The sequence below is a fragment of the Pinus tabuliformis genome, chromosome 4_1, assembly GCF_031772625.1.
Source record: "Pinus tabuliformis cultivar Carrire ecotype Pingquan chromosome 4_1, CPIR1, whole genome shotgun sequence".
NCBI lineage: Eukaryota > Viridiplantae > Streptophyta > Pinopsida > Pinales > Pinaceae > Pinus > Pinus tabuliformis.
This window is the reverse complement of record NC_142303.1, coordinates 634480776-634552864: the sequence shown is the minus strand read 5'-3', so window position 1 is coordinate 634552864 and position 72089 is coordinate 634480776. Positions and strand designations below refer to the sequence as shown.

At 36.0% G+C, this 72089-nt stretch overlaps 3 protein-coding genes across 5 annotated transcripts; all 3 read right to left on the bottom strand.

Annotated features, from left to right (window-relative positions):
* Positions 1–16288: 16288 nt before the first annotated feature.
* LOC149177644 (F-box only protein 6-like) lies at positions 16289–17476 on the bottom strand. Its single transcript, XM_089421819.1, has one exon. It carries the CDS (start codon positions 17474–17476, stop codon positions 16289–16291), a length of 1188 nt encoding a protein of 395 aa, XP_089277945.1.
* A 37706-nt stretch (positions 17477–55182) lies between these two features.
* On the bottom strand, positions 55183–62340 carry LOC149177643 (2-oxoisovalerate dehydrogenase subunit alpha 2, mitochondrial-like). The gene is made up of 9 exons (XM_089421818.1): positions 62296–62340; positions 61993–62175; positions 61529–61619; positions 58642–58738; positions 58399–58498; positions 58146–58257; positions 57893–58032; positions 56283–56352; positions 55183–55988 (listed from the first exon to the last, which is right to left on the bottom strand). The coding sequence occupies exons 1-8, from the start codon at positions 62338–62340 to the stop codon at positions 56311–56313; spliced, it is 810 nt and encodes a 269-aa protein (XP_089277944.1). The 3' UTR covers positions 55183–55988; positions 56283–56310.
* LOC149177642 (2-oxoisovalerate dehydrogenase subunit alpha 1, mitochondrial-like) lies at positions 61999–64760 on the bottom strand. Of its 3 annotated transcripts, XM_089423448.1 has the most exons (4): positions 64490–64760; positions 64299–64409; positions 62296–62624; positions 61999–62175 (listed from the first exon to the last, which is right to left on the bottom strand). In XM_089423448.1, exons 1-3 carry the CDS (start codon positions 64502–64504, stop codon positions 62466–62468), a joined length of 285 nt encoding a protein of 94 aa, XP_089279574.1. In that variant the 5' UTR covers positions 64505–64760; the 3' UTR covers positions 61999–62175; positions 62296–62465. The 3 variants fall into 3 exon arrangements, with proteins under 3 accessions (XP_089279574.1, XP_089279576.1, XP_089279577.1); XM_089423450.1 differs by having other exon boundaries at positions 64299–64760; XM_089423451.1 differs by lacking the exon at positions 61999–62175 and having other exon boundaries at positions 62504–62608; positions 64299–64760.
* Positions 64761–72089: the final 7329 nt, after the last annotated feature.

Below are 72089 nucleotides of genomic sequence, written 5' to 3'. Positions count from 1 at the left end.
GGGTTACTAGCACAAAAATGCCTTAAAAGGCCACATTTGCATGCATGCCTTTATGTGGGAGTGACTAGAGGGTCTCTATCACATTCGTGGCTTTTCATGGGAGCGATTGTGTTTCTAGATCAGCAAAACATCAAGTTGAATAAAGGGTTGGGAACCTAGAAGGGTTGGTTATCTCCCAACGTTTTTGTAGCTCCTAAGGAAGGTAAGATTGGTCTTGTCTTCTCGGTTCAACTTCCTTAACTATACTTGTCGAGTTGAATCATATCATAGTAAGTCTTCATCACACGTTTACCCCAATGGACCAGCTAACTTGGGTAAATGTGGGAGGATGGTGGTTACATGTTTAGTTAGGAGATGGATCCAACTATGATGTTTTGATAACTAGAGTTACATTAAGCTCTCTGAGAATCAAATATTTCATGATCGATCGAAGCATATAGATATTTGGTATCATCATTTATGGGACTATGTGTAGAGGAGGATAATGCTACTACAATATTCTAACAGAGGAACAACATGTTGACCTATTTTCGAAGGCCTTGTCAAAAACAAAGTTCAAGTTCCATAGGTGCAGGATAGGGTTGGTTGGTAATCCTTTTCCTTCTAGGAGGGAGTGTTGAGAAGTGTAGCAAGAAGATTGAATTTGACTTAGCCTTCGTCAAATTAAGAAAATTCAAAATTTCCACATAAACATACAACTTGGAGGTATTTAATTGAGGTGAAATAGCTCCTATCACTTAGTTATCTTTGTAAACTCAAGTTGGAGGGCTTGGAGTTTAGTTCCATGTGTTGATTAATACTTTACAACAATCGAGTTTAGTGATTTCTAGTTGTACTTTGTTAAACCAGTTCTAAAAGTTAATAGAACTAGTTGGAGGTTAGTTGTATAGTGGGAAAGTATTCTAACTCAGAGATCATTCAGCTAATTGATCAATCAACCAAAAAATCTCATTAATGGAAGGAATTCAAATTTATCAGTTGTGATGGAGATTCTAAGGTAGTGTAACGTCATTTCTAGACAAGTTTTGAGCTTACAGTTGTTGCATGAAATCAATGATCAATCCTTCGGAATTACACGATCATTTTGGAGGAAATTCCTAAAGATTAGGTCCTAATTTTCCTCTGTAATGTCCCTTAATAAGAAATAATAAATAAAAATAAAAATAATAAATAATATAATATAATATTAAAATACAAGAAAATAAATAATAAACCATCAATAAAAAATAGTAATAGTAAATAAATAATAATAAAATAATAAATAACAATACTAAAGCTCTAAATAAATATAAATAGAAATAAAACAAGAAAGTAGTAAAAATCAGTAAAGCTGTCAAAAAGTAAAAACAAAAGAAATAAAACAAGAAAGCAATAAAGTTGTATGTTGACACATGGAGTGTGTGCTTGTGATTCCCCTTCCAATGTTTGCTCTATTTAATAGATGGTGAGGAAGATAAGAGACATTCCATCATCCATTCCCTTGAGAGAATAGTGTTTTGACACAAAGAATTCCCTAGAAGTAGTACGTTGATCGAGGGCTCGGGGGTGGCCAGTTGTAGAAATATTTTGTGCAATTGAGCCTATAGTTGGGTGGAGAGTCGTCCCCAAAACTTTGTTGCAGTTAGTAGAATTCAACTAGCATTCAACCCTGAAATCACAGGTGAGAAGCACCATCGCCATAGGTAAGTAGTCTCTACTCATTTATTGAAATTTGATGTCAATTAGTTGATAAATTGTGTATTGATTATAAATCACATGATTAATCTAATTAATTACATATTTTAATTTTGGGGCTATTACATATGGTATCAGAGCAAGGTTCCAATGCTAGGGTCCTCTGGATTACTTTAACTAAATATTTGTATTTTATACTTGAGAATAGTAACGCTTTTTTTTTTGCTCATGATTAAAAATAAAGAAATATATGCCTTTCAAATAAGATATGATGGTAGTTAAAAGTTAAAACATTAAAACATTACAACATAAGTTCTATGTATTAGTAAAATTAAGGAAAACTAATGCCATAATTTTCTTCTCTTATATGTAATATATATATGCTTTTCTTTTAAAAATAATATTCAAAATATTATGGTATCTTTGTAAATCCATAAATTATTATATATCACATATATAGTAATTTATATTTTATTGCTAGTAGAGTGGTTTATCATCTAGGTTGATTGTATGATTCTATAAATGCGGTCGACTTTTTAGGTACAAGTTGTGGTGTTATTTAAAATATATTTACTCCCAAATCTTTGAAATAAGACAACCCGCATCCTATAAAAAAAACATTGATCTCCAAGTTGACTTCGTAAAAGCACATAACGGTTATGGAGGAATTCCCTTCTAGAAAACGTCGTACTACTTGTCAAAGTTTTATCAACTTTGGACACCCTTTTCATAGCTTCTTACACTTTGCGTTGGCCAATATTTCAAAGATTAGATATATGCATTGGCATCCTTCAAAAATATTTTTATATACTCTATATACTATATACTATGGATTTTCTAGTTATCTGAACGATAAAATTCAAACCATCAAGTAAATTTTGTTTTTCTCGATGTAGAAATTTAAATGGAAGATTTTGATGGCATGCTTTCAAAGAAGAAAGAAAGAAAGGAATTATTTTAACATCCATGAGGCTAAATATAGCCTATGGGATAGATTGCTTCTTCATTTGCTTGATGTATTCGAACCTTTTTCTGTGAAGCTTCAAAATAAATGCTCCCAGCTTCTTGACAAACCCCTTGCTAAATAGATTATTCCAATAGTTAGCTGCTAGAATGCATTTTTTGTTGGCAATAATTTCTCACATAATCTAACTGAGTTACAATTAATCCGTTAAAAAAATGAAAAATAATGCATAGAATATTCCTACACGCTATTTATGGTGTTGTAGCATTAATGCAACCAACCTCTATTATCTTAAACCTTTTTTTCCTACCCATGCTTTCGCCTCTTTATTTGACAATCACTTAGCTTTGTATACTATTTCCCTTTCATGAATGGGCATTTATGTGAATTTTTATGGCTGAGAGGACTTTACAAAAATGGAATGAAGGTAGAAGTTGGAAAGCATCACCGGAATTGGTACATGCTCTAAATGAAATTGGGGAAAAAATTTCCTTTTTTTAAAAATATTATTTATGAATATTGTTAAGCATAAAATAATGGAAACATCACTTTCCTATTTCTAAAATTTTGTTTTTTTTGGGAAAAATAAATACAAAAATTTTATTCAAATGTGCATCGGTTGATACAATTAGTAGATGTGAAAGTTCATAAAATTCGGTAAGTGGTTGTGAACATCTAGATTCTCATCCTTTACTCTGATCTGGATAAGGATCTCAGATAAATAGGTGAACAAACTATCTATCAAGATCGCTTTCAAATATGAAAGGTGTAAATGTCTCTTGATTTGATTTTCTTATATTATTTCGTAAATTTTTGTTATTGTCTCTGAATGGTGAGTTTGGAGGCAGAAGTTTTTCAACTAGTTAATTATTATATTACTTAAGGATTACTAAGGGGCACACTTCCTATGATTTTCCTGGTTAAACATAAAGAGGAGTGCGAAGAAAATTATATCATTAACTTGCTTTACAATTAAAAGATAAAAAGTTAAATTTAGGATTGTTTTATAATAGTGAATGTTAATTGAGTTTAAATAATTAATAGTATAATAATTAGTTAAAATTAATTTCACATTAAAATTGTTTTATGAGCAAAGTTATTATGATTTTTTCATTTTGTTTTAATTTTAATTTAGTTTTAAATTGTTATTTTAACTATAATTTAAGTGGTTGGCAAAAAAAAAAAACAGACAATAGGATTTTAGTTTCTATATAGCTAATCCTATATGGGTATTTTACTTATGTTGTTTTTTTTTTCTTTTTCTTTTTATTTTTTTTTACATTTTGAGTTTTAAATTGTATTTTAAGGAAAGAAAATGGGAATGTTAAAAAAAGGATCAAAATTTGGATTGAGCTTTAGAAGACATTCAAAAAGTTATCAATATCAATGGGGTATTATGAAAAGTTATGCTAATGACTTTGAAGATAGTAGGAGACTAGCCCTAAAGGATAAACCCATTATCATAATGAGATGATGGAAAGATAAGTATGTCAACAAGGGTTTTAACAAATAAAAGGAATATTTAGGATTGACGTCCAAGGTTAATTGCATATATTGGATAAAGTTGTCTAAGGAGAAATGGAAAGGAGAAGCTTGTAAATTTTCTAATGATGATAACTAATGATAGCTCATGTGATTATGGCCAACTTGGATCAGATGAACAAAAAAAAAATAAGGTGCTTGATAGATACTTAAGGTGGTTGAGAGGAAGTGTCACAACAAGGGTAAGAAATCAATAAGAAGAGGTAACGTATTTTAGAACATAATGGAAGAGTTTGGAATAACCATTACTTGATACTCTAATGGTATCACTATAAGGTCTATCTAAGGATGATGCACAGAAAGAAGAAAATATTCACAATCAACTAATGAAGTTGAATAATCATGGTAATAATGAAGGGCATTTTGAAGGAACCTGGAAGGTATGATGACATAGATTAAAGAAGTAAATCTGTAATAAAATTGATCAATTGGAGGAGATAAGTTGTGTGCATGACAACATCTATAATAGTTTTTCCCTCTAAAGGGAGAGCCACATTATAAATTTTTCCATAGGTGACTAACTATATGCATGAATTAGGGATCACAATATGTATGATCAAGAAATGTCATTATTTTGATGTCATAAAATAGGAAATGATAAGCGGATTACATTTGGTAGCCATATTAATGAATTTATTTATAAGGTATTACCCAAGTTGGGGAATAGTAACAACATTTCCAATGTGTATCAATGATATTCTTTTAAGGGAGGAGGAAAAGAAACCACAATGACTGGAGGTGAGAAATTAAAGTCAGTTTAATAAAATAGAATGAAGTGAAGAAGTTTCCATTTTTGAAGCTAGTAGACATGGAATATTAGGAAATTAAGACTAGGAGAAAAATAAAAATATATCTATGAATATTTGGTATGAGGAAATGAAGGGATGTTCTATCAAGAAGAAAGTTCTTTTAAGGGTATTGATGAGTGGACCAAGAAACATGATTGGTAATGGTCATAGTGATGATCTACATAGTTTAAAATTATGAAGATATGAAGTTGAGAATTTTCATAATGATCAATGATGATAACTGAGGAAGATGTTTAAAGGTTTAAATGGTAAAAGAAATAATAGTTGAAGTATAAGAAGGAATGTTGCTAGAAATTTTATAAAGATACTATTTAATCACATAGAGAAACTTATCAAGTTTTGTTCCCATAGCATTAAAAGAGATTGTTTCCACAAAACACCACACATTTAATTTTTCATGGACAATGATGGTAGTATTGTTTCCAATTGTTTCAAAATCTAAAATAAATATACTATTTAATGAGCGAAAATTAAAGTGGAAGAGTCTCTTGTCCAACTTGAAGAAGGGTGAATTTATGATAAAGCAACCAAGTGGTATTGAGATAGGAACTTGACGAGATAAGAAAATATTTTTTGTGGACGAAAATGATAATTGTTAAGCGATGTATGTATAAGTCAACATGGATCAACAAACCCTCATGCAAGTAAATTAACCATGATATAAAATTAAATCATGATTACCTAGTGTTTATATGCAATTACATATAACGGTAGTAGAATTAGTAAGCCAAAGGGTAAATGGATGTAAAACCAAGGGATTTTAATTTTGAGATAGATGATTTAAATAATGATTGTATAACTAATAAAATCTTAACAATGAATTTCACCATAATTTCCTTGGGGAGGGAAGAATATATGACGAGAGATTAAGACTCCAGATGATGAGGCTCATGTGAAATTTAACGATGTACTTAGATGATTATACTTATGGTGTAAATGGTCAACTTCCTAGTTGAAAGAAGTGGAAATGATTATTGAAAAAGAAATTGGTATCTTGATGAAAACATAACATTAATCACATTGGTGTGATAACTTAGATCCTAGAGGGATGTTGAATACTCTCATTTTATAGTTGGTATTCATTGCTTATGTAAGCAAATGAAATTGATTCATGATGAGAATGGTTATAGTGTATTATTGCTTTATATTTGATATGCATTGAAATGGTTCTCATATTTATGATGTTATGGTATGGGGTTATGTTGATGTGTTATTCCATTTATTATGTGATGTCATGATATATCTTTGATATAGATATGTTGATGTTATATGATGATATTTTAGGATGTGAATCATGTGGTAATTGCATCCAGATTTTATGACATGCAAGAGTATGTAGTTTTTTACTATTCAGAATGTGGTTATTAACAATGATGTTATGTTATCATGAGGACATGCAAGACTTGGCATGTGGATTATTTTCCATGATACTATGATGGTATAGCTAATGCATGGGTTTCATGTTGAGGTGTGATGATTGATAGGACTCCACAAATGGGCCGAGAGTGCCAGTTTATTTGATGATCTCATGTGAGCCTATATGCACGAGGGAGAATAAGTAACACCATATGAGCTGGGGATAAACTCAATCAACACTACATATGCCAGTGGTTCTTTTGTCATGTATAGCTCTTGATGGATATCTCTTGAAGGGTTATGGGACCATTTTGAGGAGGCCAAGTGCCAAATGTTCTAGGCTAAGTGCCTGTTATTGGATTGGGATGCCGAAGTTTGGTGGGGGTGTAAGGACTTCGATGCCTGTGGTTGTGCGCCTTAGTGAGTTGTGGAGGGAGTGGGCCAACCTTGCGAGATGCCTGGAGTCACTGAGTACTATACCGGATGCCTACCTTGGGGAAGATGAGGTCTGAGTCTATCACGAGCCTTGGGGCTAGCCTTCAACTAGGATATAGACCGGGGAGGCTTATGCCTGGGTCCGAAAGTGGGAAAAGGGACAAAGATTCCTCGGGATTCCCCGGGTGTTGCAAAAACTTTCGATGCCTGCTGGTTATACTAATTCAGTAGAGGGTGTAGGGCAAACATGAAGTAATAAATAACAAAATAAAATGTTAAATAGTTCAACTTAACTTCAGGACGCAATTCCTTAAAATGGGGAAGTATGTACTGTCCCTTAATAATAAATAATAAATAATGTTAAAATTCGCAACTAGGGCCACATTTCATGTGGGTCATCTTATTCATGGCTGATAGTATTTTTATTAGATTCCTCTCATCTAGAGGTGTAGGATTGATATAAAGATCATTCAACCCCAATAAGTATTCATGGAGATATGAAATTATTTTGATTATGGAATTATTATCAAGCCGACCTACAACTCGTGTAGGCTTAGAAGCCCAATAGTCACATCTACTCAAACATCATCAGTTGTGTATAAATACAAGATGAATTTTACTCATTTACACTCAGTCATCTCATCACATCTCTCTCTGTCTCTACTATGAAGAAAAGAGTCTCTTCTCTACTGTGCAGAAAAGGGTCTCTCCCTCACACATGTTAAGTCAGAAGCTGATGAAACTAAAGTTGCAACTGGAGAAGTAAAGTTTGACTTATGTGGAATAGAAAATCTCCTCATCTGAACTATGTTGTAGGTTCATCTGAACCTCCTTTGAAAGCTTCAACTTTTTGTGGTCGAATCAAGTCAATCCAAAGGACATTTTGCAAGATATCGACTGCCCTAGTTTGAAGGAAGCTGCTGAAACTGAACCTGCAAATGCAGAAGTAAAGTTTGACCTATGTGGACCAGAAGATCTCCTCATTTGAACTACATTATTGGTTCATCTGAACCTCCTCTGAAAGCCGCAAATTTTGGTGGTGGAATCAAGTCAATTTGATGGTCAGTTTACGAGATATCAACTGCCCTAGTTTGAAGGAAGTTGCTAAAACTGAAGCCGCAACTGCAGATCCAAAGTTTGACCAGCATGGAAAATAAAACCTCCTCTTCTGAATTGCACTGTAGGTTCATTTGAACCTCCTGTGAAGGATGAAGCTTTTGGTGGTGGAATCAAGCCGATCTGACGGTTGGTTTGTGAGATATCAACTACCCTAGTTTTGATGATGAAGCTACTAATGCTGATGCTACTGATCTAGGGTTTTCTACTGCTAATATAAATCAGATTTATTGTACTTTTTCTCTCTGCTGAATTATTGAAGATAAAAGAAGATTTGATCAAAGGGTTTCCCCATACATCGTGGGGTTTGTCCCTGGCTAGCCGCCACATCTTCTGTCTCTTATCTTAGCTTCTTTTCTATCAAACGTTTAATGTTCTATCTGCACTTTACTTTATGTATATGTGATTTCTAATCTGTGGAATATAATAAGAAAAATAAGTAAACTGTTATAAGCATAGAACATACCATAACTTAACATGGAATTGGAGCTGAGGTGAGGACAAAGCCTGAGCAAGAGCAAGAGCAATCACGAAAGAGAAGATAGGTAAGGCTATCCTAGAAGAACAAGGAGTGTTGGACCATGTGAGAGGAAATATTGTTGAGCCTCCATCAAATGCATCCATTGCTGCCAGGTACAAATGGAAAACTAGAGAAGTCAAAACAAAGAAGATCATCTAGGACTCTATCAACAAGCATGTGGTGGCCTACATCTCTAACCTGACACCTCTGAGGAAATCTACGATAAACTGGTCAGTTTATTTAAAGTTAATGATGCAAATCAAGTTTTGTTTCTTAGAAATAAGCTGAGGGAAATCAACAAGGGTAAAGATGAGAGTATGCAAGCATACTTCTTAATAATCATCAAGATCAAGAATGATCTACTATCTATTGGGGGGACTATTACTGATAGGGAAGTGGCACTCACGACTCTTGGAGGATTACCATCTGAATGGTACGTGTTCAGGACTACTCTTCTGAACAATCATGTAATTCCTAGTTTCAAGGAATTAATGGCTAGATGCATTCTAGAAGAAAAAGGGTAGAAGAGAAAGAAATTCCCTTGCCTAAAGGTCCTCCTGCTACCTTTTCTTCTCATGCTAAGAAAAGAAATAATTCTAAGTCTAAATCGAAAAGAAATGTTGAATCTAAGGGTGGAAGAAAAGGACAATGTTACATTTGTAATAAAGTAGGTCACTATGCAAGGGAATTCCCTGATAGAAAGGACTCTCACCATGATGATGATCAAAATCCCTCTCATGGTAATTGAAGGGATGGGAAATTCAATACCAAAGGTAAAAGGAATGCTAGAAATCAAGGAAGAGGACAACCATTCAAGAAGGCTAGAAATTCCAAGATGTATTAGATCCACCTGACCTCTGAAAGAACCTGGTTTCCATCTCGCCAATGGAAGACAAAGGTCACAAGGTATGTGTATCGAAGAATAATGTTAAAGATGCCTTTAGTCTTGGGTTTCGTGTTGATTCATTATATCAGGTCAATGAAAGTTAGGTAGGTGTCATGTCTTATGACACATCTCTTCAGTCCAAACTTTGGCATTGGAGGTTTGCCCACCTTCATTACAAAGATCTACCAGATGTAAGACATATGGTAATATGGATTCCCGAATTCCGAGTAGAAAAAGAAGGTCTGTGTTCGGGATGTGCCGAAGGAAAGCTCAAGAGGGGACCATTCCCCTCAAGCCCAAGCAAGACCTATGATATATTACAGGTGGCTCACTTAGGCATACCTAAGGTTGGAATTAAGAGGGAGACTACTACACCACATACTCCAGAGTAGAATGGTCTGGCACCATACGATTGTGGAAGTTGTCTCTATGGGTAGATGATGTAACAATGCCTGATGTAGAAGAACCGATGGATCCTATTTATCCACCTGAGCCTTCCTCTTCCAGGAAGAGGCCTTCGTGGCTTAGGCAGATAATTGATGATGCTGAAATACATGTTGCACCCCAAGGAACCTTGTGTGAAAGTAAGAAACCCAACAGGTATCAGGGATACTAGACCAATATGAGCACAATCATACAAAATGAGCCTTCATCATTCTTAGATGCCATCAAGCATCAAGTATGGAAGGATGTTATGACCATTATGGAGAGTGATGTCTAGGAAGTAGTTCCCAGACCCCAGGACAAGATAATTATTACTTCAAAATGGCTATACAAGATAAGGCTATAACAGATGGAAGTACAGAACAGTATAAGGCTCGTTTTGTTGTTCATGGTTTCTCCCAAAACAAAGGTATACACTATGATGTGATATTTGCACCTGTTACCAGATATGTAACCATCCACTTGATCATAGCCCTTGTGGCTTCACAAAGATGGAACCTACATCATATGGATGTTAAGACCGTGTTATTGCACGGTTCGACCAAAGAAGAGGTTTGCATGGAGCAACCCGAAGGATTTGAGATTTATGATTGAAAATATCATGTATGAAGGTTGAAGAAGGCTCTCTATTGGCTGAATCAAGCACCCCGAGCATGGTATGACAGGATCCATAGCTACTTGATGAAGCTGGGATTCACTAGGAGTGAAGCCGATCCTAACCTTTACTTTAAGGTTGAAGATGAAAAGCCTCTCATACTGGTGTTGTTTGTGGATAACCTCTTTCTAACAGGTGCATAACCTCTCATTCACAAATGTAAGAGTGAGTTGGCTTCTGAATTTCAAATGAAGAACCAAGGACTTGAAGTGTGGCAGAAGCCAAGGGAAATGTTCCTATCTCAAGGAAACTATGTGGTGAAGATTCAAAAAGATTTGGTATGGTGGACTGCAAGGTTGTAACTACCTCGAGGATCTTAACTTTAAGAAGTTATATGGTAGTGATGTCGGACCAGATTTGGGAAATACCTCTGAGTTTGAAAAACTCGTTGACGTTGATGTTCGTGGTGAACCTCCGTCTGAACATATGTTTTGCAGTTATCATTGTGAGCTCATATTTGGTTGAACCTCACTAGATTGGTGCTAAGAATCTTCTGAGATGTCTTCAGGACACAATCTCTCATCGACTGAAACACTGCCGAAATATGAAACTGCATGATTATTTGAATGTTGATTAGGCAGGTAGCATGGAGGATCATTGGAGAACTTTTAGTATTGTTTCTCTTTGGATTCTGCTTCGATATAATGGATGAGCAGGAAGCAAAATTCAGTTTCCATAAGCATCGTTGAGACTAGAAACATATCTACGAGTATGATCTCGTACGAAGCTGATTGGTTGGGGAAGCTCTTCAGTGAGCTGTTTGAACACATACCACTCTGATTCTCTATAACAACTAGAGGTGGGATTTGATTATTAAGGAATCCCATATTCGTCAGTTGCTCCAGCAGATAAACATCATCTGGGATATGGTAAGTTGATGTACAAGGTTCCAGCATGTTATATACATTGACCTCCAAGGGCTTGTGGTTCTTACTGGAGCAACATACGACCATAGGGTGACTCACCCTCCCCTAGTGGTGTGCACTCGAACAAGATGATTCACTCTTTTATGGGACAAGATGATTCACTCTCTTGTGGAATAGGATGATTTGATCTCCAATGTAGCAGGATGATTAGTTCTCCTGTGAGGCCTGAATTGATGTCTTCTCCATGGCGATTGTAGCAAGATTGATGTGTTCTCCTGTGAGGCCTGGATTGATGTGTTCTCCATGGAAATTGTAGTAGGATTGATGTGTTCTCCATGGAAATTGTAGTAGAATTGATGTGTTCTCCTGTGAGGGCCTAGATTGATGTGTTCTCCATGGCGATTGTAGCAAGATTGATGTGTTCCCTTGTGAGGCCTGGATTGATGTGTTCTCCATGGCGGTTGTAGCAGGATTGATGTGTTCTCCTTGAGGCCTGGATTGATGTGTTCTCCATGTCGATTATAGCAAGATTGATGTGTTCTCCTGTGAAGCCTGGATTGATGTGTTCTCGATGGCGACCTAGATTGATGTGTTCTGCATGGCGATTGTAGTAGGATTGATTTATTCTCATGCAAGGATGGGATTGATTAAGTTCTCCTGTCAAGACATCCTACCCATGTAGTTTGGAACTCATGGGAAGTACCTCTCTTCTGATCAATGAGCAGGGAAATGAAGTTAGGGACCATAGTAGTACCGATGGACACATCGTTGTATCTACCACACTCCCTACTCTAGGATACCCTCCACTGATATGGGATCAGTGATACTAGTCTAGGACCAGTGGTAGTAGTGTTACATTCTATGACACTAACTTCAGGTGAGTTGTTACTCGTCTAGGACCAGTGGTATGCACTCTAAGACTGAATTTGAGTCAGTGGAGGATGTTACTAGTCTAGGACCATTGGTAGTAGTCGTACTCACTATAACGTTGACTTTTGGGTTGGGTGAGACTGGTCTAAGACCAGTGGTAGATACTCTGAGGCTGACTTTGATTTAGTATGATACATCCTCGATCATTTCTTCTTCTTCATAATTTGGGCAAAAGCAGAGCAGAAAAGAGCAAAGCAATACAGATCAGTATATAGAAGAACAAGACAAAGCGGAAAAGGCACAATAGAGTAGAGCAGGGCAAGGGTTAGGCTATACAAGTTAGTTCATTTGATGGATGAATAGTAGCAATTGATAGACAGATTGCAGGTGAAGTTCTCCCTAGTTGAGAGGGAGTGTTAAAATTCGCAACTAGGGCCAAACTTCATGTGTTTCATCTTATTCATGGCTGATAATTTTTTTATTAAATTCCTCTCATATAGAGGTGTAGGACTGATATAAATATCATCTGATTCCAACATGAAGGCTACAACATTTGGTGGTGGAATCAAGCAGATCCGATGGTCAGTTTGTGAGATATCAACTACCCAAGTTTTGATGATGAAGCCGTTAATGTTGATGATACTGATCTAGGGTTTGCTACTGCTGATATAAATCAGATTTATTATACTTTTTCTCTCTGCTGAATTATTGAAGATAAAAGAAGATTTGATCAAGGGGTTTCCCCACACATTGTGCGGTTTGTCCCTGGATAGCCCTGACATCCTCTGTCTCTTTTCTTGGCTTGTTTTCTATCGATCATTTAATGTTCTATTTGCACTTTACTTTATGTATATGTGATTGCTAATCTATGGAATATAATAAGAAAAATAAGTAAACTGTTATAAGCATAAAACATACTATAACTTAACAAATAATAATAATAATAATAAACAATAAATAATATAATATAATATTAAAATACAAGAAAATAAATAATAAACAATAAAAAAAAACAGTAATAGTAAATAAATAATAAATAATAATAAGATAATAAATAACAATACTAAAGTTCTATATATATATAAATAGAAATGAAACAAGAAAGCACTAAAAATCTATAAAGTTATCAAAAAGTAAAAACAAAAGAAATAAAACAAGAAAGAAATGAAGTTGCATGTTAACACATGGAGTGTGTGCATGTGGTTCCCCTTCCAATGTTTTCTCTATTTAATAGATGGTGAGGAAGATGAGAGACATTCCATCATTCCATGGTTCCATCATCCATTCTCTTGGGAGAATAGTGTTTTGACACAAAGGATTCCCTAGCAATAGTACTTTGATTGAGGGCTCAGAGGTGGTCAGTTGTAGGAAGATTTTGTGCAATTGAGCCTATGGTTGGGTGGAGAGTCATCCCCAAAACTTTGTTGCAGTTAGTAGAATTCAACTAGCGTTCAACTATGAAATCACAAGTGAGAAGCATCATTTCCACAGGTAAGTAGTCTCTACTCATTTATTGGAATTTGATGTCAATTAGTTAATAAATTGTGTGTTGATTATAAATCGCATGATTAATCTAATTAATTACATGTTTTAATTTCGAGGCTATTACATCGTCACGATTTACACAAAGAAATAGGATCTCAGGTGGGGGGAGAAATTAACCAAGTCTGGGTCAGTGCTTCTCATTGAGTAGAGAGAACAATTATTCTTTTACAAGGTCAGCTCAAAGAAAACTAACAATTGTAATAGATTTTCTATTTATTTGATTAATGCAAGTAGGCTTAATGCGTTTTTACGAGTTTCTTTCCCTATATTAATATGTGTACTTGTGTATGTAATTTTTCCATGTTTTCGAATGTTGTTATAAACTATGAATTAATTTTCATAGAGCAATACAATAGAATTTTGTCTCTTGATTTAGATTAAATTTCTTGAGTAGTTTCAATTCTATCACAATATCTCTACATGAGAAACACCCACAATAGAATCCATAAGGTGGTCAGAAATAAGAATGAATTCATTATCAAAATAGTATGAACTAAGCCCTTCACAACCTTTTATCTTCAATAATTTCTTAAAATCTTCTTTGAATTTCTCAATAAATATATACACTGGAGTTTTCTTAAGGGCTTTACCCAATTTTTCTTCTTGTGCAAGTGTGAATCGTCTACGTAATGTTTGAACCCATTGTAAACGTAAGTGAGTTACAAGCTCTATGTGCTACATTAAGCTTAAAACATGAATAGACATGGCATTATAGCTCCACTCTATATGCACGAGACTTGATCCACCAAGCTTTCATACAAGCCAACAATTGGTCTCAATGCAAGTAATCTCCCTCTCCCAGTCTGTAGCTCTTAGCAGATTTCAACACAACTTCCTAAAAAGATATAGACAAATAAAAAATGCATAGAAATTCACAAACACTGATGTAAATATTGACATATGCATGAAAAACACTACATAAAATCTATTTTATGCTCCTTATACCCTTAAGCTCTCCTCTAAGGAGTTACCCAAGGCAAGCTTTGAGGCCAAGAAGGAAATTAATTTTCACACAAAACTTTTTTTCTCACCATAATTTATTCACAAATATGATACATGTATATAGTTGGGTCCAGATCCAACTATTTCTAACCTTTGAGATAGGAGTTGACAAAATCTCTCAAAAACCACCTACAATCTCAAACTAATTCCAAACTTAGCATGGAAGCAATATCTTCCAATTTTTCCAAAGCCTTACAACTTGAACAAGTGAAAACACCTATATGTTTTGAATTTTATCTATCAAACCAACTTAAGAAATATTAATCGTCAAGTATAATTTGCAATGATATAAGGGTTATTGTTTTCATTTAATATTTTTTGTTTTGAAAGGGTTTCTCTTAAACTTTATTATTTAATAATCTTAATTTAATCTTTGAATCAATCTTTTTTTTTCATTATTTTGTTTTTATTAAAGCATGAGTAGCTTTTAAATAAGTTTATAGATTTCACCCATCTCTAGAGAGGCTTCCAACTCTATAAGTAATTGTTCTTAATCTTCAATTAGGTTAGAATTGCAATGTTCACAAATTATTTCTTCCACATGTGCTTTAGGTGTTTCCATCCTCCCAAATTTGCAAGGAGGGTCATGTGCCCTTATTTTTGCAGCATTTCTTATTTCTTCATGATGTAGACAATAATGTATAAATAACTTTGGTCATTCACATAGCTTTGCTAGTTTTTTCCTAATAAACCAATTTTTTTCTTATTCTCAATCTCATTATAGTTTCGTAAATTTTATTTAAAATTAATTAAAACTATGCCCCCGGAAATTTTTTCATTATTTCTCTATGATCTATGGGAAAACACCTTCACTTTTCTTTGAAATTCACGAATTCATTAGACCTCCCACAATTTCATCAGAAATAGGACAATATAAATTCTAGCTATATACAAAAATATTATCCACCACAAATCAATAAGAAGTAAAAAATGAACATGGTATACAATTGAGAAGATAGAATAATAATTGAAAATAACAAATTAAAAGCATTATTAACGTTATTATTGTGAATTTTTTCCTGGTTTATTAAATTCCATTATATTTTTTTTGCTATGAACTTATAATTATACTTACTACATAAATATTGTGTTATAATTATAATTACTACATAAATATTGTTTCAAGATATAGACAATTTTATGAAAAGCACAAATATCCATACTTAGTCCGAGAGATCAACTAAGTATATTTCATCTCATAAACTCAATCAGCACCATACGAAATATTATAAAATGGAGACAAAAGAAAATCAGATATATTTCAGTTACGATAGTAGTTACAATAAAAGTCATTTAACCAACCATACGAAATATTATAAAATGGATGAGACAAAAGAAAATCAAATATATTTCAGTTGCGATAGTAGTTACGATAAAGACATAAATGAGGTAAAAATAAAACATTAATCTACATAGGTTGTGAAGACTCATTTATGTATATGGCAAATGATGATATACATATTAGTTGAAGACTCATTTATGTATATGGCAAATGATGATATACATATTCGTTTTTACTGTATTCTGAGCGAAGAGAATACAGTAATTTCACAATGTAGCCATAGGAATTGAACTTCGATCATCTAATTCCTATCATAGTTTGCTCACCCGACCTTCACATCAGGTCTCGCTTGAAACGCCATGCTACAGATTTCTTTATCGTTTTCTACTTTCAATGGACAGCTGGGAATCCAATTCCATGATTTTTCATTTAAATTGTAAACCAGAACCTTCACTGCATCTGTTCCACGCACAGATATGAAGCAAATGCAGTTCTCCACTCCTTCGCACCTGATGCCAGCATCAAAATTCAGTTGCAGCCTAAGAGATGCAGGCATCCGGACTATCTCTTTCCAATGCCACGAAGAGTTTGAGAAGTTTTTATTAAATTCCCAAATAATAACCAACCCACCCGCCTCGATCTCGGCCGACACCATTAGAAGACGCGAACCACAGGTGACGAGATTGAACATTTGTCTGGCACTATCCACTAAAATCTCCGGCATTGGTTCGACCCACATTCTCAGTTCTCCTCCATCTTGGATTCTGAAAATCAATATCCTAGGTGTCTTGACAGCTAGACGTTCGATAGCCAAGCAGTAAAAGTAACCGTTGGAGAAAATCATCTGATACCTTGCATCGAGATTCTGTGGAACATGTGCCACGGAGCTCCATGATTTTACTGAGGAATCATATAATTGAACTATACATGTTCTTCGACCAACGGCCAACTGCAGGGCCACCACATTGAAGATTTCGAGTCCATTTTTATTATCGTTAATGGCTTCCTCGCCTTCCACAATTACTCTGGAAAATACTCTTTCTATGGATGGCATGGGGGGCAGTTTGATTGATGTTTGAGTGTAAGGATTGCATAGGTGGTAGGAAAATCCTGATAATGGATCACACATCTGTACCATTAATCTCCCAGAGGCACTATTTGCTAGAACTGATCCTCTCCAATAGTTTTCATTATCTCTACTCATGAAAGAAAGGAAAAGACTGGGCTCCCACCTCTTCCTGTAGAAGCAATAAACCTGACATGGCTGTCTGGAGTGCTGGTGCCATAGAACTAGCCATGGCTTTCGGTTAATGGGCTTATCTAGCCATAAGTCACCTAAGAATCTGCTAGATGAAAGTAGGGCATTCCATTCCTTGGACACCCTCCGATATATGGGAAGGGAATCTGCAGGTAACCATGCCAGAGCTTCCTCTAGCAAATCCTGAGGCAACTTATCCCACTGAACATCATCAACCGAACAGAGCCACTCTTCCAGATCTTCAGATCTCATCTTAAAGACCATGGAATAAGAGATTTGAGATCTGTACCTTTTTATACAACATCATCTACAAATTGAGGTATGTCAAGGCGACGGTTTGAGTCTGCAGCTTTTCATATTTAATTATAATAGTTTGGAATGTGTTTTGTTTATAATAAAAAATAAACAATAATATCAGAAAAATAGTTTTTTTAGTTATGACTTAAGTTTAAAGTTTTAATTTTATATTTGAAGATTAATATTTTGTGAATTTATATATTTACTTAATTTAATTGATAATTATTAATAATTATTATTATTTTAAAAATAAAGGATTTATAAAATAATTATTATTTCAATTTTAGTGATTTTTATTTTTTCTCTGAAGTTTATTTTGAATAATTTATTATTAATTGTTATAACTGAACTTAATCTTGCATTTTTATTGTTTTTATAGTTTTTGGTTTAACCTATTTACCTGTTTTGATGGCGAACCATAGTAGGTGTTGGTTCGAAATGTGTTTTGATGATGAACCGATGTAAGTGATTCCAAATATGTCAAAAATAAAAAAACATTTATGTGATTTTTTTGAAAGATATTTTATATAAAATAATATTTATATAGAAATAATAAAAACTTACCAAAAAATTGGTGGAGGAAAAAATAAGTATATTATCATCACAATACAAGAAATGAATGAGAATAATATATCAATACCATGGTTAAAAGAAAATTTGTCTAGATAAATTATCTCTATTTCTATGTTAAATTCTAATACATATTCCTCTAAACCTTCATTATAGTTGTCATAATTCCTTTAAAAATGAAAGGTTCACTTCTTCTTTTCAACATCATTCTTATTACTATCATTACTTGCTTTCATGAACATATTTACATCTGTTGCATTTAAATTCATTAGATTTGAAATATATATTGTTGTCCTAGTCAACTTCAATAGGTAAATCATTATAATTTCAAGTTTGTATGCATTCAAGTTCACAACATTACAAAGAATTCCATGACCTTTATTGATGTTCTTTCGCCATTTTTAATTTCCAATGCATTAATTTCCTCTCTTACTCCCTTAATAACCACTAACAACCCATGATATCATCCTTTTTATGTGAACAAAATCCAAGTCTACACAAAATTCCCAACCACTTAATCATACCTTTTATGACATTTTATCACCCAATCCCTCATTAACATCTCTTTACAAAAATTCCACAGTTTAAGCATCACCCTTCCACACACATAACTCTTTCTAATTCATTTTCCTAGTCCATTACTTACTTGTATCAACACCTTCTCTTCATTCACCATCCATTCTTACCGAACAATTAACTCACTTAGTTCTATAATAATTAATTTATGCTCCCTCAAATTATTCACCATAAGGTTCATGTTCTTTAAAAAATGGTTAAATTATTCTCTTGTTTGTTCCTTCAAAGGAAGTCCTACACTCTTTTAGCTCTATCCCACAAAAAAAAAACCTCCCATGTAAGAGGTTAAATAAATTATGTAAGATTTCCTCTACATTTACTATTATGCTAGGATTTCTTAGAACCTTAATAACTTTCATTATATCAATGATAACTCTAACATTGTTATTCTCAAAGCAAAGAAAGCTAATGGTTCTATAATAGTGAAGTTTTCTAGTATTAAAGTAAAGTTAAATAAAACTCTTTCCAACATTGTCTTATAAACGTTTCTCTAAGCAGCCCATTGTTTAGAATACTGAACTTGCACCTATGCTATTATTATTCATCCTCAGACCATTATGTAGAAGGTAACTCTCACCTAACAAACCTCAATCCCTAAGACATAATGGATAATCAAAATCCATAAAAAGCACAATTATATGAGATGTTCCATTCTTAGTTCTCTTGGTGGCTTTAACTATGCCTTAATTAAGCTCTTATATAATATTCTTCATCCCTTTTGTTGATGGTGCTAGACCCGCCAACATTCAGGGGATCTCCCTAATATGAAGTCCCAACTAGACCTCACTTTGTTTGGAGTAGGAGTCCCAACAGTGAGGTGTTAATGGATATGCCTTCGTTGTGAAAATGCATAAAATGGTACACAATTACTCTGGTTAGAGTGAGTGTGTGATCATGCAAAAGGTCAAGTGTGATGCATGGTGATTCTAACACATGGAGGGAAAAGGAGGTGAGCCCCTTAGAAGCCTTTAATATTACACAACTTGAAAGGAACCCACGAGCATAATGACATCACAAGATAATATGCGGAATTGTCAATGAGTTAACAATGATGAATTAATATAAAAACACACATTCAACAAGATTCATACAAAATGAAAACGAAATAGTTCATAATCTTAAGTTAAATAGCATACATTGCAAATACAACAAGAATAGTCCTATTATATTCACAACATATGCATGAAAGTGTGTCGACTCTAAGCTTTTATTAAAATTGAAAGTTCCAATCATAAATACACCATTAACAAACCACAAGACCCAATAGTGGAATGTGAAATCAACACGATGTACTCCTCCAACTATGTATACTCCCTCTATGTTACAGAGAAACCAAGGTTCTAAGAAAACTCACAAGATCTTTCTAAGCATAAGCCCAACCAAAATCTTGGCTCCAAAAAGCCCTTTACATGAGTTATGAGGTTCTACTTATAACAAGAGGGGGTGAATCTTCAACTCCCCTTTCTGACCTTTGAACTACCCTCATGTCTCTGCAACTTACTAAGAAAATAACTCATTACATTACATCATGACTCTTCACATTCGAATATTGACATGTAGAATTCCACTTTACAGTTAATTACAAATAATATTACATTTTACACTAATACCCATATAAGACAAAATAGGGTAAAAACAATTTGAGAGACTAACAAGACAAAACAATATGATGCTTGAATTTTGGGAAATTCTAGCTCACCAACTTCCACCTAATGTTTGTCTGTCAAGTAGTAGTGCGAAGCCTAGTACTGTGGGATGGCATCCCCAAAATATGTGACGGTGTCTGTGTGGAAGCAGACTCTAGCCTCCATGGCTTGTGGATAAAATGTTTTCGAACTAGTTTGTACTTCCATCTAAATCATGATCAACATTCTCCATAACTAAACACGACCACCAATGTAATTGAGTATGTTCTGTCTATTCATCTCCAAGTACTGCTTGGTGGAAATTTGTCTCAGCTGCTCCAAGTATTCCACTACCTCCTTTCTGACCTAGTTCCTCCATTTTTCTTCAATGAGTGATCCAAGTGAATGGGATCTTGTGGCTCTTTGTTATAAGTAGAAGTGTCTATTCAGAACGACCCTATCCCACTAAGGTGTGACAGTGACCTTAGAAACAAACAGAGAAAACTACTTTTGTATTCTCCTTTATGAACTATAAACAAAGAGAAATAGGATGAACCAACCTGTGTCTTGCGCTAGTCCTTTGATCCAATCTCTCTCCTCTTTGACAGCTTCCAGTTACTTGCTCCCTTACTTGCCCAGTTTCACCAAGTACCTACAAGATCACAAAAGAAGGAAACTATACAAAGACATGGGTTCATACTCATAAAAAGCTTAGGATCAGATTTAAGCTAAACATACAAATGTAACAAACATCAATGATACACAAGCATGTAGGAGAAACTCAAATAGTTTTATTGATATAACAAGAAGATCCATGAGGAGTTACAACCGATGGTTCCCGATCCAGTATGAAACTCCTAGCAAAGAAGCCCCTCTTCACCTCCAACAAAGCATAAATCACCCAATACTCTGATATCTATCTCAAAACCAACAACAATTCTCTGCAATGTACAATATTCCAGCCTCTGGATCTCTTGGATGAGGGATCCATATATAGATGTATGCAAAGAGGATGAGTCAGCTCATGAATTGATTAGTGGCTTCTCTTTGTCAGTTCTTGCTTCCACTTGGAGACTGAGAGCCTCTTACTCATCCATGGTCGAATTCAGTGAGGCAAGCGTCATTGGAGAAGATTCTGGAAGCTTCCATTGTCTCTCCACCTCGTGGAATGACTCTGCCACTTGTCATTTCCCGCTCAACGCACCCTGGTAGTGCATTTAGGTGTGTTGAAATGCACCTAGCTAGTGTATTTGGGTGCTATGCAACGCAGCTAGCCAGTGGAGCATCTGAAATGATCCTGATTTGACTGGTTCTGAGCAGTTTCTGGTGGAGTACTTCTGGGAGAAGCTGTAATTTGTTGACCTTGTTCCTTTAGGAGTTAGAACAACACTTTTAGGGATTGAGGAGCCCTTGGTTTATGGACATTTCATGCTTAGAGATGTAAGGCACAAAAATGTCTATAACAGTTGCCCCCTAAAGTATGAGGCCGTTTATCGGGTGAAATGCTTTATTAGGAGGATCCGAAGTTATTTCAATGCTGGGAGGAGACCTGTAATAAGATACAATACAATACATTATCTTCATACTTTTCTCATGGTCTAGCTGAGGCGGGCATTCACATGCTCAGCTTTATAAATTCATTTTCATGTACATAGGACAGACAATCGTCTGATGGTAGACTGCTGATTCTGATAGAGCCATCATCCTTCTGGTAAGATGATTATCTGTGCTGCAATGATGTACATTTCAATGTCTTTATTTTCCTGAATATATATCGCAGCCTGGATGGATGAAACTAGATCCGGGGTCTTCAATCTCGTGTGATCTTCAATCGAAGTACAAGTCGATCCATGTGAGAAATGTTTTGAAGTCGAACATGGAAATACATCGCTTGATTATGAGTCAGTGATGTAAATTGTTAACAAGCGCGAGAGGAATCACCGATAATGATAATGACCCTCAAGGTATTGTAGTACAATTCACGTGGTGTGAATAAATGACTTGGCGTCGAACACCACGCAAAATCTTTCGGTCGAAGTTCGTTGATGTATACCTGTCGCAGGAAGTGAGAAACTTACCATTGAGGCATGCAAGCTTCAAAGTACAGAATGGGGTGTTCCTAGATCGACTTCTTGGATAATGAGCTGATGTCGACAAGAAGCGATCCGTCAAAGGAAGGCCTTAATGAATCCCACATCAATGACACGGAACGGAGCAAATGATTTTGGTGGAGGCGAAAACGATCTGATGATATATGGTTCAGGGTGGCGGTCATGAAAGAATGAAGTATGATGTATGGTAGTGGATGGGACACAGGTGACTTCTCTGGATGACTTCTCTTGTACATGTCGGCGACACTTATGTGATGGATTGGTAGCATTTACCCCAAATGTGGATGGTATGGCAAGACCATGGCGATGTGACCGGTGCATGAAACAACCCAACCCGACTCAGGTACAGAGTGGAAATGTCATGTTCAAGAGCGACTTGCTACCAATAAAGATTCTTTGACTTTTCTTCCCAATTTTTTCCCTAGTCATTGCTAACCAGTACCTATTTATTTTTGTCAAGCTTGAGGAGGATAACATATGGTTGTTCTATAATTTGCCCTTCGGGCAAACCCATCGCTATGTTTTAACGAACCTAGCGATAGTGAAACTCGTTCTCGTCTAAAGACAAGTTTGTCGCTATTAATCTTTTTAACGAGTCTAACGACAAAGACAACTTGGTCCTTTTCATTTTTAGAGAGTCTGAAAAGGTACGTAAAGGTAACTCCGAAATTCTTTTTTCGTCATCTAATCCCTTAAGTCCGAAAAATTTTAAAATAATACAGAAGGGATGAATTTTTGATAGTATTAACGAGCCGAACAAAACAAGCGCTCGATCTTTTTGTGCAATAATCCCTCAGGTCCAAAAAGATTAAAATCTAGAGGAGGGATAGCACTTCCGGTCACTTTATTGAGCTGGAAGGCCAAAACACGGTAATCTTTTCATATTTTACAAGTCAGTTGAAAAGAGATTAAAGAAGACTCGTCTTTTGAGGAACGAGTGATAAGATGGGTAGCAGCTGATTCCAGGTAAGGTTTGGAATTTTCCAATCACGACAGTGTCACAAGGATGGCTAGTGAAATCACTCTTCGCAGTTGTTCGTCAAAATGGGTAAACAATCAAATGGAGGTGAATGATCGGCCAATGGAAAAGTGGAGCTGACGGTGCAAACACGACCAAGGCTTTAATGGATTAAATGTTTCATTCACGCTGGTTATTTACCGGGGCATAGTTCATTTTTTAACGAGCTTAAACGCGGGTGGAAACATTTGCTCGATCTTATGTTTATTTTTTAACGAGCTTGAACTATGTGCTAAAACTTCTCGATTAATCCAGTCATATGATAAGAATGTCTCATATAGAAACGACAACTTTTAGATTTTTTCCCCACATCCTTTCTTTATGCAAGTTAGGAGACGACTAATCCTACGAGTTTAAAGGGTTAGCCTACGGGTTTAAAGGGAGGACCTAAAAATTTAAAAAATAAATAGTCGCCCTTTGCTTGCACTCCAAAAGGTTTGCATGCCCCCAGGTATAAAACAGAGTTTCAAAGTTACCCCTCAATTTGCAGAAAAAACATTTGTTCTATTAGGAGAGGCCTACCTCTTACAGGTTACCCAAAGATTGCTCTATTTGCGGTGCAAACAAAACACTTCTTCGGCGATGTCTATCGAGATAAACAAAGGTGACTGACAACGTCCGCCAACTCACATAACTTTGACAAGAGAATCTTATTCTAGAATAACCCCTCTTCCACCGACGGATGGGGTACAGACTAGTCATATTCTCTTGTGGAAACGTACCCTATACCCGAAGTTTTCCTGCCGAAGCAGACCAGGACGCATGACCCCTGGGTTTCAGTCATATCCCTTCAAATTACTCGCGATCGGGAGGAAAGACTGGGGGTTGAGACATTTCTTGCATGAAGAGACCATTTAGGGATGGCATATGACTATTTGTTATGCGTGATACGGGAAATTAAAGCTCGTCCACGAGCTTGACCACTCTTCCTTCGTGCGGAAAACACATTACTCTAAAGAGTGAGGAGATGATGGCTCCCATGCAATAAATATAGTCTCGTCCAAGGAGTAGGTTATAATCCAAGGGTCCTTGAACGACCATGACATTCATGCGAACTATCTTCCCTCTCAATGTTATGGGCACATCAGGAAGGATCCCTAAAGGTTGACTGGTTCCTTTATCAAAGCCTGTCAGATTTCTCATCTCAGGCAAAAGCGATGGCGAACCAAGCGCTTTCCAAGCAATAGAGGAAATGATACTCACAGAAGCCCCCTCATCTATGATGGTACCAGCCATGACCATTATATATATTTGAACGATAATTCGGAATGGTACACTTGCTGGTAGGCGGGGTCTGCCTAGTTGATTCCAGTCGAAGGAGACAACTAGGTTGCTTGGAGGTGGGACCGAGTAGATGGCTGGGTATGGCTCTGACGAACCTCCTTCCTGTGGTAAAGGAACGGGTGGATTTCCCCCATGTTCGTCGGAGTCTGTGTTGATGAAGAGAATTTGGATCGTGTCATCCTTGTTCTCTTCAGTGACTGTATCATCCGAAAATAAAACCTCTGAAGGCAAGACCGGGTCAACTACTGCCTCGACCTTTTGACTTTAGTCTGGTATGGATTCAGTTGGTTTATCCTCAATGATAGACGCTTCAGCCGACCACTTGAGCGGGCCAGCTGGATTCTCAACTAGTGACGGACTCGGCAAGAGTTTTTTATATCCAGGAGGAAGTCGTAACGGTGAAACCGGACGATCATCCAAAACTCTTTTAGCTTCATCTAAGAAGGGACAACGGTGGAGGGCATGGTCGCCTTCGCACAGTTTATAAGGAAATCTATCTTTCCCTTTTTGTCCTGGGGCTTCACTTTCACTAGTTGATGATATGCTTTCAACATGATCTCCAGAGGTTGATGACACCAGATTGTGCAAACGAGGAGACGAGTCCCTCAGTATCCGGCGGATGCAAGGACAATCTCTGTGAAAGTGGTCTCCTTTGCAGATGACACATGGCGATTTAGGCCTGGTCGGTGTTGTGTGTGGATTTTCGTTAGACGACACTCGTTTTCCCCCATTTGCCTTTGGCTCCTTCTTCTTTTTCTCTTTCTTCTTCTTTTCCTTCCTCTCCTTAGGAACTTGGCTTTTAGCTTTACCAGTTCCATCAAGCGAAGAGGAAGGAGGAGAGGAAGAATTAGAGGAAGTAGAAGGCTGGTGGGTAACTCTGGACTCGTCTAATTGCTGATTCAATTGTTCAAGAACAGTGGTGTTCTGAATGACATTGGTTGAGAAGAGCCATACTGGCAAGCCAATTTTCAGTCCTGGAAGCGACAATGTGGCCATATGGGGCGCACCAACATCTCCCCAAGAGGAGAAGGGACTAGGATTTCCACCAAGGGGAATTCCTTGGTTGGTAGGCTCCATTTTCTCAACTCAAAGATCAATGTAGGAAAAGAGTATGAATATTCCGTTTAAAATAAAATTTAACGCGCTTTGACACAACCTGTTTTTTCAGTTTTAAAGAGTCGAGAAAAAAAAATATGAGTCTAGTCTCCTTCGATTTTTAATGAGCCTGGAGTGACAAGTGCTCAGATGGACCTCTTCCGTTAAGGAGTCTGAAAGGGAACGAAAGGGACTGCTCTGGAGGTCTAGGTAGAGGGAGTACTAAACTAATCGCAAAACTGCAGAATAATTTTTACGGTACGACAGTCAATCTTCCCAAATTCTGTGTTCGGTGCATTTCGATTAGTAGGGCGGCCAACATGACTTCCTATGGATAAAGGTTTTATGCCTGTAGGGGTCTCCCAATATATACTCGATGGTACGTGGGAAGCACAAGTCCGTACTGGCACTTATCGTCTCAAAGTGGAGGAATCACCCAACCATCAGTGAGGACAACAGTTACCAGGCTTTACGACACCGGAATACGTCTCTATCCTAGACCTCTAAATGTTGTGCGTTAAGTTACAAAGCGTTGTTAAGTTCATTGAATTTATTTTAGGTTGATCTTTCTTATGAAGTTTGCCTTTTGGGATCACCACGAGATGTATATGTAATTCCTAAAATGCAATCTAAAGATGATAAACAAGCTTTTATCTCTTTTCAGCAATGAAAATCCTAGCTACTAAGGGAAAAGAAAGACACAATCTTTTCGCAAAGAGCAAAGAGCACACTGTAAATGCACTTTTCCTAAATCAAGCCAAACAGAATGCTAATATGCAAATGCACATGCATGTGTTTTGTTTTTCACTTTGTTAATATTGATGCCTAAAAAGAAAGTTGTTGTACAAATCTGAATTCGCTTTCAAGTGGAAAACACAAGCAAGCTTCTTTTCGAAATCAAAAGGTAGAGATGATTACGACACTTTATGATTTTGAAACAAATACTCGTTTCAACACTAGAAAGTGACAAATTCAAGCCAAAGGCAAAAGTAAAAGCATAATCGACTATCAACAACAAATAAACTTTCTCCTATGATCAAAATCGACACTTGCGACAGATCTAAATCAAAGGAAGACAGTATGACTATTCTACTTTTGCAATGGAAAACTGTAAATGACGTAACAAACACACAAAAAAATCTACAGTTTCTTTTATACAACTGAGGCGGAATTACAGCAAAGAAAAGGGGTTTTTAGACAGACACATACACTGATCATAGGCTGCAAAAATCAGAGACAAAACTGAGAAAATGAAGCAAAGAACCTCAGGTGCACAGCGCTAGGCTGATCAACGCACCTGTTACACAGAGAAACTGGATTGCAACGCAGGTTGCCCTGTCGGGAACTGCGCTGAAATGCAAGAACTCTTCACAGTACCTGCGCTGGGGCAGAAATGAGAATTCTATCCGGGTTCTGGGTCACGGTTTGCAGTTTAATATATGGTTTTTGGCTGAGTAAAAGCAGTAAGTAATGCACAATCAGAAGGTAGATTTAAAGAAGGCTTAAGAGCTATCACAAAGGGCAATCAGATCATTTGTGAATCAGCTGTTCAAATCATAAACAGATCCAATGAATAGATTGAAGCAGCAGATGTCTACTTTGCATTTGTTAATGGAAAATGCAGTTAGATTCGTTACTTCTAAGTTTATGAAACAAACAAAAAGAGAAACACAAACAAACCTACTAGACAATCGTCCCCAGCGGAGTCACCATTTTGTTATCGGGAAAAGTGTCTATTCAGAACGGCCCTATCCCACTAAGGTGTGACAGTGACCTTAGAAACAAACAGAGAAAATTACTTTTTTATTCTCCTTTATGAACTATAAACAAAGAGAAATAGGATGATCCAACCTGTGTCTTGCGCTAGTCCTTTGATCCAATCTTTCTCCTCTTTGACAGATTCCAGCTACTTGCTCCCTTACTTGCCCAGTTTCACCAAGTACCTGCAAGATCACAAAAGAAGGAAACTATACAAAGACATGGGTTCATGCTCATAAAAAGCTTAGAATCAGATTTTATCTAAACATACAAATGTAACAAACATTAATGATACACAAGCATGTAGGAGAAACTCAAATAGTTTTATTGATATAACAAGAAGATCCTGGAGGAGTTACAACCGATGGTTCCCGATCTAGCATCAACCTCCTAGCAAAGAAGCCCCTCTTCACCTCCAACAATGCATAAATCACCCAATACTCTGATATCTATCTCAAAACGAACAACAATTCTCTGCAATGTACAATATTCCAGCCTCTGGATCTCTTGGATGAGGGATCCATATATAGATGTATGCAAAGAGGATGATTGAGCTCATGAATTGATTACTGGCTTCTCTCTGTCAGTTCTTGCTTCCACTTGGAGACTGAGAGCCTCTTACTCATCCCTGGTCGAATTCAGTGAGGCAAGTGTCATTGGAGAAGATTCTGGAAACTTCCATTGTCTCTCCACCTCGTGGAATGACTCTGCCACTTGTCATTTCCCACTCAACGCACCCTGGTAGTGCATTTAGGTGCATTGCAACGCACCTAGATAGTGTATTTGGGTGCTATGCAACGCAGCTAGCCAGTGGAGCAGCTGAAATGATCCTGATTTGACTAGTTCTGAGCAGTTTCTGGTGGAGAACTTCTGGGAGAAGCTGTAATTTGTTGACCTTGTTCCTTTAAGAGTTAGAACAACACTTTTAGGTACTGAGGAGCCCTTGGTTTATGGACATTTCATACTTAGACCTGTAAGGCACAAAAATGTCTATAACACTCTTCACCACATATTCTAGATTGTTGTATATCTATACATATGAGGCCTAGATATTTCCAATGAATGAGGTGATTTTCTTGTTGTTCTAGATCAAAATCTTCACTCTTTCTTTCTCCAACTCTTCCCATGGATTCATCTTATTACCCAAGTGAAGAGGTGCCCATTTGTATCACATTGTCCATTCATGCAGGACAACGATTGTAGCTTGCACATCCCTAAGATTTTTTACGAAGTATTTACACTTTTATTGTAAGACAATCACACATACAACTGAATTATGCATGGTAACCAACTCAACATATAGATCCCGCATGGTCTCTCTAAGTTTCGATACTTCATGAAGATTCGTTGCCCTCATTTCGTCCAAGCGGACTTGTGTGTAAGCTACATTCTAAGCTGTTTCACAGAGCTATTCAACTTCTTGCCTGATAGCTTTTAAGTTCTTTACCAATTTCTTATTATCAACCATAAAACACTGAGTGTTTGACTCTGTTGCACCTGCGAAGGCCAAGTTGGCTAAGGCAATGGCTTGAGACCTCTCCTAGTGTCGACCACAATTACCCTTTCTCTCATAAAAGCAGGAGATGCAAGATCATTCAGGAAATGCTTCTTACGTGCTTGTCTGATATTCTTTTGGAGTTCATCATAAGACTAGGTGTACGGGTCCATAAGCAGATCATCATCATGAGCAATAAATTCCCCTTCCTCACCCAGAGTTTAATCTGCTATCGAAGTGGTGGAGACTTACTAGTGACCTATTGTGTGCTAGGCGTCAGGTCAACATCTTGATTATGTGGCTCTAGTTCCGCTTCTGTATCATCTATCTCTTTCATTTGATCAATTTGCTGAGAAAGCTAATGATCCTGCATCTGCTTGAACTCCTCCTCTATCAGTTGTTGGCTTTGTTCTTGCTCTTCATCATGTGTCTATGATGTTTCTTATGCTATTGTGCATTTCCTTTCTTCTTCCTCCTTCTTCTACTTCTCTTCTAGTTCTTACTCCTACTTTTCTTCCTTCGATCTCCTCTACTACTCTTCCCTCTTACTCTGTTTTACTATATGCACTTCCTCAATTTCTAAAGCTGCTTTCCTAACTATTGGATCTGTTTTCATGTTGCGGCTTCTTTCTAACCCTAGGTTGTGATCGACCGTTATCTTTCCTTTATCCAGCATGGGGTTACTCCCTTCTGCTATCATTTCTTTTAGAGCTTCTACCTTCTACGGAGTGACCTATGAAGTTCCTGTTATAGTAATCAGCTCATGGGGTTTAGAGGCATTGTAGCAATTCTTCCATGGATCCTCCTCGTGCAAGTGAAATTCCCCAATGAACCACTAAAAGTGAATTATTTCGTAGCGATTCTTGTAAATAATATGGGGATCCTACGGATTAAAGTATTAGGTAACGAATGCAAACTTCTCTATCACATTTCCTTCAATATCCATGACTTTCAGTTTCTTTATCTTGTACAATCCAATTTGCATAGGAAGAGTGATCCAAGGTGATTTCTTCTTCATGTGAAATGCTATTGAAAACCTTCTGGTGAGATGATATAACATTTATTTCATGAAGAGCTTGTCAGTGGCATACCTTGGCAAAACAGGTGGCGGCTTCTCTACGCAAAATACTCTAAGGAAGGTGACATCCAGTTGGGAAAACCAACCTGCGATCTTTGATATTTCCTCCATTCCTCATCAAAGATAATATTATATAATGGAATGAGTACGTGATCAGTTAGCTTATCCATAACTCCTCGATGGCTGCAATCTGAAAGCAGCTTTCAGTGGATGTGCACAACAGGTTCTTGAGGTGATCAAGCTCAGTTCATAGTAGGAAATGCGTTATGTGCACAAATTACACCCAGTAAATATGTTGACATATAGAATATTTCATGCATACCCTTTGGAAGATTAAGGGAATTACCTACATGGATCCTTAAATGTTGAGCAAACAAATATGACTAGTTGAGTGGCTTCTCATTATTCACAACCTAGTTCAGAAGGACTACCCACCCTTCTCGAAAGGTATTTATGTTTTGTTGACTGTGAATTCTGCAAGCTAGGATGATCAACATCTGATAGGCCCTCCTGAGAGACCTTTCCTTGTATGTGTTGGTGGGAGTGTGTCAAAACTTTGATGACTCCTTCACCCATCTATTAACAACATCCCCCATGACCACATATTTGTTCGTGGCATAGAAGACTGAATCCATGCATGCTTCCGGCTCATGCAAATGGTACATACATCTATCATCTGTTGCAGAAAAGTTGCAAAACTCTATCTGCTGGTACTACTCAAAGTCATGGCCTTCAAATCAATATGTGAGACAATCTAGCTGATGACATCTACACATGGCAAGGATAGATATTTACATGTAACCCTGTGTATCCCTGATCTCTAGACATGAATATATACATGTTGGTCCTCTACATCTATTCTAATGTGCTTTGATGAAAAAATTTCATTAACTTTCTACCATGTAAGATTTGAGTCTTTTTCTACATATAGCTAAGTGTCCATGAATAATGGAATGTTCACTAACATTTGCTCAATTTCTTCCCCGGTACTGCTCTCAGTGATATCTTTTGAAGCAATTATCTTGGATGCAATTATAATAATGAATAGTGGGGGGAAGTTCTCAAAAATTTTGGTACCTGTGGGACATAAAAGACATTCATGGCCAGAAAATATTAGCCTTTTGCAAATCTATCTTCACAGCAAGATCAGGCAGCAAACCGGTGCACTGGTTAGAAAAATTGCGCAATTATTTTGGGAAAGTGACTGGCCATGTGAACTATGCATTCCATAGTTCCAGTAGCCAAGGGATAGACTAAGGCTTGAGACTGCACAATGTGCAGTCGTAGCCTGGACAATGACTGGGAAAGATTGTGCATTGCACAGCCTCAATGGCCAAGGGGAAAACTAAACTCTGCAATTACGCAATGTGCAGTTGGGCTAGCCTGTATTGTGAACTCTGTGGTCTTAGAGGGTATGCCTCAAGTTGAGCTTCTAGATTTTGCAATGCCCAGCTCGGCAATGTGAAAATCGGCTAAGGAAAGTGTGGGTCTTCCCGGTGGAAGTGGGGGAAACAAGCGTATATAAGTGATGATGTGATTTTGAGTGCAAATATGACTAATTATAGATGAATTAATGTGAATAAAGTGTTGAAACTTAACAAACAGAAGGAAAAACAAATGTTTGAGTAGAGTCACTACAATGGTGATTGTCGGTGTTCAAAAACAAGTAAATCAATGCGACACTTATGAAAGGTGAACGACAAACCAAAAAAACACTTCCACAAGCTAATCCAAGTTAAAAGAGGAACAACCATGAAGAGAAACAAGAAAAAGAAGACTCAAAGAAGTGAAACAACAAAAGGCAATAGAAAAAGAAGCAAAAGACAACAAAGAAAAACTCACCTGAAAAAGTGACGACAACTCCACCAAAGTTTCCTTGATCTCCTCGAGAATGCTATAGATCAAAGATCAAATGTACAAATGATCTTTACATGAATTTATTAAATTTATTGGGGTGGATTGGGGTTTATGATGTGCATACCCAAAATCAATGAAAAGTCGACACTTGGTGGAAATTTATAAAAATAGGGATTGTTCCACCTTCGGGAAACTAATGATGAATCCCTACTTTCTTGGATTACTTTTTGTTTTTTTGTTCTATTTTTTCAGGAAACTTGCCATGCAGATTTCCAAGAAAGGTTGTACAATTCTAGGGAATTGGCCAACTTTCTCGCTTAGTGCGTTGTGCAGTATCTGAGCTCATTGATGGATTGCGTAGCCTTTAGGCTTAGTATTGGACTTAGTGTTGGACTTCCTTCCATGACTACATAGTATCTAAGATCAAAGAAGAACTGTTGATAAATGGAAACAAAAAATTTTGGTTTAAATTGTCCTTGAATTAAAACAATGTAAACTTTGAGTGGGAGCTAACACAATTACCAGATTTTTTGAGGTAGCAAAAAAACATTTTATTTTGCAAATTGTTGATTCATAGTACATCTTCTTATTTTTCAACATTTTTTTGACACTTTAATTTTTTTTATGTATCAAATATGAACATTAAGCATTCAACAATTTTTAAGGACATTTTTGACACTTTAATGTTCTTATGTCCTTAATTTTATCACAAGATGGAGATCGCTGAGACTGCGGCTCTGAGCTCTGGCGATTCAAATTCGACTCCTGCGCACCTGCTCCTGCCCCCCAGGCCCTGCCTGGCTGGGCCTCCGCCCTCCTCGATACCCTCACGATCCTGTCGTTTCTGCTGGTCCCTGCCTCCGGGGGCCCAACCCTTCCCTTTAACCTGCGCTGATCCTTTCACGCAGCCCCTGCGGGCCTCTAATGGCCGGGCTCGCTCCCCCCCCTCCAGACTCAGAGAACCATGAGGAAATATTTACCTCTTTATTTTCTGAATCTACAGATGCAAGACCTCACCCCTCTGTGACCAACTTCATCAAAAAACTCGATGAAATCCCAGAGGTTAATCTCCCTCCTTCTCTTCCAAGGAAGTCAGCAATATCTCTCGCGGAAAGAGGTATTATAGGCCAGTTCACTGGTCTCTGGCCCTCTCCGAGATCAGTTCAGAAATGGGTTGAGCGCAACTGGAGCGTGATGATTCAAGGGAAGATCACCATCAGATTCCGCGGACGCGGATACTACACATTTCTCTTTGAATCGAAATAAGACAAGAACCTCATCTTCCATAATGGACCTTACTTCATGGATTCAAGAGGACTCTACTTGAATAGATGGACTCCAGACTTTGATCCGGAAATGGATATCCCAAATGCAGTCCCAGTATGGGTTCGGCTTCATCACTTTCCGCTCCATTGCTGGGGAGATGAATCAGTAAGGGCAATAGGAAATGCAGTAGGAAAATACATTGACAGATCTCATCCAAGGGAGAACATGCATGTGTGCGCGAGGATCTGCTTGGAAGTAGACCTAGGGAAAGGCCTGCCGGAAGCTATTAAGATCAAGGTGGATCAATGGACGCACATTGAATAGTTGGACTACGAGCAGCTTCCCTTCAAATGCAAGGTATGCCATGAGTATGGTCATTTCGCAAATAGATGTAGTAAATTAAAAGTAAATGAATCTGCTGATAATGAGGAAAATCCTGAGGGTTCATGGGAACAAGTAAAAAGGAAAAAGCCTTCCCCCACCCAAGGACCCAACTCCAAAACCCCTCCAGAATCCCTCCCCCCCCCCCCCCCCCCCCCCTCCTCCTCCCTCCAGTTCAGCCTTCCCTTCATCCTCCAATCCCTTTGAATCCTTGTCCACCGAAGAACCTTCTTCCCCTCCCCCTTCCCCTCGTGCAGCTTCTCCCTGCTCGATCCCTCCCCTTCCCCCCCTCCTACCATTGAGAGAATCCTTACCAAAAACAAATCGAAAGAAGCCAGTCAATCCATAGATCCTCCGAGAAAAGTTGGTCGAAAGTCAAATAAAGAACTCAGAGATGAAACAGCGGCAAAAGAGATGGCAACGGGAGCGCAACAACCTATGGACACGTATCTAGGCAAGCTAAAAGGGAGTGGAGAAAGAGTAAAGGAGAAGAGCGGACCTCACCCAACAAATGGTAAATAATGATCTTGGTCTCTTGGAATTGTAGGGGGATGGGCTCTTCCTTAAAACTAAAAGCAATCAAGGACTTATTAAAACAGGAGCAGGCAGACTTTCTCCTTATCCAGGAGACCAAAATCACTGAACAGGACTTTCAACAACAACTCAAAAACTCCAAAAACTTCACAGGTGTATCAATAGGCCCAGAAGGTGCTTCAGGAGGAATAGGAACAATATGGAATAAGAATAAATGGGAAATTATCAACTCTCAATTTTGCAACTGGTGGGTCAGAACAGACTTGAAAAACAAAGGCACTCAGGAAGTCTACTACATCTATAATATATATGCCCCAAACCATTACAGGGAAAAAGTCCACTGTTGGGACACCATAGCCTCAGATCTTCAATCTGTACAAAACAGGAGAATAATTTTGGGAGGAGACATGAATGTAATAAGAAACGTGGAAGAAAATTAGGAGGAAATTACCATGCAGATTCCTCAAGAGATATGCTAGAATCCATTATACAGTCTCACAACCTGATTGACATTCCTTTGTCCAACAGGAAATACACATGGAGTAATAAAAGATCCGGCTTCCATAATATTAAAGAGAGATTGGATATGTTTCTATTACAGGAAGGAATTGCAGCAAGTTTTCAGTCTATTAAGAGTCATTTAATTCATGCTTCAGCCTCCGACCACAACCCTATGATCCTAAATCTGGACAAAGGCAGAAATTTGGGGCCACTCCCCTTCAAGTATAATAAAATATGGGATCTTCAAGAAGACTTTCGCACCCTCATCCAAAATCAGTGGGCCAAGGAAGTAATTGGATCGCCCCATTTTGTTTGGGAAACGAAACTAAAACACCTAAGAGCAGTCATCAAACAGTGGGCAAAGTAAGCAGCGATCTTGGAAAACAAAAAAAAATAGATCTACTCACGAAGATGGAGCAGTGGCATAAAGACAAAGAACTCATACAATATACAACTGAATACTTAGAGTAGGAAAAAGACATGTACAGGGAACTCTTTCGAAAAAACAGAGTAGAGGAAGAGGATCAAAGACAGAAATCCCGGTGCCTCTGGCTGAAAGCCAGAGACAAAAGCACATCCTTTTTCCACAACAATATCAAACTCAGGTGAGCTGGAAACCAAATAGATAAAATAGAGGCTGAGGGAAAAGAGATTAATGACCAAGAAGAAATTAAAGAAGCAGCTTACAATCATTTTAATTCACTCCTTTCTGCTGCTCCTCAGCAAACGGACAGCTCTGACTTTCTCAGTGCAATAGAGAGCAAAATATCAGATACTCATAAAAAAGAGTTGGACCAGGACATTACAGAAGAGGAAATTCGAGCAGTAACCTTTAGCATGCGGCAAGATAAGGCCCCGGGCCTGGATGGGTTCACGGTTTCCTTCTATCGACACCATTGGGAAACAATAAAGAAAGACTTTGTGCGGATGGTAAAGAATGTATTCAGAAATCATAAGATGGGAGAAAACACAAAGTCTTCTCACATTGCCCTGATCCCTAAGGAATCGAACCCTCTCTCGTTTGACAGGTTTCGTCCCATATCCTTATGTAATGTCTCTTACAAGATTGTAATAAAAATCCTAGCCAATAGGCTAAAAAAACTCCTTCCTCTATTAATATCTAAAAACCAGGGAGGCTTTGTTCCAAGCAGGCAAATAACCGACAATGTCATATTGATCCAAGAAGCTATCCACAGCAGCCTTAACAAAGGAGAGCGAGGGGTGATAATCAAACTCGACATGGCAAATGCATTTGATAGAGTCGACCACTCCTTCCTAACAGCAGCACTCAAAAAATTTGGGCTCTCAAACAATTTCATCAGCATTATCAATGGGTGCATCTCCAACCCTTGGACTGCTCCCTTGATCAATGGTCGACCCAACAAATACTTCAGAAGCTCCAGGGGGCTGAGACAAGGTTGTCCTCTTTCCCCATTCTTATATATTATCATGGATGAGACTGTGAGTATTCATCTAGAACATCTTCGCAGACAAAAATAGATCACTGGAATCTGTATTGAAAGAGGGATAAAAGAGATAAACCACTCACTCTTCGCAGATGATACACTTCTCATTGGGGGAGCTTCCAGCTTAATGGAAAAATGATTCAAGAAAGTGTTGGATGCCTTCCTAACAGCCTCAAGAGGTAAGTTGAACAACAGGAAATGCAAGATCTACACCTGGAATGTCCCTCTTCAAATACAACAAAGAATATCCTTGATACTGGACATCCCAGTTCAAAGGAATTGGAGCTCTTTTTCCTATTTAGGTCTGCCTCTTGCTAAAGAAACAGTCAAGGCTGAGATTTGGGTCAAACACATAGAAAAGATGAGAGGCCTCCTTCAAAGTTGGGGAGTGTCTTGGCTCAATTTGGCAGGCAGAACGATCCTTATTAAGGCCATTCTCTCAGCTCTTCCAATTTATCAGTATGCGGTCATCATGGTCGCGGCCAGTACCCATAAACATATGGAACTCATCATGCGAAGTTTTCTATGGCAGGGAGGAAAATAGGAGTCCAAGAAATTTAGCCTTGTCAAATGGGATCAGGTAACTCTACCATATGAAAAGGGAGGCCTATCCATTAAAATTCCAAGCCTCTCCAATCGAGCTTTAGGTTTCAAATTGATTTGGAGAATTCTCTCAGGCAAAGGATCGTGGTGGGTGGAGGCCATAAAAATGAAATATCTCAGAGGTTCGAACTCTAATATTCTTACTGAATCAATAGTTGACAGACCCTGCGCCCTGGTTTGGAAACTTATTAAAAACGTTTTTCCTCAATTCAGAGAAAATGCATCCAAACTCCCTGGAAATGGAAAGGACACTAATATTTGGTCAGATAGCATTATGGGATCTAAGTCGAGAAACCTTCTCCAAGCCTTCCGACCTCTGTAGATATGGATGGAAGAAAGAAAGCTAACAACCTTGTTTGACATATCAATTTAGAACCAAAACAACTGGAAAGACTAGAAGGACCTTCAAACCCCCATTGACCTCAGAGATCTTTGGCTCAATCTCAAGCTCTCTCTCTCTCTGGTTCCGCGCCTATCAATATTGGGATTGAAGATAGGTATATTTGGGACTCCAGTGGAGGGAAATTCACGGTAAAAGAAGGATACAAAACCCTGCAAGCCACAACTCATACATCAAATTGGAACCTCTACACAACTGTCAGGAAATCAGAGTGCCTTCCAAAGGTTAAACATTTCAACTGGACTCTCCTTAAAGGTAAGACCCTCACAGCTGAGAACCTAAGGAGAAGAGGAATCCTGGGGCCATCAATATGCTACTTCAGTCGTGCAGAGGAGGAAAACATTTAGCACACCTTCTTACTCTGTCCCTTCGCCCAAAGCTGCTTGAAGCAGGTGACAAGCCCCATGGGAATCTGTGAAAGTTTTGATCAGATCTCCACTCTTCAGAAAAATTGGGGAAAATGTTATCCCTTCCCCAAGAAAGGCAAACACAACATCAGTAGAATGTGGAAATGTATTCTAGCCACCCTTTGTTGGCATCTTTGGCTAGCCAGGAATAACTATGTCTTCAATAATAAAAGGCCCAACATGACTAGTATCCTTGCGAAAACATTTGCCAACATCTCTGAAACCATTAGCACAAACTTCATAGCCCTCCTAGATCAGTCAAGCTGGCATCAAGAAGAGAGGGATTGGTACAATAAATTCAACCTCAGTCATACCAAAAACCAATACCCCCAAGCAAAAGCATGCAAGAAAAGGATGCACTGGAAACTCAGAGGATCCAAGGAAGAGGTTAATCAGTGGATTCTCGATCAGAAGCACCCTACACTTCATTTCGATGGCGCCTCCAATAATAACCCAGGGAAAGCTGGAGCAGGGGGCATCATAAAAGATCACAATGCGAGAACTATCCTAAGCTATGAATGGGGTCTGGGAAAAGCCTCCAACAACGTGGTTGAAGCGTACAACCTCCTTCTCGGCACCTCAATTTTGAATAGAATGGGAATAAGGAATGCAATCATTCTGGGGGACTCGGCCATTGTCATCGCTGCCATAGTCTCGGGAACAGAGTTCAGCAAAGCAGTCCTCAATAATATAAAGATCAGGATTCAGGACAATCTCAGAAATATGGGAGAAATAATTTTCAAGCATGTCTTAAGAGAAAATAATACTGAAGCAGATTTTTTTGCCACCAAGGCCGTCAGCAGACAGAGTGGCCAAATCAGAGAAAATGAGCGAATATATGTTAAGGCAATCCCATAGTAGAATCAGCTGTCAGACAACCTCTCTGAACAGCACCATGAGTATACGTTTGAAAGCATGTCATTTCAGTCGTCACACTCTCCTCGACTTTCTCTATCTCTCCTTCACCAAGCCAATACTATTCTGCTCCATCGTGATCAGTGCAACACCTCCTTACCATCACACATCCTGGACTGCTCCATCGATCCGACCACCTCATGTCTCCCGTGACCCCTTCTCCTGGAATCCTGGCAAATGTCCCCCTATAATCCATATTGACTGCACCAAGGATCTCACGCATGATCCGGAATCCACCCAAATCCAAGAAAATATCCCAATCTCCCATCATGCCCAGCCTCCCTTGAAGCTATATATCTCCCCTCCTCTCCTCGCCCGACTCAGAATGCCTTCGATCTTTCAGAAGCAGATTAGAGAAGCAGTGAGATTAGAGAAGCCCTCAGAAGCTCTCAGCAGCAGAAGCAGCCAGCGGTCTTTCTCCCCCAAGCATCCTCCATCTCACATTTGGATCCAGCAGCCCAGCAACAAGCGAGGCAGCCCCCAAAGCAACTTTGAAGAGCGCTCTCCTTTCACTGTACTCTTGTATAAATTGTGTTATTTACAGGCTCTTTTATTGCTGACCCTCTTCTCCCTCAAGGTTGTCTTCCTAGCAATGGCAGAGAACTCAGAGAATAGAAGGCAGAATGAGACTCAAGAGGGCCAAGAGCAGCTGAAGAACCCGCTAGACCGTGTGCTGGGCAACAACACTTGCACCCTTTGCAAACAGCATTGTTTCATGATTGCCAGGTTCATTAAGCATTTTAATGAACTTAAAAAAGACTTCTAGGCAGACAGCCGGTCCAAGAGGAAAAAACTTGAAAAGCAGAGAGCCGAGATCGAGAGCCTTAAAGAGAAATGTAAACGCATGGAGGAGGCCTTATCCCACATCAAGAACATCACACAAAGCATGCAAGCTGAGGCATCAACCAAAGAAAGCATCAAAAAGGAAGCTCAGGTCGAAGACTCGGTCAACTAGTTCTGGTAATTAGCCATATGTCCAACAAATTTTGTCCTCTCGCTGGTCTCTTTGTTTGGCAATACAACCGCTACTTATTTCAATTTATCCTTTTCAAGTTTAATTTCAAGAAGTCAGGGTCTGTGCACCCATTTTGGACTTCCTTTCTCCTACTTTCGCCAATCTATGTAACAACACTTGCTATAAGCAGTTTTTTTATAATATAAAAGTATTTGACCATGTTAAAAAAAAATGTTCTTATGTCCTTAGTATGCACCTTTTTTTTTTAAATGTTGATTACGTAACATTTTTAAGGTTGTCTTATTTATCTTCTTGTTTTTCATCCTAGGATGTTAGTTTTTAAATGGTTTTCCAAACAAGTTTTTTTTTGCTTTTGTTTGCAAATTTTCTATAATGATTTTTTAAAATTTTTGACAAAGTTAAAAAATATATATATTGACATTAAAAATATATTAAAAAAAAACCTAGAAAAACAAAAAACATTATAAAAAAAATTAACAAAATTGACATGTAAAAAATATTTAAAAATAAATAAAATAAGAAACTAAAAAAAATATAAATATTTAAAAACACACATAAATTTAAAAGAACATTAAAAAATTAACCCAAAAGTTAAAAAAATAAAAATAAAATTAATTAATAATAATTTAAAAAAAACCAAAAAGCAAACTAAAAATACATTGAAATTAAATTGATTTGCTAGTTAGTTTTGACATTGTCTCCTTGCACACTAAAATCCCCATCCAGGAAGCCATTGATATCATAAATCACATCACTGACAAAGACACTGCCAAGTTAGTTGGCCTCTGCCTCGCCTTGACCTTCTTCAGTTTCCAAGGTGAGTTCTATGAACAAACCTGCAATGTTGAGATGGTATCCTCTCTTTCCCCTATTGTCACCAACCTATTTATGGAAGATTTTGAGATGAAGGCCTTAGCCACTGCTCAATTTCACCCTAAAAAATGGAAGAGGTTTATTGATGATACTTGCGTTATCTAGCCTCATGGTAGGGAGAAACTAGACCTATTTCTTAACCACCTTAACCCTCAATATGACTCTATCAAGTTCATAATGGAAGTGGATACGGATGGTCGCCTTCCATTTCTCGACATTCTCCTTTCAAGGACAAGTGACAGTTCCATTTTTCACCAAGTCTATCGGAAAAATACTCACACAAAACAGTATCTCCATGCCAGTTCTCGTCATTTCCCGGCTTAGAAATTTGGGGTTCTTCGCACTCTGGCTACCTATGCTCTAAGAATCTATTATGATAGCCACCTTGAAGAGGAGAAATCCCATCTCCTTGATGTGTTTAGAAATAATGGGTATAGTGGACCTCAAAGCTCAAGGCCTTTAACAAAGCCTGCAAAGATCCTAGAGTTAAACCTACTTGTGATGATCCTATCTCTAAGGTTCATCTCCCGTATATCCAAGGAACCACAGATAGGATTGCCCATATCCTCAAGAAGATTAATGTCGCTTCTCCATTCAAACCTCTCAATACAATTAAGAATTCTCTTAGATCTGTTAAAGACCCTATTGATTCTTATGACTCAAAAGGGGTCTACCTTGTTCCCTACTCCCGTGGGATCCCCTACATTGGAGAAACTGGCAGAACTGTTAAGTAGAGGATCAATGAGAATGCTGCAGACATGATCTAAAATTGATCCAAGACAATTAAAAAGGTACTAAGACTTGTATGCATGGATGTGCCTATGTTATTTTATGTAATGGATCCATAAGATTCTGAAATACACGGGCAATGAAGCAGTTAAAGAAAACATAACAGGAAAACATATGAACACAACAAGTTTAATAAGGAGTTAACCCAATACTCTTGGGCTACGTCTCCCAGTCTAGCCTTCAATGGTTTCCTCTCTATTATGTTTTCGAAGTATATTTTATACAAAAGTGAGCTTAGTTTGAGTCTCACTCAACACATACAAATCAGTGAGACTGTACTTGGATTCCCCAAGTCTCTGGAGTACACAAACTCTCCTCACTAAACTCTTGACCTCTATTGGTCATAGTAGTATGAGCCCAATCTAAGACACATACATGATAGTCATTATAGAGGAGTGCGCTTGAACCTCTCAAGCATTCTCTGGAGTGCACAGACTCTCTAACTCTCTCTGTCTCTGTGCTAATCCTAGCTCGATACTACCTTTGCTTATGTAGGTTAGCTCGGCTTCTTCTCTCTGCTTTTGGCTTACTGCCTACTGCTCTTCGCTTACTGCTTGCTTCTCTCTCTGTCAGTTTGTGCCTTTAAAGCCAATCTCTTTCCTGACTGTTCGTTTCCACTTCCCAAATTTCCAGTTCCCCTACCTCTATCCATTTGAATCCCTCTGTCCTGCATAATCACTCACTGTATAATGCCTCACAGGGAGGTGACCACCTATTTCATAACAGATGAGTGTCAATTCTTTTGGAAAAATTTGAAATGATCATTTTTTCCATTAACTCCAAGAATTCCCGTGGAACGTGACCTTCTGCTAATGCATCATCCATATTGGACTTCAAATCCTATGTGACCTCGCTTCATAATCTTGTCAAATCCAGCCATCCATTGGAACGCGTCTCCACCATTGATCTGGGGGCCCCAGATCCGACAGTCATCGTTCATATAGGGTGGCTAAGTAGCATGATGTTTACCCATGCGATGTGAGTGATTTCTCTCTCTCCCTATTGGGATGTGTGGTGATCGTTTTGTGGCATCGGCCAGAACTCAGTTGAAACTACTTACCACTTGATGCCCCTCTAATATTCTGTCGGTTTTGTGGAATCCCGCTCCGACGGAACCAAAACAATATTTTCCACATTTTATAATTATTTCAGGTCCAGGTGCTCGGGGCTTCTCCTCACTGAGAGGTTTTCCCTACGATATACTATTAGCAACTTGTTGCTCGAAAACTACCTCCACTGCTTAGATTTTTCCCTGCATTTGCTGGTTGTTGTTAGCACGCGTTACCCTGTTTGCCACTCTGTGCACTAGATCAATGGCCATTGTTGATCTGTGCTGATTTCCATTGCATCTGTCTCACAATTTCCTCTGATAACTTGATCTTTATAAGACTTTGAATGTTTGGCATGATTTTTAAAGAGTTTATGAAAACTTAGAGAGTGTTCTATGATCCATTTGGATCATGCCTTCCCATTGAAAAAGCTTTTGGACCACCAAAAGTTGATTTTTAGGCATCAATCAAGTGAGGATATAGATACCTCGCTTGTGCAATTTCTATCTATCTTGCACTGCTTGGTTTTAAACCTTTGAGTCCAATCCTGAGGTACTCAAAATCCCCTCTGTGCATGGTTTTCACCATCTTGTCCAGAATTGTATCTTCTTGCAATTCATTGAGATATTCAGGCAATATATCATCAATAGAAGGAAATTGACTCTGCTCTTCAGGATCTTCAATAGATGATGGTTCAAAGAGTCTCAAGCTTTCTGCATTAGCTAATGAATAGATGTGCATGTAAGCTGGCAAATCAAGGCGAAAATAATTCTCACTGATTTTCTCAAGTATCTTGAAAGGTCCATACCTTATTGGTTTCAGCTTCTTACCTTCACCTTGCATTCTATCTTTGTTTATATACAGCCAAAATTGATCACCAAATTGGAAACTATGCTCAATCTAATGCTTATCGTGTGTTGCCTTGTACTTGGCTTGGCTCTTTCCTAGATGTTCGTACTGCCTGGTGAATCTCTTTGATTTTTTCAATGAACTTGGTTGCCTTGTCCACATCATTGTGTCCATCAACTGCTATGTCTTTGCCAAAGACAAAATCCAAGGAGACCTTGGTATGAAACCAATATAGGTCTCAATAGGAGATCTCTATGTAGAAGAATGTTTAGCCCAGTTGTCAGCATGTTGCACATAACACAAATGTTAATCCCAAAGCTTGGGATGCTTGTTGCAATAGCCTCTGAGCAACTGGATCACTATCTTATTGACAACCTCTATTTGGCCATCTATTTGTGGATGAAAGGCTATGCTCTTCTTCAGTCAAGTTTCCATCAATTCCCACAGACTTGAACAAAACTTACCAAAAAATCAGGAATCTCGATCAGATACAATAGAAGTGGGTAATCCAAAATGAACCCATACATGTTGAAAGAACAAATTTGTTGTTTGTTCAACTGTATTCTGTTTGTTACAGGGTATTAAAATACACATTTTGCTAAACCTATCCACAATAACATATAAATAGTCATGACCTTTTCTAGATTTAGGTAGTCCCCCAACAAAGTCCATGGAAACACTTTCCCGAGGATGAGAAGGCACTGGTAGTGGACTATACAAGCCTAGTTTTCTATTGTTGGGCTTGCTTTTAGCACACATGGTACACCCTCTTACATATCTAGAAACTATTTCATTCATTTTGGGCCAATAACAAAATCTTTGCAGTTGTACAACTGTTATACTTACACCAAAGTGACCTGATATTAGAGAAGTGTGTTCTTCTCAAATTATCTTTACTCTATTAGTTTGAGGAATGCATAACTTTCCCAAATGATACAAGATTTGGTCTTTAACATGATAATCCAATTCTTTTACTTGTTTGCCATGACTTAAAGTTGCATATACATCTTTAAAATCTATATCTTGAGCATACTGTTCAATGTAGCTTTCATGAAATACTGCATTATGCTTAAGTGTAGTAGATGCATTTATGATTGGTATGGACAACATATCTCCAACTTTATTGTGTATGCCCGTTTTATATCTGATGTCAAGATGAAACTATTGGAGAAAACCCAACCACCTACAGTGTCTTGATTGCTACAACTTAGTTTGTGAGTGTAAATATTGAAGTGGTTGATGATCAGTTTGTATAACTATCTCTTTGCCCATTAGATAATGTTTCCACTTTTTCACACTTTGTACTAATGCATACAATTCTTTATCATATGTGGGATAATTAACTACTACAGAATTAAATGTCTCAAAATGATAACATATGGGTTTACCGTGTTGCATCAAAAATGATCCCATGGCATAGTCACTGGCATTCGTTTCAATCTCAAAGGGTCTTTGAAGATCGAGCAGTGCTAGTAGTGGTGTTGTACTAATCTTTTCTTTTAAGGTGTCGAAGGCTTTCTGCTACTTGCCTTCCCACTAAAACACCTTGTTCAATCCTGTTAAAGCATGTAAGGGAGCTGCAATCAAGGAAAAGTTAGCAATAAACTTTCTCCAATATTGTGCTACTCCTAGGAAGCTTCTAACATCTGTAGAAAATTTGGGTTTAGGCCAGTTTATAATGATTGCAACCTTAGAGGGATCTATCTTCAATTCACCACACCCTACAATATGACCCAAATAATTCAAAGATGTTTTCCCAAATTCACATTTTGATAGCTTAACATAAATATTTTCTCTTTTCGAAACATCTAGAGTCTGCTTTAAATACTTCAAATGTTCTTCCCATGTTTTACTAAATACAAGAATGTCATCTAGATATACAATTACACAATCATTAATAAAAGGCCTGAGTACATCATTCCTTACTCTCATGAAAGTAGCAGGAGCATTAGTTAAGCCAAAAAACATGACTAACCACTCATACAATCTCTGTTTTGTTTTGAAAGGAGTCTTCCATGCATCTTGTTGTACAACTCTGACCTGATGGTAGCCACTATGCAAGTCTAACTTGGAAAAGTAAACAACTCCTTTCAACTGATCTAATAGGTCATCTATGCGAGGAAGGGGATAACGATTTTTTATCCTTATCTTATTTAGTGCTTGGTAATCAATGCACATTCTCCATGAGCCATCTTTCTTTCTCACCAAGACAATTGGAGACCCACATGGTGATGTGTTAGGGCTTATGAAACCTTTCTCGAGCAACTCCTGTACCTGCTTCTTAATTTCTACATTCTCTAAAGCAAACAACCTGTACATTCCGATGTTAGGAAATGGAGCATCTTGCTACAAATTAATATCATGTACTACTTCCTTTTTGGGTGGAAAACCTTTAGGTTCTTGAAATAGCATATCATATTCTGAAACAACTTTTTACAAATCATCTTGTTGTTTAGCATTACAGCATTCAAATACATTGGTTTTATCAGGTTTCTTTTCCTTTACAACCATCAGCAAAAATTGTTTGCATGAATTTGCAATTCTTTTCATCTACGCTGAGTTTATGAGAGTATAATTATTCTTTAGTTTATGAGCTCTTACAATATATTCAATACCATATTTAACGAGTTGATGCTTGTTTTCAGTTCTATAGAAAATGGCTTTTCTATCATACAAGTAAGGACTTCCTAAAACAATTCCACATATATCCAAGGGAACAATATCTAACTCAATCTCATCTACAATGCTGACCCAAAAAAAACCTAATTTTACATTGTCTAGTCACTTGTAGCTTTGCTTTATCACATAACCAACCCAATGGATATGGCTTCTTGTGAGGTGTGGTTAGTAATCCCAGTTTCTTTACAATTGCTTCATAAATCAAGTTTACTTGTTAGCCACTATGAAACAAAGTATCAAACTTTTGTTTCTTGGAAATAACTCTAATATGAAAAGCTCATGTCTTTTCCTCTCATTTTCTTCATTATTAGTATATTGTGCAGAATTATGAGTAGATGCTTCAAAATTTTTAACTTTTATACCTATGTTTGTGATTTTTGTTTCATCCCCTGAGTCTAACCCCAAATCCTTCTGAATAGTTGCAACAATCTTCTTCTTTTTTCCATCGTACTTCTTGGGCCTCAGCTCTCGATGGAGAATCCAGTATTTTTCATCATCATGTCCATCCTTCTTGCAATGAGTGCATGAAGGTTTGGTCTTTTGTACAACATTTGTCTTCCTCTATTTCCATTTCTGCTTTCTCTTTTCCTTGTTCTTGCTTGCAGTGGGTTTTGATGATCCCCCAAACTTTTGGGTTCACATTCTTGTCTCTAGCCTCTAGATGTGTAGTGTGAAAAAATACCTCATCTATGCTAGTGGGATTAAACATGAGAATGGTATGTCTTAAATAACTATGTAGACCACCTATATACTTCAGCAGAGTTTCAGGTGAGTCTAAAGAAATGCCTAAAATCAAAGCTCATTTTCTAAATTCTTGGGTGTAGCTTTGGACACTTTGCCCTTTTAATTGGCAAAGAGTTCGCCAACTCATCGTAGCTTGTTGCATATAGGCTAGTGGATAGAATTGTTTTTTAATTGCAGAAACAAATTCACTCCAGGTAGAAAGAATTTTACCATGCTTATTCAAGTCAGCCTATGTCCTGCCTTCCCACGATACCAAGGCAGTGCCTCCAAGGCATAGGCTAGCCAGCTGAATCTTTCTCCTTTCTGAATCAATGTTCTACACTCTGAAATATACATCAATCTGTCTAATCCAGTTATCTAGCTTTTTGCCTTCAATTTTCTGTCATAGACTGGAAAATCAAACTTCACATCTAATTCAATCAAAGAAGGTTTCTTCTTTTTCTTTTGAGGGCTTTCTTTATGTGAAGAAGATAATGATGAAGTCAATGATGGGGGAGATGGTGGAGAGGGATTCTCTACTTTTCCTTTGCCTTCTCAGTGGGCAACTAGAAGAGGTTCTTCTACTCCTTTATCTTGTTAGGAGGTTGATGACTCTTCACCTCTACCTCTCTTAAATTCTCTATACATTTCTTCTACCATGGCTCTCATGGTCATGAAACTGCCCATGAACTGGGAGTCTAATTCCAAGGGACCTTATTCTACCATTTTCCTCCTAAGATAGACTCTTCCAATTTATGGGTTAGCTTCAATAAACTCTCCTCCTAATTTGAGCTTTGTCCTAGTTAGAATTCAACAAAAAATCCAGCACATGCTTGTCTAACCTTAGCAACCTAGATCTCTGATACCACTTGATCTAATATTGATCGAAGATAATTAATAAGGTATTACAGACTCATGTGCATGGATGTGCCTATGTTATTTTATGCAACGGATTGATAAGATTACAAAATACAGAGGCAATGAAGTAGTTAAAGAAAACATAATAGGCAAAAATATAAACACAACAAGTTTAATAAGGAGTTCACCCAATACTCCTAGGCTATGTCTCCTGGTCCAGCCTTCAATGGTGGCCTCTCTATTATGTTTTCAAAGCAGAGTTTTTATAGCAATGAGCTCAATTTGAGTCTCACTCAATAGATACAAATCAGTAAGACTGTACTTGGATTCCCCAAGTCTCTGTAGTACACAGGCTCTCCCCACTGAACTCTTGACCTCTATTGATCAGAGTAGTATGAGTCTGATACTCATACATGACAGGAATTACAGAGAAGTGCGCTTGAACCTCTCAAGCCTTCTCTAAAGTGCACAAACCCTCTAACTCTCTCTGTCTCTATCGTAATCCTAGCTCGATGCTTCCTTTGCTTCTGTAGGTCAGCTTGACTCCTTTTCTTTGCTTTTGACTTACTACCTACTGCTCTTCTCTTATTTCTTTCTTCTCTCTTTGTCAGTTTGTGGCTTTAAAGCCAATCTACTTCCTAACTATTCGTTTCCAGTTCTCGGCTTTCCGGTTCCCCTACCTCTTGCCATTTGAATCCCTCTATCCTATGTAACGAGTCACTGTATAATGCCTCACAGGGAGGTGGCCACCTATTTCATAACGAATGAGTGTTAGTTCTCTCGGACATATTTGAAACGACCATTTTTTCCATTAACTCCAAGAATTCCCGTGAAACACAACCTTTTGCCAATGCATCGTCCATATTAGACATCAAATCCTATGTGACCTCGTTTCATAATCTTGTCAAATCCAGTCATCCATCGGAACGCGTCTCTGATGTTGATCTGGGGGCCCTAGATCAGATGGTCATTGTTCATATTGGGTGGCTAAGTTTCATGATGTTTACCCATCCGATGTGAGTGGTTTCTCTCTCTCCCTGCCAAGATGCGTGGCGATCGTTATGTGGCATTGGGTGGAACTCGGTCGAAACCACTTACTGCTCGAAGCCCCTCCAATATTCTGCCGGTTTTGTGGAATCCCACTCTAATGGAACCGAAAAAATATTTTCCACAATTTATAATTATTTCGGGTCCGAGTGCTTAGGGCTTCTCTTCACTGAGAGGTTTTCCCTGCGATATGCGATTAGCGACTTGTCACTGATCGCATATCAGAAACTACCTTCGTTGCTTAAATTTTTCCCTACATTTGCTAGTTGGTGTCAGTGTGTATTACCATGGTTTACCACTCTGCACTCTAGATCGACGATCCGCGTTGATCCGCGCTGATCGCCATTCCAACTATCTATGGATTCCCTCCAATAGCTTGATCTTTATAATACTTTGAATCTTTGGCATCATTTTTAAAGAGTTCATGAAAACTTAGAGAGTGTTCTAGGATCCATTTGGATCAAGATATTAGACACAATCGCTCCTGCTCATTAGCATTAGCCGAGCATGTAAAAAAATCCAACCACCATGTATGCATTGAAGAATCCAAGTCATCGCTAAGGTTGAAAACTTCGACCATATGAAGCTTAGAGAGGTGATTGAGATAGAAAGGCATGCCAAAAATCTTAATACGAATGATGGTTGGAAATTGAGTAACATCTGGATTCTAGCTCTCTCATCGTAAGTCATTATTCCCTTCCTTTCCCTTCTCCTCCACTTTTTCTTTTTGGCTTTTTTTTCTCTCTTTTTTTTCTTTCTTTTTTTTTTCTCCCTTGATCTTTTTTTTTTAGTAATATTTTTCATATTATCCTTTAATTTGAATAATATAAACTTAATTTTAATATTTTTTATTACATTGGGATAAAGTTTCTAGTTTTCTAATTAGTCAACCTCTAACAATAAAATGACATAATTTATTAATAAATAACTTCTTTTCATTAATTAAAATTCAACATTTTATTTTTTATTATTTTAAATTATTCCTTAATAGCTAACTAAACATAGAATATTTTAATAAAATAAGTCCTTACCACTAACTCCCTAATAATTAAATTCTTTACCTTTTAACTAATTCACCAATAGCTAGTTTTTAATGGCTGTTTCTAGGCAATGTTGCATCTTTACTATTTATTCCTTATGATCGATGGATTTCTCACCTAGTTCTGAGGATGAACCACATTAGCAGGTTTGAAACATCGTCCAAATCCTATCAATGTGATTAATCTAAAGACTTTCTTCTACAAAAAAACTCTTAAAAGATCTTATAATACAAATATAAAACACATAAAAAAGAAAAAAAAAATATAATTAAAAAATTTTTAAAACATAAAAAACATACAATTTAAAAAAAATATATGAACATTAAAATAAAAATAAAAAGTAAAAAGAAATGACACATAATAAAAAAATAATAATGATAATAATTAAAAAAAATAGAAACATAATTTAAAAATAAATAAATAAAATAATTTATGAAGATTAAAATAAATAAATAAAATAATAAAAATAAGGCACCTAAAAAAGAAAAAAGAATTATTAAGCATTAAAAAAATCCACATAAATTAAAAAAATTAAAAATTACCACATAATTTAAAAAATTAAAAATTAAAATATATAATTTATGAAGATTAAAAAATTAAAAGCTAAAGATACAGAGTGTGGGTTTGGCAAGTCGATTTTGAAAATCGGCCTGAGCTCAAGGACGATTCTTGGAATCAACCTACCAGGCGAGGGTGGCTCTACCACTACGCTGGGTAAACTTTTCTGCTGTGCGGAATCGGTCGCCTAGCCCAAGGTCGCTCGAACGCCGGGTTGAGCGACCTTGGCGGTTACGCGTAGCTGCTAAGGTTGCCCAGTCTAGCAGCCTAGGGCTTGGCAAGCTAATTTTGAGAATTATACTTAGGCCCAGGGTGATTCTCATAATCGCCTTGCTAAGCTCGAGCGCTGAATTTTTTTTAATTTTAACCTTCATAATTTTTTTTTTTTTTTTTTTTTTAATTATGTTTTTTTTTTATGGTTTTAATTTTTTTTCAATTATATTTTTCTTTTGTCTTTTAGGCAGCTTATTTTTAATTTTCGTTTTTTATTTGAATGTTAATAAATTTTATTTTTCTAAATTATTTGTTTTTTCTGTTTTAAAAAAAAAAATATTAGTTGTTTTTTTTGCTTTTTATATTTTTCATTATAAGATCTTTTAAATAATTTTTATTTAATTTGATTTTTTTGTTTTACTTTTGGTTTAATCCTTTTAACTTTTTTTAATTTATATGTGTTTCTAAATATTTGTATTTATTTTATTTTTACTTTTATAATTTTTTTGTTTCTTTTTTTTTTTTTTACATATTAATTATGTTCATTTGTGCTTTTTCTTTATATATTTTTAATGTTAATATACTTTTTAATGTTAATTTTTTGTATTCGTTATGTTTTTTATTTTTTTAATTATGTTTATGTTTCTGTGTTTTTTTTTTCTACTTTATGTTTTAGGTTTCTACTTATATGTGTTTTTTTTGTTTTTAATTTAACTTGAATGTGTTTTTTGTTTTTTTAATTTTTTTTTTAATTACTTAAAATTGAAATAATTTTGGCTTAATATTTTTATTTTTATTTTTAATATTTTAATATTTTATTTCTGTAATGTTTTATCTTTTAAGTTAATTTTTTGTTTTGTTATTTGTTAGGCTTATTTTTTATTTTTTTTATCTTTTATGTATATTTTTTATATTTGTGTTTTTTACTATATTTTTAAATTCTTATATGTTTTAATATATTAGTATGTACTTGTAATTAATATCTTTAATTTTTTGTGCTTTTCTTTTTATTTTATTTTTTTCAAAGTTTATTTATTTATTTATTGTCATATTTTATTTTTATTTTTTATGGAAAATGTATTTCTTTAGTATTTACTTTTTGTGTATTCTTTTATATTTTTCATTTTTATTATTTTATTTTTTCCTACATGGTCTATGTTGACCCAGGACTAGTAACCCATTCTCATGATGTCTTAATTTGATTGTTGATTTTAATTTTTTTGTTATAAAGGATCGAGTCCATCTCACACTGTGTCAATTTCATGGTTGGTATTTAAGTTTTCATTACAATGTGTGGAGTTTCCTTACATTGTGTGTAAATTTGATGGTTGACTTCTAAATTTTTGTTACAATGTGTTAAGTTTTCCTAAAATAAGATTTTAAAGTCATCATATTTTTAACATTTAAAAAAGAAATTACAACTCGAATGATGGCTCTTTCATTCAGGTATTCATTTTTTTTTTAGTCATAATTTTTTTCCATAATGTCATAGTTGAAAATTTGTTAAAATTTTAAGATTTTCCGACATTCCAGCATCCACATTTTTCATTTTTAGGCTACTTTTTCATGTTTTTATGGAGCTTTTTAGGGAGCTTTTTCATGTTTTTTTGGAGCTTGGACAGTACCCTAGCAGAGTTGCTTGATTCGCCTCTTTGTGTAGGAAGCCTTTCTCTTATTTCATATTTCTTATTATTATTTTGGTCAAAGAACTGTGTATAAGCACGCACTTATTCAACAAGGCAGAAGAGGGATCCCAACTTATTGAGAGAAAAAGAGGTTGTCCGTTGAGAGAAGGATATTTATTTATACCTTTGACACACTTGTTAAGGTTTTCCTCCCCTCCTCACTCTACTCGACTTAACTGACAAGGATAAAACCAAAATAAAATACTAATTAGAGTAGTGAGTACTACTTATATGTTGAAGAATTGCGATTCCACCATTGTTTTCTCTGAAAGGAACCCATTTTCCATCAAATTATCATCAACTAAAAGAAAGAAAGAATCATACAAAGAGAGGGAATAAACAGATAACAAAGTGTTGACAGTAGCACAACTCCCTTGTGGACTTCACCATGCTTGCTTCGTAAACAAAACACAGTCTCATGCGTAATATATCCTACAATCGAAAGAAAAATAGACAAAAGAGAAGACCAGAGCGGAAAGTAAATCAAATAAAATAAAACAAGTAAAAAAAAACAAAGGAAAAAAAACAACTACTCTTGCTCCTAACCTAATAAGAGAATAGATCAAACCTACGTGAAATGATACTTCTAGTGTAGCCACCAGGGCATTGGTTGGCCTATGTTAATGAGGGAATTCATATCAAGAAAGATATTCAATAATAATAGAAAACAAAAAAGATAATAAAATTCAAACCAAAACACTCGAAGTTTGAAAGTGCACACATAAAAGTATGAAAGAAACGTGTACAGAAGACATTTTTCCAATGTATTTCAATGTTAAGACACACTTTGACTTGAAGATATGAAACAAAAAACTTTCAAATTGTGGAACTGGCTCAACATAAAAAAAATAAGAAAACTTTCATTTTGCAATCGTGGTCACCGGGTATAATTCCTCGAATGATTGAGTGATAGGATCATTCAATTCCCATGGAGGATGTGAAAATTGCAAAAGAGATTGATTTTAAATGTGTGTGGGAGAGTGATGAGGAGCCTTGAAAGATACATCATTGTTTTGATCAAAATTGGAATTGGTCTCAAAAATGTAAGTACTTGACATAACCATCATCTTGGGCTAAAGATCCTTGAAAACTTGCGGAATTTCCAAATCATCAAAAGATAGATCATTGAAGACCGATGGCCTAGAAAAATCGAGAACACAAAAATCAAAATCATGCTTGGATGAATGAGTGAAAAGATCAAGACAACAACAATAAAAAAATTCAAGATTGGAAATAGTGGAATCCTCATGATGTGACGAATCATAAAGAGGGGAAGATGGGAAACAAGAAATTTCACCCTCTAATCTTTTAGAATTATGAGATGATATATTAGGGAGATTTAAAAGAGAATATTTTCCTCTCCGCATTCGGATGAAAAACTGGCATCCCACGAGTTATGAAAATGATCAGAAGTAACAATATCATCAGAAACTAAATTTTTGCAAGATTCAAAAAGAATGATTGAATAGCAGAAAATGGCAAGATAATGAGGGAGCGGTGTGGGAAGAGAAAAATCAACATTCATCACATATTCTTATTCATATGTGGCCTCCAACACATAGTTATCATAAATGATATCACATTTTTGCTACAGAACACCAACTCCATCTAGGACTTGATCCCCATGAACATTTAGAGAAATATTCTAAACAAGTGAACACAACAACTCACAATCTATAGGAACAAAGGAACTAAAACATGGAAGACGAGGAGATGACACTTCATCAGAAGCAACAGATTCGCAGTCCAAACTTGCACTGGAATTCTGAGTATATCAGGTAAGAGAAGATGGTGGTAAATTAGTGGATGAATTTTCAAGTTCTCCGACCTCAACCTACAAAATTGGAGTTGTTTGATTAGAAGCAGATGGAGAGTCAGTCGGAACAACAACTTTGTCTATCACAAATTTTGAAGCTCTAATACCCCATTATGTTGGACTACGTTTGAAAGATTTATATTCATGTGAATTCATCGAAATATGAATAAGAAATCTGAATTTCTCTTTCATTAAAGGCCAATCAACATCATCTTCAGAAAATTCAAAGCAAGAAATAACGAAATGATCATGAAAGTCATCAAGAGATTCATCAAGCGCTTTTCACAATCACATAATTTTGTGCAACATAGATTTATAATCAGACCTATCAAAGGCGTGGAATATCTCAGTGCTGAGATGTTCAAAAGAGTGTATTAAAGCGATGGGAAATGTGTGAAAAAATTTCCTTACATGCCCTTCAAACTTAAGAGTGAAAAACCTACAAGCACCTTCCTCTCAATGAATATTATGCTTCACATAGAATTCAATAAAATGAGTGACATCCTCAAAGAAGGTTGTTTCACCCTCACAACAAAATTCAAGAGTTGATAAGTCACTAATGATTTCCACCATCACTTTTAATTTATAAGTTTTATAAAACATTTTGGGGGCTAAGATATGGGAAGAATCCATTAAACAATGTACTTTGAAATGGGAACTATAAACTCAAAACAGGAACACTGGCCAAAAAAACTCGAAAAGACATCAAAAACAGTGTTAAAAATGAAAAGTGTTGATGCTGGAATAACACCTTTTTTTTTCTTCAGTAAATTTTCAACATGTTTTAAAAATGGTAGTGAAAAAAGAAAATTGCGCAAAAATTTCCCAAAAAACACCCTCAAAACGAAAAGTGTTAATGTTGGGAAAGCACTTATTTTTTTCAAAAGTAAAATTTCAACATTTCGAAATAATGGTGTAAAGTATTTTATTATGACCTTGAAAAACATTAAAACTTAAAAAAATTAATGAAAACATAAAATAAAATTAAAAGTAAAAATTAAAACAATGAAAAGACAAAAAACAAAAAAAAGTTAAAAATAAATAACAAAACATAAATTAAAATGTATACTAAAAACAAAACATAAAATACAAAAAAAAAAAAAAAAAAATCAATCATAAAAATGTAAAAAAGAAAAAACAAAATTAATGATAATAACTAAAAAAAAACAAAAAAAATAAACATTATAAACAAATAAATAGTAAAAAAGATATTTTAGAAAAATGGAAAAGAAAATTAAAAAAACAAAACAAAACAAAATCTTCTACACCATAAAAAAAAATAAAAAAAAATAAAAAATAAAATAAAATAAAAAATTGGCAAAAAGGAAATAAAAACAAAAATATGTAAAAGAAAAAATAACATTTAAAATAAATTAAAAATTAAGTTGGTAAAAATAGAAACAAAAAAAAAAAAAAAAAAAAAAAGAAGGAAAAAATTTAAAAATTTAAAATAAAAATTAAAAACAAGCTAGATTTAAAAAAAAAAATAGAAAATTAACAAAAAAAAATTAAAAACTACTAAAATTAAGATTAAAATGTTGATTACTTAGAAAAACAAATATAACTAGCAATTGTCCCAAAAGGTACAAAGAGAGGCCGATAGGATCATTAAATTGGAATTGTTGAATTTTTCTAGAAGAGTCAATTGGTCTGTGGAAAACCTTCTTTTCTTGGACTGGATCATTGTGCAATTACTTTTCTTTAGATGTTTTATTTATATCTATATTACAAGGAACACATTGAATGTCAAAGCAAATATAACAATACATGGGTGGGAATACTGCAAATCTATTTCAAACACCATAGACAAATTTGCAAATCGATTTCAAACACCAGAAACCAAAATTAGTAATAAAACTTGCTTTGCTATTGTTTATATCCTCCTCCAAAACACATTAAAAAATACAACACAGCACAACACATTGATGAAATTGCAACATGGCACATTGATGGAGCGCTCCACCACCCAGACCCATCTTAGCTTTCAATGAGACTGCCTGATACAGCTTTACATTAGACTGCCTAAGAGAAAAAGAGAACTAATAAGCTACCAGAGTCAAAGATATCCCTGTTTAACCTGCTCTATAAAGAGAAAAACCTTTTTTTTTTTCAGATCGCCCCATATATCTCAAGAATGAATTACAAAAAACAAACAAATTAAGGAAACAGAAAATTACCAAATAGATTGTTTATGAGCCATCAGTGTCCATAAGTGATTAAATTGTTAAATCACAGTGTCCCAAAGTTTATGTGGGATCAGTAAGCCCATGACGACCATTGACTGGGCTGATCGAACGAACTGGGCGGCCTCCTGGGAATCTCCTATAATATATAGGAGTCAAAATTACTTCAAGATGCACCAGATACTCTCCCTGGAAAAATCCGGGCAGGAAATTACAGAGGTGACACAGATCTAATACCCTGATCAAGCTTATGCCAAAGTCAACTAAAGTTAACTATAGGAAACTTTTAGAACTTTAATTTACCTGTCCCCTCTCATCTTGAAATCTTTCAGACTTTTAAACAGGAAAATTAAATGATTAAATCTGCTGATCCTTCCAAAATTGCAAGAAGATGCTTTAAAATTCTTATAAAATAATGCAAAGTCCAGATGCATTGAATTTAGCTTGCCTGCGTGCATTCGTAATCAGAAAGACATCACATACCGTAAATAATCTTTTTTCTTAGGCCAAATCAACGCCTCTGGAAGATCCGCATGTGTTTCACACAAACAGCCTTTCAAAATCAGATAAAATTCTGTAAATTGCCAACAGTATCTGACGGTCACTAAAATACTCGCAACACGCACCTCTGCTGAACTTTAAGGGCTAAAGATGTGGTCTGCAACAACAAAAACAAAAATACAACACTTCTTTGTGGCACATTCCACCACTGGCAGCCGGCATTAAAGCATTTCGTTCCTTCTTTTGCAGCTTTCCCCGTTGGAATGAGGAAAGCTAAAGAGTTGGCCGCAAGTAGTTTTAATTGGTGTATGGGGTATATAATTTAATACTAATCAGTGCTTGCCAAAAGCCAGGGAAGAAGAACAGTGCTTGCCAAAAGCCAGGGAAGAAGAACAGCAACAATAATTGGCAGACCAAAGAAACAATTAACTCTGAGGCCAAGAGTGACATAAAAGAATGGGAAAAAGCAGTAAAAATATCTTCAAGAATGACATAAAAGAATGGGAAAAAACAGTAAAAATATCTTGCCATGAAAAAAAGGCAACTCAACCGATATTTGGAAAAAGCAGTCACACTTCAAATCAACAGTTGAAAGTGTCTCACCTGATCGAACGGAACAGGGTAAGAAGAGATTTTCAATGCTTGGTTTTTCCATGCGTTCAGCAATTTGTATTGCCTGTGAAATCTATACAGACCAAAAGGAAAGTTAATTTCCCGAACATGGTTCATGTGGATTATCAACAGCTCAAAGTTGTTTACAAATGACATAATCTAAATCAAAGTTGTGATAGTGAATGCCATAAAACACTTTTCTGTGCAAAATGAGGCTTTGGATTTCAAGTATATCTCGTTTCGTATTTCAGTCCGAAGGTTCGATTCAGCCTTCTCAGTCCACCAGTTATTTTGAGTCAGCCAATTTCTAAACCTTGACACAGGGTCATGCTTCAACCTCCAATGTTCAATTTCATCTATTCTTTGATATTTCATTGAGTCATCTGATGTTGAATGGTGACCTACTCGGTATGTAAGTGCCTGCCAATATAATAATCAGAATGGACCATCTTCATCTTCATCATAAATGTACTATATAAAGATATACATTACAAGCATTGCTAGATCCCCTTACAAACAGCCAAGTATTAGTGATTTGTCAACATCCAAGAAAAAACATAAATACAAATCCAGATTCGTTTGGACAAATATGTTGTTCATGTACCGAAAGTGAAGATGAAACATTAAAACCATAAATTAAAATCCATAAAAGATCACAACTCTTCTGTTACTATTTGTCCCAACAAAGTATTAGGATTCAAGAAATGGTTGGACTTTAACAAAGTGAATACAATAAAACAGCATGTGAAGTGTAAGGAGTTAACTCAATGGGTTGTCATGAATATTGTTGGGCATTTTGCTGATTAAAAATCAGCAGGGTCCCTAGTTTGAATCCCACTGGGTTACATGTATTAGTTTATACTAATAGTTTTATTAAGGATATTATTCACTAATGTGGGGAAGCATCCCTTTGGTTTCTTGTAAAGTTTTCTTAAAGAAATAATGGAATCTGAACTATGTGAAAAACACTGAAAGTATACCTCTATCAAGATTGGTTTAAACTCATCAATTGCCATCTGTCGTGCCTTGCTAACTGCAAAGTACATAGCAAGTGCATCATTCCCGTCGACACGAATGCTTCTTATCCCATAACCTTGCCCTCTAACAACTACACAATCACCTCGAATTTGCCAAAAGATAGGGAACAAATAGACAATCAAATTAGAGTGCCCTTCCAGAAGAGTCATTTTTAGTAACAAATAGGCATACAAACTTATTAAATATGCAGAGTACTTTTGAACCGTTCTGACGATGGGGTACTGATTGCCCATCCATTGTTTCGGCAAATAAATACAACTGGAACTTCTAGAACTGCTGCAAAGTTTAAGGCAGCATGACAATCTCCCTGAGGCAAAAAGGAGAAATGCATCAGTTAAAAGCAATAGAGATTTTGAACTGACATTAGGAGCACAGATTAAGATAACATCTTTCTTTGGAAGGATAACTGGGTCAGTAAAAAATGTGATGGTTGAGAGCGGAGACTGACCTCACTCGTGCCACCATCACCAAAAAAAGTTACTGTACAAGCTTGCTTCTTGTCCATTTTTAGGGAATACGCTGCACCTACTGAATGAGGAAGTTGTGTCCTGGAAAATACACATGATACATGGAATGCAGTAAGAACTCCCAATCAGCCCAAAAGATTGTTTACAAAATAAAACTAATACATAATGTACCTGATATCTAAATTTATAAAGATAACTACCATTCAAGTGAAGGAGACCCTTACGCTATAGGCGATGATATTGTGAAGTAATTCAATGCATTAAATCCATAATGGATAGGCATCTGGCGCCCCTTGCTAGGGAAAATTTTAAGAACCCCCCCTAAATTTATAAATATAATAAATAGGCGAATCTCCATGGTATATAGGAAAAATGAAAGGCGATTTTATCAATAATATAATATGTATATATAATTTTTTGGTGAATCTCTCACCAGGCATGGCGAATATTTTACTCCATTATAAAATCTTCTAAGATCTTGGCGAGTCTTTCACTAAATAATAAAACTTTGTAAAGTCCTAGTGAATCTTAGCATAGGCTACATGCTGGTTTAATTCCCCCATTTAAATAGCCTACATTCCAGGTGAATACCATGGGTCAATACCATGTGCCATTTTGGTGAATACCATGGGTCAATACCATGTGCCATTTTTATTTTTATTAATTCTAATATTAGGGTTAATAATGGTTTTTTGCATGGTATTAATAACAATATAGTCCATGGTATTTGTCCCATAGTATTTTGGCCATAGGTTTCACCTCAATATAACCCATTTTTTGAGTGTTCGTAAATATAAGGTGACTTATGGAGTAAATATAAAAAAATGTTTTATTTGTTTACCTTAAGAAATTTACTGCATAACATAAATAAATATTGAGAGGAATAAATATAAAATTAACCAGCAATAACCATAAACACATAAATACACATGTTTATCCAGGAAAACCCCAAATCCGGGGTAAAATCCAACCTAATAAGATTTCATTAGCATTGGCCAAAACAAACCTACACCACTCACCTCCAGGTCTTGCATTACAATGAAGTCCTTCCAGCCTTTTATAAGCTCCATTACATATAATATCATGGGCAAAATACCATGGGTGCACAATACCATGTGCCCCAAAACCATCACTGTTTAACTTGGTCAACTTTGACTCTATCCTGAGTCAAGTTTACCTAACAATATTCCCCCCTTAAACTTGACTTGGGGTTCCTTGACTAACTCCATGGGTGCACAATACCATGTGCCCCAAAACCATCACTGTTTAACCTGATCAACTTTGACTCTATCCTGAGTCAAGTTTACCTAACAATATTCCCCTCCTAAACTTGACTTGGGGTTCCTTGAATAACTCCAGCCAAACCTGCTAAGTGAGACAATCCCGCTCACTCTAGCTCTTACCCCCCTCAGAGTTTTTACCTGGGGTATTGTTAACTCGACATACCCTCTATCACCTAGGTTTAACCCAGACTTTACCGGTGATCACCAAGGGGTACACATGCCTTATCAGGTCTTACAGTAGTATGCCCATTTACATGCAATAATTTTGACTTCATTAATTTTTTTTTTTTGTTTATTGATACTGTGATCCATCCTCTTTCAATTTGACTTGCTCAAAAAATTCTATCAAACCACTCCAACTGGGAGAACCTCATAGGTTCCAGCACTGGTGGCGCCTCACGTAGAAGAAAACAAACAATTTTCGAAGTTGCGTGAACAATTTTCTTCTAATGACCTGCATGCAGCCCACGCCTACTCCATCTTTCAACACAACATAGAACACATAGGGAATATCCCTTATCGATTCTCTACGAAAAAGCTCCCAACAAAATCAGCCTTGAATTTTAATATTACCAAAGGTATTTCTCAACCTTCCTTAAATAGCCGCATGAAGCCCGAACAATTCGTGAGCATGTTCCAAACCAGTAAATATTGCAAATTCTCCTCGAGGTTCTTCCGCGTACGATTGTTCCACCATTATTTTCTAGACCTAGATCTATAAAATGGCTGCATTGATCTCATCAGCCACTATAAACCCCTGGCATCAAAGAATCCCTTTGAAGCCAATATCTGGGTCCGATACCAGTTGTTAAGAAATTTACTGCATGACATAAATAATTACTGAGAGGAATAAATATAAGAAAAAAACAGCAACAACCATAAACACATAAACACGCATGTTTATTCGGGAAAACCCCAAATCCAGGGAAAAACCCAACCTAATAAGATCTCATTAGCAGTGGCCAAAACCCTGGCCAATCTGACCAAGTGAGCCTTCACCACTCACCTCCAGGCCTTTCCTTACAATGAAGTCCTTCCAGCTTTTTATAAGCTCCATTACATATAATACCACGAGCAGAATACCATGGGTGCACAATACCATGTGCCCCAAAACCATCACTATTTAACCTGGTCAACTTTGACTCTATCTCAAGTCAAGTTTACCTAATAATTTATATTTTTATTAATTTACCATACCTCTTTTACAAATATGGTATTTGGCCCATAGGATTCACTTAAATAAAACCTCTTTCTTGAGCCTTCATAAATAGAACAAGTGTTATGGACTAAATATAAAAACAGGTTTTATTTATTTACGATACGTCTAGTTTATTTATATTTTTATTTATTTACCATGCCTTTTGAGTAAGTATAAAAAGACGTTTTATTTATTTACCATACCTCCACTTTACTTATATTTTGATTTGTTTACCCTTACATGTATATAAGGTGACTTATGGAGTAAATATAAAAGATGTTTTATTTATTTACCATACCTCTCATTTATTTATATTTTTATTAATTTACCATACCTCTTTTATAAATATGGTATTTGGCCCATTGAATTCACTTAAATAAAACCTATTCTTGAAAATGGGCGAATGGATTCACTTAAATAAAACCTATTCTTGAAAATGGGCGAATGGAAGGTTGTAAGTCCTAATTTCAAGGGCTAAATTTACCTTTTTTACCCTCTCCCTTAAAATAAGGTGGGCTATTTGAAGTGATTTGTAAAAATGTGCTATGATACAAAATATTCGCCCACTAAAAATTTAAAACCCCTTAATTTTGCCAAAGGGCGAACATTCGCCCCTAAAATTATCCTTGCCCCTTGCCATAATCAGCACAGTTCCCAAAGCACTGGTTTGCAAATTCTTGCATTGTGAAACCATGCCAAATAAGGACCCTGGTTCTCGATACTGCACACATTAATAACATAAGCCCTTTCGGTTAAGCTTACTGTAGTGCTTAAGTATTTTGGCAGTACATTCAACCATCTATAAAAGGCTTCTAGAATAATAATATAGACCTGAGGTGCTTATTAATGAAACAATTCATAACCCTGGTGGGATGCTGGGATGCTTTTAAAAGTGATATTATCTATATGGAAAGGTTGCAAAACCATGGTGTATATGAATTTGGGAGACTAGCTCTTGCTTCAGAACAGCCATACAAGTTAAAATTCCATTCTCAGCCAAGGTCTTTAGCACTGAACAAGCCGATTAAGATAATTTTTCGAAAACACTTTCATTTTAAATTTCTAAACTAACACATCTTGATCAAACTATATACCTGGGCAAAGACCACATCATCAATAGTCAAAGCTGTTGCTGATGAAATATTGATGGCCTCTTCTCCATTACACGTAAGATAGAAAGAAATTCTGCCTTGCCTCTGTGCTTCATAAAATATGGTGTCCACAACTTGAAGAGTTACCATACTCTCATACATTTTCAATGCCAAGTCTTTGCTAATCTGTCAGACATCAAAATTATGGATATTGATGTCACAGATAAACTCGTGATTAAATATACATCAGAGAAGTCCACGTCACAGCAAGGGAACTCATCAAATATTAATAAGTACATAGATCACCTGACTGAAGCCATCAGTGGAGGCAAGGGCTAACCAGCCTGCCATAGGGCATTAAATGCCCGGGTACATGCATGCTCTATAACAAAATATAACGCGCACGCGGTGGCTACATAAATTAAAAATAAGGGCGGTGTGCTATTTTGTTATAGAGCATGCATGTACCCGGGCATTTAATGCCGTATGGCAGGCTGGTTAGCCCTTGCATCAGTGGAAATCTGACACCCAACCTCATTCAGAACCCTGTAGCAAGGTACACGTTTATTCGAAGACTCGGATATGAAGTTCATTTCATAAGTGAGCTCAACTTTCCCGCCTGGAACATCCAGAAACTGTCAATTCAAAAATAGAATTTAAAATCAGAATTGTAAGAGTAATCATTCATTTTCTAGCATTTAAATCTGCAGTTCACAATAACAATCTCTACTCTACATGGCTTTGATTCTTCCTAGTTTTCAAGCAGGTCTTAACTATGTTGAATTAATAACTAATTTTGAATAAATTGGTTGTATATTGAGCTTTCGAAATGCATTTTTGAAGTCTCAGTCAAACTGCAGCAGGGGCATCACATGGAAGAGCTTTTTTACCGAACTACTTCCAAACGAAAATATGCTCAGGCTCACATTGCAATAGATAACAGAAGCGTTGATTCTAAATAAGGTCATGTACAACCAAGCTTCAATTTGAATGAGATTCAACAGCCATCATGAAGATCTCAAATTATAAATGGTAGTCTATAAATGAAAATTAAATAATCTTGACACAGATTCAGGTTTCAGATGTCAAATATATGCAGGCCTGTATTTTAAAGGTTACCCCTATATGCAATTTGGAATATCTCAATAGCTCTTGAAATGCCTGGAAAGGGAATCACCGCGAACTTAACCTCTCAAACCAGATAGAGGGTAAGTTTCACTAAATTGGTTATAACCAGTCCAATTTTGACGAGTATCACCACTAGTGGCCAGAATTTTGATCAACTGATGGTCATTGATAAGCAATGAAACTAATTCAGTCCAAACTCTCGACAAACCTCCAAATGGACACAACTCAATAACAAGGACTTGCCAGAAATTTGATCAATTGATTATCATTGATAAGCAATGAAACTAATTCAGTCCAAACTCTCTACAAGCCTCGAAATGGACACTACTCAATAACAAGGAGGACGATAAAGAATACAAATAAAATTTAAATGAATACTTTCACAGCTAAATGGGGAAAATATAATTTGCTAGTGCTTATGATTCTTAAAAGCTCCTTAACAGAAAATTTGGCTGTGCACTTCTAGGGCTTTGCATTAAACTCTGTTATAGGGGTTGTGTCATTTATCCTAATGAAAAGACTTCATGGCTGTTGAAATCATGACCCTATTTGGAAATTGTCTCCTAAAACCCATGGAGAAGAACGAACCTGTACAAATTGTATACCTCAAGTCATCTCAAACAGAAAACACCTCCTCCTAGGCTCTCCGGCCAAGGAACCCATTGGAGATGACTACAGAAGAATTTTTTTTTATAAAATACTTTTGTTCAATGATGAGCAGCATATCTCAGATGTGAGATGTATCACGACTTAGAAGCATATCATTACCTACCAGCATTGATTTATTTTAAACACGGATCTAACATTAGATCTATTTTAAACACTGATCTAACATTAGATCTATTTTAAAAAGGCAACATTCTTGATAAAATTTCTGGTATCTTATAATTAAACTCAATTCCAATTTTCCCATTTTTATTCTCAGAAGAGGTCCTAGAGACCGCGTAGGTCTCGAAGGGCGCTAAACCATAAACATAAACAAACAAAACCAAATTCATCCAAGAACCTTGCAATAGCAATGATACAGCTACTCTATTGTTTTGTGCTGATACAGATCCCATTGACCAAATCTAAGACCGCTAGATTTTGATACTATATAGCAACTGTATACTGATTCCTGACTTCACTTCCTAACATGCATAAGACATAACTTCCATTATTGTTTTTGTTCAGAAACAAACCCGTCTTTCAGCATCATCCTCCAACTGTTCGTCAGAATACTCATCAAAACCCTTTTCAGTGGTCAGCCCACGATGGCTTAAAAGCCTCCAGCCATGTTCTAAGCCACATTCCTGCAAGGGATTTTGCTTGTAATGTCCAAACTCTCGACAGTGAAAACCAGATGAACCCCAAAAGCTAGAATCATTATTACCATATACAGAGCCATCAAGACTACAGGGCGCTCTCTGTAACAAACAACCTGGGCGAAGCAGATTCAGACACAACTTAGAAGCTTTGGATGGTAAGAAGATCGCCATGGCAAAATTCAATCCGCTTCCAACCCAAAATCGAAATGTGGATGTGGTCTATGTGGGGGAGGGCAGTGAAAATATCTTCGAGAGTGACAAAAGAATTGGAAAAAGCAGTAATGCATATCTGCGAGAGTGACAAAAGAATTGGAAAAAATAGCAATGCAACTCAAAGGGCCAGGTTCAATGCACAGCAGAACTGGAGGTGAAAAAAAGGCAACTCAAATATTTGGAAAAAGCAGTCAACTTCAAATCAACGGTTGAAACTGTCAAACTTGATCAAACGGTTCAGGTTAAAAGTGTTGACAATTGTTGATGCATAGGAAGGCCTATCGGCCTAAAAATAGATATAAAAAGGACAAAAATGAAAAATAAAAAATGTTAAAAAAAAGTTAGGTCATTTATGATAAAAGAATTTGGAATATATATATATATATATATATATATATATATATATATATATATATATATATATATAAATAGAGGAATTGAAAAAAAAACATTAGCAAAAACTAGGAAAAAAATTAAAAAAATTAAAAACAAGCTAGTTAAAATAGAATAATAATAATAATAATAATAATAACGAAAAAAATTAAAAAAACTAGTAAAATTAATATTAAAAAAACACAAAAATTAACTCAAATTATAAAAGAAAAACCCAAAAAATATTAAAAAATAAAAAAACCCAAAAATATTTTAACATTTAATTTTTTTTTAAACATTTTTTTTATTATTACTATTAACTTTTTTTTTTAAACAAATTCTTTTTCTTATTTAAAGAAAAAAAGAAACAAAAACAAAAACAAAAAAAAAACAAGAAAATCGTTAAAAAATGTTCAAATTCTTTTTAAATGAATTGAAATTTTTAATTTAAGATTTAAAAATTTTTAAAAAATTATTTAAAAAAAATAAATTTTATTTTATATTATATTATGTTATTTATTTATTTATTTTTATTTTTATTTATTATGGTTTTTTTTTTTAAGAATTATCTATTAAATTAATTTTTTTTTCTAAACATTCTATTTTTAATTATAAATTTTAAAATATATAATGATTATCTAAAATAATTTATACATTTAAAATCTTAAAATATATAATTATTATTTAAAAAAAAATTAAAGATATAAAATTTTTTAATTTTCAATTTTAAAATTTATCTTTATTATTAAAAATAAAAAATTAAAAAAAATGTGTTTTGCCCGCCCCCTGACCGCCCGTGGTGGCACGATGGCGGGCAGAGGGCCTGCTCGTAGGAGCCTCCACAGCGGGTGGAGGGTCCTGCGGGCAGGACCGTCCACGTGCCACCGCGCCACCACGGGCAACTGGGGGGTGGGCATCCGATTCCGGGAATTGGATGCCCGCCCGCTGCCATGCCACCACTGGCGTCCAAGGGACGGGCAAAACACATCTTTTTTTAATTATTTTTTTTAATAATAAATATAAATTTTTAAATTAAAAATTAAAAAATTTCATATGTTTAATTTTTTAAATAATAATTATATATTTTAAGGTTTTACATTAAAAAAATTTGAATGTATAATTTCTTTTCAAATAATAATTATATATTAATAAATTTATAGTTAAAAAAAATGTTAAAAAAAAAAACCATAAAAGAAATTTTACATTTTATTTTTTTTTAATAATTTTCTTTAAAATTTAAAATTGAAAATTTTAATTAGTTTAAAAAAATAATAAAAAGTATTTCATGAACTTTTTTTTAAATAAGAAAAAAATTGTTTTTTAAAAAAAGGTTAATAATAATATTTTTTTAATAAAAAAAAATTGTTTAAAAAAAAAATTAATCTTAAAATTTTTTTGGTTTTTTTATATTTTAATATTTTTGTTTTTTTTTAATTATTTTCATATTTTTTGGGTTTTTTTATAATTTGACTTTTTTTTTTAATATTAATTTTACTAGTTTTTTAATTTTTTTGGTTAATTTTTTTATTTTTTTATTTTTAACTAGCTTGTTTTTAATTTTTTTTTCCTTGTTTCTGCTAATGTTTTTTTTTTTAATTTCTCTACTTTTTACTTACTTAATTTTATATTTGTATTTTTTAAATTCTTTTTTACTTTTTTTCCAAATTCTTTTATGGTTTATGAGATAATTTTTTTTAAGATTTTTTATTTTTTATTTTTGTCTTTTTTTATATATACTTTTATATATGTTTTCTAGAAAAAATTATTTCATCTAGATTGAAAATTTAATTAACGATATATAAATATGTAGAATATCAAAATTGCAAAATATCGACCTTCTATAAATATGCAAAATAATAAAAACCTCACTACAAAAAAATAAAAATAAAAATAAAAACAAGAAATATGAACAAGAAGACCACTTCCAAAGTTATTAAATTTACAAAATAATTATTTACATTTCATACGTTATAAAATTAAAATTAAAAAAAAAAAAGCCTCTTAAAAAAGGGCATGGTGTAGAATTACCACTTTTTTAAATCAACATCAAAATCACTACCATTCTAAAACGAAATTTACATAAAAATTTTTATAGTGCCAAAAACTATGCTCTAAAAAAACATGTGTGTTTTGCATCACCCCTTTTCAAAATCGGGTCACTATTTTGCTATCTCTACAAAATGGGTAACAGTATCAGTTCTCGTTTCAAAGTTTACATTGTTATTAATGAATGTTGAAAGATCGGACAAACTTTATGGGCTTAGATTTTCATCCGGCCCTCCTTCTAGCACCAGAAATGTTGACGGTGTTGGAGCAAAAGACATTTAGGGGATGTCTCTGATATGAAGTCCCAACTAGACCTCACACCATTTGGAGTAGGAGTCTCAATAGTGGGGTGTTAAGGGATATGCCTTGGTTGTGAAAACACATAAAATGGTGCATATTGACTTTAGTGAGAGTGAATGTGTGAACCTACGGAAGGTCAAGTGTGATTCATGGTGGTTTGAACACACGAAGGGAAAGGGAAGTGAGCCCATTAGAAGCATGTAATAGTATGCAACTTGAAAGGAATCCACGAGTATAATGACGTCAAAACATAATATGCAGAATATCCCATAAGTTAACAATGATGGATTAATACAACAACACACGTTCAACAATATTCATACAAAACGAAAACGAAATAGTTCATAAGCATAAGTGTAAGCTAAATAACATACATTGAAAATAAAAAAAGAATAGTCCTACTATATTCATAACATATGCATGAAATATTTCCTGCTCAGATATTTTATTAAAATTTAAAGTTCCAATCATACATACACCATTGACCAACCATTGTGCCCAATAGTAGAAAGTGAAGTCAACAACACCTGCTCCTCCAAAGAAGTATACTCCCTCTATGCTACAGAGAAGCCAAATCTCTCACAATACTCCCAAGTTGTTTCTAATCCTAAGACTAGTCAAAAGCTTGGCTCCCAAAATCCTTTTACATGAGTTATGAGGTTCTATTTATAATAAGAGGTGGTGACTCTTCAACTCCCCTTTGTGACCTTTGGACTACCCTCATGTATCTTCATATTCTTTACAAAATAACTCATGTTATATTACATCGTGACTCTTCACATTACAATATTGACACATGGAATTCGACTTTTCAATTAATTACAAATAATGTTAAATTTTGCACTCATACCCATATAAGACAAAATAGGGTAGAGACAATTTGACAACCTAACAAGATGAAACACTATTATTCTTGACTTTAGGGAAACTCTAACTCAATAACTTTGACTTTGTGTTTTTTGATCATGTAATGGTGCCAAGCCTTGTATTGAGCGATGACATCCCCAAATTGCATGATGGTTTCTGGCTAGAAGAGGACTCAAGCCTCCATGGCATCTGGGTACAATGTTTTCAAACTAATTTCTACTTCTCTTTGAAGCATGATCAACATTGTCTGTACTTGGATAGGACCACCAACGTAATTGAGCATGTTATGTCTATTCGCCTCCAAGTTCTCCTTCGTGGAAATTTGTCTCAGCTTCTCCAAGTATTCCTCTACCTCCTTTCTGACCTAGTTCCTTTGTTTGGATTTAGTGAGTGATCCAATTGATGGGATCTTACGGGTCCTCACCAAGGAATCTAGACTGTTGTATATCTATGCATACAAGGCCTGAAATTTTCCAATGAATGACATGAGTTGCTTATTGTTCTAGATCAACATCCACACTCTTGATTTATCCATCTCTACCTATGGATTAATTTTCTTACCCAAGTCAAGAGGTGATCCTTTTATCACATTGTCTATTTAAGCACGAAAGAGGTTACAACTTGCACATATTTGAGAGTTTTGACGAAGTCTTTACACTGCTACTAAAAGACAAGCATGCAAACAATTTCCTTATGCATGATAACTAGCTCCTCATAGATATCTTGTGTGGTCTCTCTAAGTGCGATACTTCATGAACTATCATTGCATTCATTTCCTCTAAGTGGAATTATGCGGAAGCTACGTTTCGAGTTGCTGCGTGGAGTTATTCAAGGTCTAACTTAGCAGCCTCTAATTTCTTTACAAATTTCTTATTCTTGGCCATCAAAAACTGAGTGTTTGACTTTGTTGCACCTACAAAGGCCGACTTGGATGAGGCAATGGCTTCGGGATCTCTCCTGGTGTCAGCTACAGTTACCCTTTCTCTTATAAAAGAAGGAGATGCGATATCAACTCAGAAATTATTCTAATATGCTTGTACAATATTCTTTGGAGTTCATCATACAATAGATTTTACGTGTGCATAACTATATCATCATCAAGAGGAATAACTTCCCCTTCCTCATGTGGAGCTGACTCTGCCTCCTGAAGTGGTGGAGACTAAAAAGTGACCTATTATGTGCTAAGAATCACGTTGACATCTTGATTCTGCGGCTCTAGTTCCCCCTATGTATCATCAATCTCTATCATTTTCTCAACATGTTGAGAAAGCTCTTGACTGCATCTATTAGCCCTTCTCCTCTACTAGTGGCAATTTGCGTTCTTACGCTTCATCTTGTGTCCATGTTGTTTCTTTTTTTATTGCACAACACCTTTCTTCTTACTCGTGCTCCTGCTTCTCTTCTTGTTCTTTCTTCTACTTTTCTTCCACTCATATCCTCCACTTCTCTTCCCTATTCCTCCATTCAGTTCTTTGCATCCTTTGTTTCCTCGTTGTATAAATTGTTGAAGTCACTTCATAACCATTGGATCTACTTTCATATTGTGGCTCCTTTCTCCCCCTAAGTTGTGAGCAACCTTTCTCTTTCATTTATACCACATAATGTTTCTCCCTTATGTAGTCATTACTTTTGGAGTTGTTTCCTTCTGTAGAGTGACATATGAAGTTTCTACTATACTGATGAGTTCACGGGTTCTAGAAGCATTATAGAAATTATTCCATAGATCCTCCTCTTATCATTAAATAGTCCCACCTAGCCACTAAAAGCAGATTCTCACACAGAGGTTCTTTCAAATACCATGGGGATCATATGGATTAAAATATCAGGCACTAAATGCAAACTTATGTATAACCTTTCATTTAGTATTTGCAATTTTTTGGATCTTTATCTTGTAAAATCCAATTTCCATAGGAAGGCTCAACCATGGTTCTCTATTCTTCCTATGGAATGGTGGTGACAACATGTGGTGAGGTGATATCACACTTCTTGCATGACGAGCTTGTCCGAGCATACCGAAGTAGGAAAATCCTGCGATACCCATAGTATGCAATATAAAATGCATAATCTTATCAATCCCAGTACTTTCAATGACCTGCCTGGTCAAATCTTCATAACATTAAGGTTTAAGGCCCCTTAACTAATCTCATGCAGAATGAGTTAATAGCTAACTCCAATCTGGTCCTTTCATAATCCTTTGTGGTGGAAACTTATATCCCAACCCTTCATCCTTTATAATAATTGTGGTTAATTCTTTCATTGCGCATATTAACCAAAGATCACTCTATGTGACAGCTCCTCCTTTAGCGCAATTGCAGAGTAGAGCATGCACTTAGAATTCCTCCCTTGCGATATGTGATTTCCTTTTCCACCATTAATTTCATCCACCAGATCAATGACTGTCGTAATCTCACATCACACCAACATGTAACTTCATCACCTCTCACATGCGATATGTGATAACACAACCGGACTACAAATGAAATAAAACCATGCCTATAACCTTCTTGGGTCTGCTCCAGTCCAAGCCTTATCGGCTTTAAGTTCCACCATTGATCTTACCTTTAATCTGATGGTTGATTTCTTTCCCGATTAACATAGCTGCTTGGTGATCCTACATCGTAGATCAAAACCCATTTGATCCAATGGTCCAAATTATATTGCACAGACCACTTACACAACGATTATCCACCCTCATGAAGCTGATGAGAATTATCAGTCCTTGATCTATAAATGTTTGGGTCAGCCCTTGTAGTTAAATTTCGATCTCTTTATGGCCCAATATCCATTCGATGATGGAATCAATCAAATCCTATGATCTATGGCCCTTCAACTAGCATGTACATTATCAACCTCTCAATCCTCGTAGTTGTCTAAGATGTAAGCATTTGGAAATAAGATTGACGGTTAGGGTTTATTGTGGCACCTCGGTCAGGCTCAAGGACTTCCTCTCTTTCCTACTCTCGCTAGTCTTTTTCCACCATTTATATCCATCGATCTTACATGATCTAATGGTCCTCGTTCTTTTCTGTTGACCTTGTATTTTAGGCTCTTTCTTCAATGTTATTCCATGCTATCGGTTTTCTTCAGGATTCTGGTCTTTCGTTGTTCCACCACAACTTTCTTTTGAACTTAACTCTGCTCACACTTTAGTGCCCCCTTCACCTTCACTATAACGTTAAATCTTCCTTCCATATTATCAATGTGTGTAAATCTGATACACCACTCTATACTCTTCTATGTATTTCACCTCTGATTTTGCACATGCAACTTCTGTTACATAGAACTACCCTCTAGTTCACACACAGATTACAATTAAATTATTCCATACACATGCATAAAATCAGAATTGAGTTGTTTGTGTTAATAAACAAATATTTACACAGTGAATTCCTTCTCGACCTAATCTTTTATATCAATGGTCTTCCTTCTCCTTCCCATAGGCTTACAATTTGACTGATTTACTCACTAACTACTTCTCTAACTACTGACTCTCTATGCCTTTTAGGCTTACCTTTATACAAAAAGGTTATGTTGAACTAATTCTAGTTTAGATCCTTAATATGTTCAACTAAATCCTAAATATCCTCTAAGTCCACTTTTCGCTCCTACTTATCCCTAAGAATCCTCTCTACCTCCTCCAATCATGAAACCACTTTCTAGTCCAAGACTTATAATTGATTTATAACTCTCTCATCATAATTAATCACCCATGTTCTCCTTCATTCGAGAGAATTTACAAATATCCTCACACTTATCTAATTAATTCCTACTTTAACCAATCAAAACATTAATAATTACATACGTAGGAATCCAACTTCCTTGAAAACACAAGAACCCCAAAGTCAACTAAAACATAATGAAATTGTT

Excerpts from the sequence above, each read along its gene's own strand:
- LOC149177644 (XM_089421819.1), bottom strand. The coding sequence starts at position 17,476 with ATGAGATCTGAAGATCTGGAAGAGTGGCTCTGTTCGGTTGATGATGTT.
- LOC149177643 (XM_089421818.1), bottom strand. The coding sequence starts at position 62,340 with ATGGCAGGCTGGTTAGCCCTTGCCTCCACTGATGGCTTCAGTCAG. Across the intron at positions 58,739-61,528 it reads TGTGCTGATTATGGCAAGGG|GGGGGGTTCTTAAAATTTTC; the intron begins GCAAGGATAATT and ends TTATAAATTTAG. Across the intron at positions 56,353-57,892 it reads TTAAACCAATCTTGATAGAG|GCTGTTTGTGTGAAACACAT; the intron begins GTATACTTTCAG and ends TGATTTTGAAAG.
- LOC149177642 (XM_089423450.1), bottom strand. The coding sequence starts at position 64,595 with ATGGCGATCTTCTTACCATCCAAAGCTTCTAAGTTGTGTCTGAATCTG. Across the intron at positions 62,625-64,298 it reads AGGATGATGCTGAAAGACGG|TTTCTGGATGTTCCAGGCGG; the intron begins GTTTGTTTCTGA and ends TTGAATTGACAG.